This window comes from Canis lupus, chromosome 5 (genome assembly GCF_003254725.2).
Source record: "Canis lupus dingo isolate Sandy chromosome 5, ASM325472v2, whole genome shotgun sequence".
Lineage (NCBI taxonomy): Eukaryota > Metazoa > Chordata > Mammalia > Carnivora > Canidae > Canis > Canis lupus.
In genome coordinates, this window is record NC_064247.1 from 9620786 (window position 1) to 9690227 (window position 69442).

General features: G+C 46.9%; 4 protein-coding genes across 19 annotated transcripts; 3 read left to right on the forward strand and 1 right to left on the reverse strand.

Moving 5' to 3' along the window:
• Nucleotides 1–6912: 6912 nt before the first annotated feature.
• MSANTD2 (Myb/SANT DNA binding domain containing 2) lies at nucleotides 6913–38792 on the forward strand. Of its 15 annotated transcripts, none has more exons than XM_025465102.3 (5): nucleotides 6933–7540; nucleotides 28545–28606; nucleotides 31311–31410; nucleotides 32984–33044; nucleotides 37243–37382. In XM_025465102.3, exons 1-4 carry the CDS (start codon nucleotides 7031–7033, stop codon nucleotides 33011–33013), a joined length of 702 nt encoding a protein of 233 aa, XP_025320887.1. In that variant the 5' UTR covers nucleotides 6933–7030; the 3' UTR covers nucleotides 33014–33044; nucleotides 37243–37382. The 15 variants fall into 15 exon arrangements, 11 of the variants coding, with proteins under 11 accessions (XP_025320888.1, XP_025320889.1, XP_025320890.1 ...); XM_035715855.2 differs by lacking the exon at nucleotides 28545–28606 and adding an exon at nucleotides 31155–31238 and having other exon boundaries at nucleotides 6966–7540; nucleotides 37243–38792; XM_035715857.2 differs by lacking the exon at nucleotides 6933–7540 and adding an exon at nucleotides 31155–31238 and having other exon boundaries at nucleotides 27414–28606; nucleotides 37243–38792.
• A 4028-nt stretch (nucleotides 38793–42820) lies between these two features.
• Nucleotides 42821–51052, forward strand: ESAM (endothelial cell adhesion molecule). Of its 2 annotated transcripts, none has more exons than XM_025465106.3 (7): nucleotides 42821–43058; nucleotides 46291–46478; nucleotides 47543–47744; nucleotides 47934–48089; nucleotides 49476–49598; nucleotides 49872–49998; nucleotides 50231–51052. In XM_025465106.3, exons 1-7 carry the CDS (start codon nucleotides 42989–42991, stop codon nucleotides 50544–50546), a joined length of 1182 nt encoding a protein of 393 aa, XP_025320891.1. In that variant the 5' UTR covers nucleotides 42821–42988; the 3' UTR covers nucleotides 50547–51052. The 2 variants fall into 2 exon arrangements, with proteins under 2 accessions (XP_025320891.1, XP_025320894.1); XM_025465109.3 differs by lacking the exon at nucleotides 42821–43058 and adding an exon at nucleotides 43728–43941.
• A 1085-nt stretch (nucleotides 51053–52137) lies between these two features.
• Nucleotides 52138–56918, forward strand: VSIG2 (V-set and immunoglobulin domain containing 2). The gene is made up of 7 exons (XM_025465110.3): nucleotides 52138–52319; nucleotides 52804–52967; nucleotides 53562–53769; nucleotides 54577–54735; nucleotides 55654–55773; nucleotides 55891–56035; nucleotides 56732–56918. Exons 1-7 carry the CDS (start codon nucleotides 52259–52261, stop codon nucleotides 56862–56864), a joined length of 990 nt encoding a protein of 329 aa, XP_025320895.1. The 5' UTR covers nucleotides 52138–52258; the 3' UTR covers nucleotides 56865–56918.
• A 278-nt stretch (nucleotides 56919–57196) lies between these two features.
• NRGN (neurogranin) lies at nucleotides 57197–63723 on the reverse strand. The gene is made up of 4 exons (XM_025465111.3): nucleotides 63535–63723; nucleotides 58694–58920; nucleotides 58457–58474; nucleotides 57197–58047 (listed from the first exon to the last, which is right to left on the reverse strand). The coding sequence occupies exons 1-2, from the start codon at nucleotides 63547–63549 to the stop codon at nucleotides 58699–58701; spliced, it is 237 nt and encodes a 78-aa protein (XP_025320896.1). The 5' UTR covers nucleotides 63550–63723; the 3' UTR covers nucleotides 57197–58047; nucleotides 58457–58474; nucleotides 58694–58698.
• Between the last annotated feature and the right edge of the window lie 5719 nt (nucleotides 63724–69442).

Here is a 69442-nt window from a genome sequence, read left to right on the forward strand (position 1 = left end):
CTACCTAGGGGTAGAGCCAACAAAAGGTATACGAAAACTTTGCGTGGAAAACTATAAAACCTTATTGAGAGACTAACGACTAAAGACTAAATGAAGGGGTATCAGTCCAAGGATATATCCCAAGAGATATCATTTTCAAGGACTGTAAGACCAATTATTATAAAGATGTCTGTTTTTCTCATATTGGCCCATAGATTCAGTGCAATTCCAATCAAAATACCCACAGCTTTTTCTGTAAACTTGACAAGCTAATTCTAAAATATATATGGGGGGATGCCTGGGTGGCTCAGGCGTGGTGGAGACTTTGCTCAGGTCATGATCCTGGGGTCCTGGGATTAAGTCCCACATCAGGCTTCCCACAGGGAACTTGCTTCTCCCTCTGTCTATGTCTCTGCCTCTCTCTGTGTGTCTCTCATGAATAAATAAATAAAATCTTTTTTAAAAATAAAATATATATGGAAATATTAAGGATCAAGAATAGCAAGTCACTCTTGAAAGAGGAAGAAAAATAAGAGGAGGAGGAGGAAAGACTTTATCTACTTGACATAAGATATAAAGCCAGTGTGACTCATTATTGTGGCAGTGTGATAGCACTGAAAGGAACACAGAAAAATAGACAAATAGACCAATGTAACAAAGAGCCCAGAAACAGACCCAGGCACATATGGACACTTGCTTTATGTCAAAGATAGCACTGCAAAATAAGAAGGGAAAGGATGGTCTTTTCAGAAATTGGAGTTGGAATAATTGGGTATCCACATGGAAAGAAGGAAGATAAGAGGGGAAGAAGGGAGGGAGAGAGAAGGAGAGAGAGGAAGACATACACTCTTGCACATATGCGCTGGGAGACATGTACAAGAATGTTTGTAGCAGCATTATTCATAATATCCTAAATTAGAGACAGCCCCAAAATTCAACAGTAGGATGGATAAATAAAAAGTGACATATTCATAAAATAAGAGTATTTTACAGCAACAAAAATGAATAACTGTGGCCTCATACAGAATAGATGAATCTTAATTAAAAACATAATATTGAATAAAAGAAGCCAGATACAGAATACATGTGACTTCACTTGCAAAAACTTTTAGCAATGCAGGATACAGTGATAAAACTACAAAGAAAGACAAGTCAGTAGAGTGGTTATCTTTATAAGGAAGATAAGGGTTAACACTGGGCAGAGATTATGGGGCAGGGCTTTTAGAGCACTTCTATTTCTCTGACCTGGATGATGGCCATGTAATATTTGCTTTATAGTAAATCATATAATAGTTGTACATGTGTGTTTCGTGTATTCTTCTATACTCATGTTATATTCCACAAGAAAATAGTTGTAAAAAGCCAAATTCACCTCTGCTACTGTGTCATGTGTGCAAGCAGGAAGTCCAGTTGTCCAGTAAAGACATGATGTAGGCTTGCACAAGAGCCAGAAAGCAGTTGGATTCAGGAAATATTTCAGAGGTAGAGGTAACAGGTCTTGATGTAGGATGTGAAGGGTAGAAAAGATGAAGCAACACACACACCGATGGTCATAAAACACAGCAAGAGCATATATAACAGAATTAAAGAAGCTTTTTTAAAAAAAGATTTTATTTATTTATTCATGAGACACACACACACAGAGAAAGAGAGAGAGAGAGAGAGAGAGAGAGAGGCAGAGACACAGGCAAAGGGAGAAACAGGCTCCATTGCAGGGAGCCCAACATGGAACTCGATCCCGGGACTCCAGGATCAGGCCTTGGCGCTAAACCTCTGAGCCACCCGGGCTGCCCTTAACAAAGCTTTTGAAACAGAAAACATTAAAGTGAAGTCCTAAATTGTATGAATGGTCATTAGACAGAGGACTTCTGTCCAATTGGTTAGGAGAGGCTTCATAGAAAAGTTGGGAATACAACAAACACTGCATACAGAAATATGCACTGGCTCTATGGTGCTGGGGACACTGGACAGCTACTTTCTTTCACCATACACACAAATAAACTCAAAATAGATTAAGGACCTAAATGTGAGACCTGAAACCATAAAACTCCTAGTATAGAACACAAGCAGTAATCTCGTTGACATCAGCTGTAACATTTTTCTAGATATATTTCCTAAGGCAAGGGAAACAAAAGCAAAACTAAACTATTGGGACTATATCAAAATAAAAAGCCTTTGTACGGTGAAGGAAACCATCAACAAAATAAAAAGGCAACCTACCCAGTGGGAGAACATATTTGCAAACGATATATCTGATAAAGAGTTAGTATCTAGAGTATATAAAGAACCTATACAACTCAACACCAAAAAGACAACCCCATTAAAAAATGGGAGGAAGAGGGGCGCCTAGGTGGCTCAGTGGTTGAGCCTCTGACTCCTGATTTCGGCTCAGGTCATGATCCCAGGGTCGTGAGATCCAGTCCTGCTATGGGCTCTGTGTTCACTGGGGTGTCTGCTTGGGATTCTCCTTCTCCCTCTCCCCCTTCTCTTACCCCTCCCCCTGCTCTTGTGCTCTTTCTCTCAAATAAATAAATTTTTAAAAACGGGCAGAGGACCTGAATAGACATTTTCCAAAGAAGATATCCAGATGGCCAATAGACACATGAAAGGATGCTTAATTGCTAATCTTCAGGGAAATGGAAATCAAAACCACAATGAGACATCACCTTCACCTGTCTGAATGGTTAGACTAAAAAAAACAAGAAATAAGAGTGGGTAAGAATGCGGAGAAAAAGGAACCCTTATATGCTACTGGTGGAACATAAACTGGTACAATAATCACTGTGAAAAACAGTATGGAGCTTCCTCAAAAAATTAAAAATAGAAATACCATATAATCCAGTAATTCTACTATAGGATATTTACCCAAAGAAAAATGAAAACACTAATTTGAAAGGATATATACAGTCCTATGTTTATTGAAGCATTATTTACACTAGCTAAGATATGGAAGCAGCATGAATGTCCACTGACAGATGAATGGATAAAGAAGAGGTGGTATATGTGCACAATGGAATATTATTCAGCCAAAAAAAAAAAAAAAAAAAGATGAGATCTTGCCCTTTGTGACAACATAGATGGACCTAGGGAGTATTGTGCTAAGTGAAATAAGTCAGACAGAGAAAGACAAATAGCATATGTGGAATCCAAAAAACAAAGCAAACACACAAACAAAAAGCAGGAACAGACTCATAAGTACAGAAAACAAAGTGATGGTTGCTAGAGGGGAGAGAAGTAGGGAAATGGGCAAAACAGGTGAAGGGGAATGGAAGATACTGGCTTCCAGTTATGGGATGAATAAGTCATGGGGAGATAATAAATGAAAAAAAAAAAAAGAAAGAAAAGCTGAGAAACATATCCTGGACACAGATTGTGGAGGAAATGGAAAAGGGGAAGGATACGATTAAAGGGAAGAGTTGACAGTTTCCAGGTCAAGCTATCGTGCATTGTCCTGTATTTCTTTGCATATTATTTTGAGACATTGCATACATTATCTCACATAGGTTTTTATCTATTTATGCTATCATTTGAATGCACGATAAAAGGTGCAGTACATTACTTCAAACACATTCTATACATTCTGATCGAACTATGAAGCCTTGAGCCAGCACATCACACAGCCCCTGGAATCCAGGATCAGCCATGGTAAGCCAACATGACGAGCACATGATTCAGGTCACCTATGTAGCAATGCTCCACACTGTGTAGTACATATTAATAGCTTTTATGTTATTGAATTAATTTTAACTTCAGGATGTTACTGGAAATTTTATTTTTGAGACTTTTTCTCATTGGATAGACTGACGAGTGTGGGAATAAAGGGGGGGGGTATAGAGAAATAATGTCTAGAAACAGAAGTTGGTGGGAAGGGAGACTTCCCAGTCAACCCACTTTATCTAGGAAGGCTTCCTGCATGAGTCAGAGTTGATTTGAGAATCATCCAGAATTAACAATAGAGGGAGGGAGGATCTTTTTCAGGCTTGTGGGAAAATGAGAGCAGGATAAGCAGTGATTTTAAAAGTCTTTGTGGAGTCTCTGATCTAGACATGATTCTCCCTTTCATACACATTAAATACCTCGTGACATTAAAAAAAGTTACTGTTGGGCTGAACGAGAGAGAATTGTGCTTTGACAGGTGTCTGAGATGCCACAAGGGCCCTTAAGAGAACTGACAATGAAGACACTGAAAACTAGTGGTAGAGAGAAAGCGACAAAGGGAAGATTCTCTATTAACTGAAGTACGGTAGTCCTCCTAACCCACAGCGGATTGTTCCAAGATCCCCAGGGAATGCCTGAAAGTACACACAGTCCCCAACTCTACATGTACTATGCTCTTTCCTATACATACATAGCTATGATAAAGTTTAATTTATACATTAGGCATGGCTAGAGATTAAGGACAATAATAATAGACAAATTATAACAACATGTGGTAATAAAAGTTATGTGAATGTGGTTCCTCTCTCTCAGAATATCTTACTGTACTGTACTCACCCCCTCTTGGGATGAGGTGCAACAATAAGTTGCCTACATGATGAGAGAAGAGAGGTGAGTGACAGAGGCGTGGTGAGGCAGCCTTAGGCTACTTTTGACCTTCTGACCACAGATCAGGAGTCTGATTTGCTTTCCCAGTTGCCTCTGGCACTGCTAACTGAAACCCTGAAAGTGAAACCAGGCATAAGAGGGAACTAATGCATAACCAAAGTGAGGTAAGGGCTAATGCTAAAAAAAGAAAAAAAAAAAAAAAAAAAAAAAAAAGAGCTAATGCTCATACAGCATTTACTGTGAACCAGGCACCATTCTAAGGGCTTTACCGATTTTAACCCATTTACCACACTGCTGTGAGGCCACCCTCATTGTATCCATCAAGAAACCAAGCTACTGAGGGATTGCGTAAGAAAATTGGGCTGAGGGACGCCTGGGTGGCTTGGTGGTTGGGCGTTTGCCTGGCCCAGGGCGTGATCCTGGAAACTCAGGATCGAGTCCCGCATAGGGCTCCCTGCATGGAGCCTGCTTCTCCCTCTGCCTGTGTCTCTGCCTCTCTCTGTGTTTCTCATGAATAAATAAATAAAATCTTAAAAAAAGAAAGAAAGAAGAAAGAAAGAAAGAAAGAAAGAAAGAAAGAAAGAAAGAAAGAAAGAAAGAAAGAAAAGAAAATTGGGCTGAGGCTGCAGATTGGAATTTGAAGCCAGGCATTGACTCTAGACTCTGTACTCTGAGGGACAAGATGGTGGAAGAGTAGGGTCCCTAAGTCACCTGTCCCCACCAAATTACCTAGATAACCTTCAAATCATCCTGAAAATCTACAAATTTGGTCTGAGAGTTAAAGAGAGAACAGCTGGAATGCTACAGTGAGAAGAGTTCACGCTTCTATCAAGATAGACTCTGTACTCTTTATTTTTTTATTTTTTATTTATTTATTTTTTAGACTCTGCACTCTTAACCAAGTTGCTTGACTCTATCTTTTTTTCTGAGAAAAAGAGGAAAAGAGAGCATAATTTCTGGAACTTCTTTATGACTTCTCATACTGGTAACTTAAAACTATGACAGCCCCGTAATGTGAAATTGAGAGTCCCCTCCTCTACTTCATCCCTATTGCTCATTCTTTTTGGGTTTCTAACCCCATCACTCTATCTCCCAGGTGATTCTGAGTTTAAATGTAGCTGACCTCACCTCTTTTTTTTTTTTTTTAAACCTAATGCATTTCTTTCTTTCTTTTTTTTAAACCTAATGCATTTTTTGCTTCCTTAAAAAACAAAATCTGTGTCTATCGCATGGCTTATTCATATTTGAAAAAAGTTCCGCTGAGGCTTTTAAGTTAGGGATCCAAGTTAAACAATTAGATTTTTGGCTTTGTAGAGTATTACCTTTCAGCTATGCATTGGAGTGGGCGTGCTAATGCTCTTTAAACTGCAGCACGATGGGACCCCTGGGTGACTCAGCGCCTGAGCATCTGCCTTGGGCCCAGGGCCTGATCCTGGAGCCCCGGGGTCAAGTCCCACATCGGGCTCCCAGCATGGAGCCTGCTTCTCCCTCTGCCTGTGTCTCTGCCTCTCTCTCTGTGTGTGTCTCTCACGATAAATAAATAAAATCTTAAAAAAAAAAAAAAAAAGCAACACTTTGAGGGGTACTCAGGAACGGCTAATACACTAATTACTAGGGGCCACAGGAGCTGCCACAACTGAGTCTTCAATCTCCTTACACTCCAGAGTGTGAAATGCAGTTACGAGGCAACTTCCAAATGAGGGAGGATGGGGACTGGTTATTGGAAAGTAAGTTTCCGGGCCGGGCCTCCAGAGTCCGTAAAAGCGAATTTAAGCTGCAAACTCCAACACGCGACGAGGGCGCCTCACTTTCGTGCACACGGTCACACCCACCCAGGCTGCCTGCAAAGCTGAGCCCAACCGGAGGCAGCGCGGCTGCGGTTCCACCAGCGCGCAGGGCTTCCCTGCAAAGCCGCAGCGTACCAGGTCTAACCCTGGTCCTCGCTGCCTTTTTTTTTTTTTTTTTTTTTTTTTTTTTAAGCCTCCCCCCAGAAATGCGCTCCTCCGGCCGGGGCGCTGGCAGGATGCGCCCTCCGCGGGTGCCCCCGGCGTGCGCCCCGGACGCCAGCCTCGGCACCCCGGGGCCGGCCCGGCGCGGGGCGAGGCCGGGCGGCGGGACGCGGCGGCGCGAGCGGGCCCAGCGGTCAAGTCCTCCTTAACTCCGGGCCCCCTCGCGGGCCGCCCCCCTCCTCCCGGGGGCTGAGATTGCAGAGGAAGTGGGAAGGCTGCAATCTGGTCTTCGCACCAGCGCCCTCATGCCCCCGCCCTTCTCCGCGGCGCGGGGCTGCGGCGCGCCTCACCCCCGCCCCCCGCCCCGGGAGAGGAGCGGGCGGCGCGGCAGGGCCCGCGGGCTCAGGCCGGCGGCAGCCGCCCGCCTCCGCCCCGCGGCGCGAGCCCGCAGCCGCCCGCCCACCGGCGAGCCAGGCCCGGGGGCAGCCCCGGAGACCGCGGCGGCCGGATGCGCGGGCGCGTCACTTCCGGGCGGTGCAGCGGCGGCCGCTTGGAAGATGGCTGCGCCCTGTGGCTCGGAGCTGCCCGCCAACTCGCCGCTAAAAATCCCGAAGATGGAGGTGCTCTCCCCGGCTTCTCCTGGTGGCCTGAGCGACGGGAATCCATCGCTGTCCGACCCTTCCACGCCTCGGGGTGCCTCCCCGCTCGGGCCGGGCAGTGCGGCGGGCTCGGGGGCAGCGGCGTCCGGGGGTCTCGGGCTGGGGCTGGGGGGCCGCAGCGCCGCCTCGTCCTCGGTCTCCTTCTCCCCCGGCGGCGGCGGCGGCGGGGCCGCGGCAGCCGCCGCCGCCGCCTGCCGGGGCATGTCGTGGACGCCGGCCGAGACGAACGCGCTCATCGCAGTGTGGGGCAACGAGCGGCTGGTGGAGGCGCGGTACCAGCAGCTGGAGGGAGCCGGCACGGTGTTCGGCAGCAAGGCCCCGGGGCCAGCCATGTACGAGCGCGTGTCCCGGGCCCTGGCCGAGCTGGGCTACGAGCGGACCCCGTCCCAGTGCCGGGAGCGCATCAAGGTAACCGGCCGCCCGGCCTGGGGCAGCGAACCAGAGGCAGAGAGAAGGCGGGGAAGCGGGCCTCGGGGGCGGGGGCCGGTCCGAGCGCGGGGCTCCCCTCCGGGGCCCGGGGCGGGGGGGGGGGGCGCGGGCGATTCGCATCTCCTCCGCCTTTTTCTTCTCTCCCTGGGAAGGGGGCTTTTTTTTTTTTCTTTTTTTTTTTCTTTCTTTTTTTTTTTTTTTTCCTCTCTTCCCAGATGGCCGCCAGCCCGTAGGTTTCCTGAGTTTGAAGTTGGGCGTGCCTGCCGCCGCCCCTCTTTCTTGCCAATTGAGGATGTTCCTGCGCCTCCGAAGTTGGTAGTTTGCTCATTGTGCGCTGCGCGGCGGCCCCCGTGTGGCTGGCGCCTCTCGCCCCCACCGCCCGGGGCCCCTCGCTTTGTTCCAGGCTTACTGGCCCGGGGCGGGATCGAGGAAGGGGTAGAAGAGGGGGGGGGCCGGCGAGCCCCCAGTTTAGGAATTTTCAAACGAGTGGCAGTGCAGAGCCCTGCAGAAAAGCGCCTTTGGACGGCTGGCCTTTGTGTCCGTCGCCTTGCTTTCTAACTTGAGCTTCGAAGGACGAGTAAGCCTCGAGATGCTTTGGAGAATTGGAAAGGCTCGATCGCAGTCAGAGAGCGTATTGTTACCGCGGAGTCAGGGGCGCAGTGAAAGTTAGCCTGCCTGAGGGTCGGTCTGGAATTTGTGGAGTGCGGATGCCTCCAGAGTTAGATTGGCTTGAGGCCCTGCTGTGTTTCTGACCAAGCTCCTTCGTGGAAGCCAGTTTTCCCCCTGCTGTAGTTACTGTGCCGGATGTGGTGACGAGTAAAGCTCTCAGTGTGTGCATCTGGCCATTATCTCTGTGTTATCTGAATGTTTAAATATAGAGGCTTAATTCGGGCTAGACATTTTTTTTTTTTTAATTATCAGCCAGGTTATCTTTTTGCTGTTTCTATTGACTTTTAATGTAGGCTTTCCGATTTGTATTATTGGCAGCTAGGAAGTTTTTGTTTTTTGGGTAAGCTGGTTCCCCTCATCATAGTGTCTGCTGAAAGGTTGTATTAGGATTCTTTCTCCCAGTTGTCAGTGAACTACTTCTTGTTAATAATAGTCATAGTTAATCTGTGTACTTCTTTTCTGATAGGGATGGCACTTTTTTTTTTTTTTTTTTGAACTCCCTTGGGAGGGAAGGGGGCTAAAAAACCCAGTGAGTACAAAGGCAATCACACTAAAGTTGGAGATGGCTCCAAAGTTGAGGAGATCTTGGCTCAAGTAATGTTCATCCTGGGGCGATGTTGCTTAGAAAATTTGGGCCAGAAACTAAGATGTTTCAGACTTATTAACTGTTGTTCAAGGAATTCGGCACCCATTTGTCAATTACAAAATTGGTTTATTCGATAACATATACCTTTAGGTTTTCTTGTATCCCTTCTTCCTCTCCCCTCTTAACAAAAGTGTCATTAAAATCACAGTTTATAGACAGGACTAAAGTAGTAGCTAATAGTAGCCACTGTCTTCTGAATCTCATTCATTGTTGCATTAAAGAATAGAGTTATAAATTCGATTGCAAGATCATCAAGGTTAAATTTCTGGGGGAGTTTTTGCACTGTGTTGGTTAGCATCCACTCATGAACTTTTCTTGACTTTAGAAGCATACTTAGGCATTTTTACAAATGCCATTTTAGCGTAATCGATTTTTGTCCGTAGAAATTTCCCAATCAAACGGAAAAAATGTGCTATCAAAACCTCACTGAATTTAAATCTTTCCATAAAATTGTTTCTCAGATAACCAGGAACTATCTGTCTAGTTGGGTTGCATCTTTGTCCAGTTATGAGAACCATAACCTAAAGCAAAGAAAGGAGATTGAGCATCTCTGAAGAATTTTTAAAAGAGAATTTTTGAACAGATAAGACCTATTTTTGAACAGATAAGACCAAACTGACCTCAAGTTCTTGGAATATTTTGAGAATATGTTGATGGTGATCAACAGTTGTAGTTGACAAGGATGGCAGATAACTGTATTTGTGTTACACTCTCTACTTGTTAAATGATTTCCAACAAGGAACCAGATTTCTTTCCTGCCAGAATTATAGGCTCAGTAGAGCAAGTTCTGGTTTCTTTTATTCATTGCTGTATCTCCAGTGCCTAGCACCTAGTAGACACTGGAGGTTACTAAATTTACCAAATAAAGTCTAGAAGGAGAAGTTTGGAACATATAGAAATCTAGATTAGTGTTCCTCAAACTTTAATTCAAAGACATAGGCTTTGAAACCCCATTTGAAACATTTTGCATTGAAAGCTAAGCTCTGTCCAGAAGACTTAGTATGAATGAGATCTTAAGCATACAAGCAAATGTTGTCACGGGGATCATAGCATAGCCTTACACAGTTTTGAGGTGGATGTCCAAGTAACCCAGAATATGTTTATGAAAATAAAAACACAACTTCAAAAAATTATCAGAGAATCTCAAATCCCTGAAAACAGATATTTAGATCCCAGTTTCAGAAAACCTATTTAGAATTTGTAATTCAGAAATCTCTTTCACTTTATTGTCTTGATGAGAACTGCAAAAAAAAAAAAAAAAAAAAAAAACAATCTTTTTTGCTTTAGATTTTACTAAAGAGAAAAGCAGTGCAGGAAGATGTGGACCATGAGGAACTTCTTGTGCACGATATTGTGCTCCCTTAAATGTGGACTTGTGTCAGAGGCTCACAGATATCAAGGGATATCATGTGTCAATGAAATTTCTGGCGGAAATATTTATTAAAGCTCCATTATGAAAACTCCATAGTATCTTTTAAGTTTGAAAGGAGGGAAGAGATAGACAGTAACTTAGATTTTGTTCACGAAACTTTCCCTCAATCTTAGTTTCAGCATGTTAATGTAGCAGCCTTCCACCTCATCACAAGAAGGCATCAGAAAGCTGACCGCTAGCCCAGCCTGGCCACCTTTCTGAATAAACTGAAAGCACATTCCTTCCCTTTTCAGAACTGTGTTTGAGACTTCTTACCTATTAAAATTCTATTTTTTTTAAATTTATTTATTTTTATTTATTTATGATAGTCACACAGAGAGAGAGAGAGAGAGGCAGAGACATAGGCAGAGGGAGAAGCAGTCTCCATGCACCAGGAGTCCAACGTGGGATTCGATCCCGGGTCTCCAGGATCACGCCCTGGGCCAAAGGCAGGCGCCAAACCGCTGCGCCACCCAGGGATCCCTAAAATTCCAAATTTTGAACTTAAGTAATGACTCTTGGATTTTGCTACCAGAGTACTATTTTTGAATACTGTCCAAGTGAATACATATATTTCTAAGTGCATAGGATTTTACCTTAAAGTCACATAGAACCATTTGTTTATTGCTGTAAAGAGTTTCATTTTAAAGTCTGACATGTCCTATTATTAGTATTTGTTCAGTCAGTTGGATGAAATGGATGTGTTTGAGACTGACTGCCTCACTCCACAGATTATTGTTTGGTTCTGAAGTGTTTTTTTGCGTTTGTTTGTTTGTTTGTTTGCCAGAAGGAAATTTGCCCACTAACAATTGCAGTCTAATTTTAGAGTCAGATAAATAGTGAGGTGATTTTCTGTCTGGTCCATGTATGACTTATCTCCTAAAGGCCTTTTTTCCCTGTTTCCATCTACCAGATACATCACTGCTTACTATATGCAGGGCTGTATGCTAGATGTTAGGATGAATTAAAAAATTGTAATATACATTCCAGAGCTTACACGGCAGTTGAAGTCTGTACACACATCAAAGAGTTAAAAAGCTCTCCAACACAAGGGATGGTATGTGATGGCAGTATTTGATTAAGTGTCATATGACTAAAGCAGACAATAAGTGTGATGACTTCAAAGGAGGGAAAGATCTCATCACAGTCCATACTGTAGTAGTTGAAAGATCCATCTAGACTTGGCATTCATGAAAGCATTCACTTCTGAGCCAGATGCTGTATTCACACTTCAGTCAGTTAATCTGATGCACTGCAAAACTCATTCTCAAGTCCCAGATTTTTGGGTGTTCTCCAAATATTTGCCTCTTGAGAGTTGGCTTTATGTCTTTGAAACAGATGTGTACTTCTTGCTCTGCCTTGAGATGAAATGCAAGGTGATTGTATGACCTAAAAAGCTTGTCTTTGCTGGACCAATATGGGTTGTTCATCAAATTTAAACGTGGTCAGGAGCCTTCTGCCTGGCAAGCAAAAATGGTTATTTTTTAAGGGATATTGCTTAGATTTAGTCATCAGTAATTTTTAAAATCTGTAGAATAAATTTCATACTTTAACAGATAAATTACGTATAGTACATTTGGTCTTTCATTTTAGCACTCAAGCCTTGTCATTATTTGTTTGCGAGAACCCATAGGCTAAAGATGACTTGGAGCCCGAAGCTAGATACCTTTGTTCCTGTGTAAGCATTTTAACAGACTCCACCCATCTCTGAGGACTTTTCTCTGGTGTCTGCAGCCCAGACGGTCCCTCTGTATTATCACTGAAAGATTTCCAAGATATATGGTATACCAGTCAAATAGTTTGTAAGGAAGATTTAGTCAGGTTTGTTGGGTTCCATTTTTTTTAGATATTCCTTTTCTGTTATTGCCATGCCACTGTCACCCAGAAACTTGTGTGTTCCAGAATGTTTGCCGGCTTGTGAATCTGATACAGGCCTGGTGTGTGTCTTAAAAGACCAGACCATCTTAGACTATTGACCATATACGTAGAGTCTTTCAGTTTAGGAGGTAAGGGTCTAATGAGCACATGTTAAAACTTTTGATGAATAGGCTTCCAAGTCTGTTTCTTGGCATTTTGGGAAATCTAGTGAAGAGTGGAATGAAATTATTATGGACACTTCATGAAGAAGATGTGTAAAAGGAAAAGGGAGTTTAGAAAGCACATAGTACAAAGAGTGCTGTTTACGATCATGGAAATGTTCTATATCTAATGCAGTTCAGTGCGACAGCCACCAATCTCTTATAGTTGTTGAGACGTTGGAATGTGGTGGTTAATGTGCCCAAGGAACTGAATTTTAAATTTTGTTTTGTTTTAATTTTTTTTATTTTAAAGATTTTATTTTATTGTTTATTCATGAGAGACACACAGAGAGAGACAGAGACACAGGCAGAGGGAGAAGCAGGCTCCAGGCAGGGAACCTGATGCGGGACTTCATCCCGGGACTCCAGGATCACGCCCTGGGCTGAAGGCAGGCGCTAAATCACTGAGCCACCCAGGAATCCCCAAGAATCTCAAGAGATATTCCCCCAGGAATCTCAAGAGAGAGAGAGTGTGAGGGGGAAGGAACAGAGGGAGAGGGAGAAGCAGGCTCCATGCTTAGTGCAGAGCTCAGCATGGGGCTCTGTCTCCCCACCCTGAGATCATGACCTGAGCTGACATTAAGAGTTAAGACACTTAGCTGAATTACCCAGGCACCCCTTTAATTATTTTAATTTTAAATTATAAATGCCACATGTGGCTAGTGGCTACTATATTGAACAGTGTCCATAAAAAGTTATTTAGAGTCCTAAAGAAGTCTGTTTTATGAAACAATTCTCTTAGCTACATACTCAAACTTTTAGGGGAAGCTCAAAGTTCCCTTTTCTTGCCCTCCTTGTCACTTTATTCCTGTGTTAGAGGAACCTTGATAGAAGTCAAGAAAAATGGTCCATGTACTAGGGAGGAAGAGCTTTTAGTGCAAGGAATAAAGTGCTGTAACTGCAGTTGGCTGGGGCAGAGAGTGTCATATTCTTGGTTCTCTAGGATGATGACATCTGATAGAAGTTTCTTGTGATACGAGTGTCCTATTGTCTGTATGCCCATCTGTCACTGTGCAATAACCACTAGCCATAGCTGGTTACTGAACACTTGAACGGGGCTAGTGTAACTGTGTGAAATGAAATTTTTAAAATTTTATTTAATTTTAATTAAATTTAAATAGTCCTATGTATGTAACCACTGGCTATTGGCCAGAACAGCTTTGGAATAACGGTATTCGAGCTTCTTTGTTTATGTACTCCCAAACGAGTTCTTGTACTCTCTTGAATATTTTAAAACTGACATTACAATTTTTTCATTATATATGAAAGTTTACAGGAAGTTAATAGGATATAGGAAATAGTAAATCTAGTATGAGATGAACAAGTTGAGGATTGGCTGTAAACTTAGTAATGTACTCTCTGAAAAATCCATGCAAAATTCATATCTGTAGATTCTATCAAAGTGCATCTTGAAAATGTTGATAGACAATATTCCATTTACATTTAAAAGAAACAATATCACTAGCCTATTTTGCTTTGGTTATTCTAAATTAAAAGCCAAGCTTTACACCTAAGAAATGCCAGGAATCTCTAATGTTTTAAGGTGCCTTGATTAATCATTAAAGGAAGAGTAGAGATATCCCAGTAGGAGGCCACTGCTTTAGAACTCTGAGCCTCTTTCTTTCTTTTTCTTTCTTTCTTTCTTTCTTTTTCTTTCTTTCTTTCTTTCTTTCTTTCTTTCTTTCTTTCTTTCTTTCTTTCTTTCTTTCTTTCTTCCTACTTCCTTCCTTCCTTCCTTCCTTCCTTCCTTCCTTCCTTTCTTTCTTCTCTCTCTCTCTCTCTCTCTCTCTCTCTCTCTCTCTCTCTCTTTCTTTCTTTCTTTCTTTCTTTCTTTCTTTCTTTCTTTCTTTCTTTCTTTCTTTCTTTCTTTCCAGATATAGTGGGACTGGGCCATTAGATTCCATTGCCCTTAGGAAACAGGAGAAAGGTGTGGAGCTTAACTCTTGGCTAAAGTCCAAGAATCTTTGGGAGGATTTGGAGATCTTGCCCATTCCCTTTCATCAGATTCAATTGACAGATTGATCACAGGGTTTCTCCAAATACTAAAGTCTGAAATAAGGACTTGATATTTTTTTTATTATTCACACGCAAATATTTGAGTACCTTGCCTGTTAGGCCCTAGAAATGCAGCAGGGTACCATCTACCACTGAGTGTCCACCTTCCAGCGATGGTGGCAGATTAGTAAACCATCAATTACAGTATTGTGATCAAGGTCTGTGTAGCATGTTGACATTATGTTCATTGTGCTTCAGATGCACACAGCAAAGGCCCAGGAGGGTATCTTGGGATCATAGCCTCTCAGGAGGTGGATCTTGAAGGTAACGTGGGACTGGACTGAGAAGGAAGAGAGAGATGAGCAGTTGGGGTAAAAGACCAAAGACAGCATAACCTAAGACACTGAAAACTACAAATATGGTAAAATATTTTTTGTTCAAGAATCCTAAACTGAAAACACCTAAACGCTGTAGTTCCAAAAAATTCATAAGTGATAAGCTGTTTAGAAGTCACGCCACGCATGGCATTTGATGAAGGTATGACTTAGAATCTACCATTGACTAGTTGGTGTCTTAAAGGACCAAGAATGGGGTGGAGCAGGTAGTTTTGGAATAACAGTAGAGTGGGATACCAATTCTAGACAATTTTATGTTTTGATGAATAACCTTTCTGTAGTGTTAGATTGTAGTTGTGCAGATATCTATTATATATTTCATTCTTTTTAAAGATTTTATTTATTTATTCATGAGAGACACACAGAGAAAGAGAGAGGCTGAGACAGAGGGAGAAGCAGGCTCCATGCAAGGAGCCCGACGGACCTGATCCCGGATCCCCAGGATCACACCCTGGGCTGCAGGCGGCGCTAAACCGCTTCGCCACCGGGGCTGCCCTATATATTTCATTCTTATATAGAAAAACCAGAGCAGTGCATCTTTTTTTTTTTTTTTTTAAGATTTTATTTATTTACTCATGAGAGACACACACACAGAGAGAGAGAGAGAGAGAGAGAGAGAGAGAGGTAGAGACATAGGCAGAGGGAGAAGTAGGCTCCATGCAGGGAGCCCGATGTGGGACTCGATCCCGGGACTCCAGGATCATACCCTGAGCCAAAGGCAGATGGGGGTGCCCGCTCCCACTGGTACTGGGCAGCTGGCTTACTCCTTGGGGACTGGCAGCTCAGGGTCACATTGGTCCCCATGCAGGGCACGCCCAGGAGGCGACAGGAGGGAGGAGTTGGAGGAACTAGAGCAGGGAGATGGGTTAAAAACTCAAACCCAAGGGAAAATAGACCCCTGCCATCCCCACCCCCAAAATGTTCCCTGTACCCCCCTCCTCCAACCTCAACACTCTGCCATTTGGGAGAGAGACCTGCCTGTCCCTCCCTCCCCCCATGGGGAAGGTTTGCAAAGTGTACTTCACACTCACCCAGCACACTGAGTTCTAAGTTTTGCTGCCATGGCTCCTATTTTTGCCTTCATGGTCTTGCACATTCACAGAGCAGCGGTAGGACCCAGAGTCTTTCTCCCGGAGGCCCTGCAGCCGCAGGGACACATTCTGGGAGGGCATGGAGTAGACCAGGGATACCCTAGATTTGCTTGATGTGGCCCTACTGATGTACGCCAACACCTGGTGGGGAGCACAACGCCTCCCCATTATTCCGTGTGTGCCCTGTGCCCACAGGCTCAGCTGACCCGCCTCCCCCACGCTGGCAGTCTTCAAGTGCTCCTCCCTGTACTCATCCCTCTACCCTGTACCAGCTCCTCATTCACCTGCTGTCTCTCTAGCCTCCCTCTCTCTGCCCCTGGGTCCTCTTCCCACAACAGTTCTTGACCCCCTATGCTTTGTCTCTTCATCTCCCATTTGGCATGTTTAGAAAGGTGGTCATAACCTACTAAAATTGATTTCCCAACCCACTAATGGGCCCTAACCTGCAGTTAGATAAAAGATTAGAAGATATTGGTGTGAGATCAAGGTTTTTAAGTCATTGTGTTCTTTTAGATTTAAGGTGTCAGAACTTCAGAAATATCATAATTTGGAACAGGTTGTATCCCAGGCATTCTGGTGAAATGTTTTATACTATGTAGTTCTAGATAGCCTGAGCCTAGGGTTTGAGAGAAGAAGGTGGAAGGAGATGGGAAGTGATAAGAAATGAGATTGGAGACATAAACAAGAGGTGAGATGATGAACCAAGGAGTTTAGACTTTACCCTAATCATCAAAGAGCTGTAAGATGGAGAGTGGACATGTTTAGTGTTAGGTTTTAGTACTGGCTGTGATGTGGAAATGAGTTGGAAAGGATGAGACTTAGAAGCGCAAAGACCATTCAGAGGCTTCTTGCAGTAAGCTTGACAAGAAGTGCGATGAAAACAAGACAGTAGATTTCAGATATACCCAAATCAGAGGGGTTGATTGGGGAATCTGAAAATTCTAATCTGTAGGGTTTGATAGATCTTAACCGGTCACAGCTTCTACCCACTTACACAGGATTCTTTGTTGCAGTCCTCAAAGATTGTCACAGTGCTTCGTAACCTCAGTTTTTAGAGTTGGTTCTAGAACCCATCTAAAACACCATTTTAGCACAGTCCTGTTACCTCTAGGATGTACTCTGGAGTCTCTTGGATTCTGATCTCTATGATTTTCAGAAGTAATGATACTGCCTTTTTATTTTTTCCTCTTTTCTAACATTACCAAAGGGCAAGGACTAAAGTCACGTCTCCAATTTCAGATGTTAATTGTCATACAGGCACTCTGAAGTATGTTCATGTCAGATAGAATAGCAATTTCCCCCCCTTTATGAAGGTCACATCTGTGTATCAAAAAGGTTTCAAAATAGGAAAAATGTCAAAAACAAAGACCAGTACCACAAAGAGCTTTAGTTTTAAACGATTGTTAAGGTTGCTGTGATTATTAGGTACTCTCTAATCTTATTTCTGTTGTGGGGCCCATGCAGTGTGTTTGTCTGCCTGATATTGACCATTGCAAAAACTTTATTCAGTGTTCAGAATGAGTGCTTAATGAATCTGTGCCTGGTATGCATATGTTATAAATTATCTGGAGTTTGTAATCTATACGGAGTCTTCCCCCTACTGTTCTGAATCACTGGAAAATGTCTGCATATTGGAAAAAAGGCATGTATTTAAGTCTGTTTTAATTCTTAACTTATTGTAGTTGAGAGTCCTTGAGCCAGTGGAAAAACTTTTTTTTTTTCTCTCGGCACTAATCAAGTGAGTTTTATCTTGTCACTTAGCGGGATGTATTGTTATTCCTTAGTAAAATACAAACCTGTGTTTATTCTCAGACTTTAGGAATAACAGCCATCATTTTATTTTTATATATGTGTTCTTGGCTATATTCATAAATTACATATTTTGAGCTACCAAGTAATACTTCATTCTATACAAATTGATGCAGTAGAATGGAAGTTATTTACTTAGATATGTTTTCTAGTTGCATTTTCTCAGCCTGTGTAAGTCTATTTTGTTGTAATAGCCTGAAGTTTTGAAACTCACTATATTGTTTCTCTAATATCTACCTTCAGATTTCTTCATTTATTTGAATAAGTCAATTATGTTTGTAATTGATACTAATAAAACCAGAATAAAGTTCATATCTTCAAAAACTGCTTTTATTATTATTATTTTAAATTTACAGATACTTTCTCTAAATGGAAGGAGCTGGTTTATGATTTAGAAAGAAGAGTGTGATAGGTCAAAAAGAATCTTAACCTTATATTTGATCTCTCAATTACCATATAAAATGTTAGGGAATTTTTATTCATTCATTCATTCATTCATTCGTTTAGTAAAAAATCCGGTGAGCTGCTTCTGCATGCCAGGCACTGATTTAGGTGCTAGAAATACAAAATCGAAAAAAAACAAACAAACCCTCCCTTCAAAGAGCTTACATTCTAATAGAAACCAATATGATATTTTAAATATGCAATTCAAAACAAATAGCACAAAAGAAAGAAGGCCACTCAAATATGATATTAATAGATATCAGTCTTATTGACCTTATAACATTTGAGCTCTTTATTTTTTCCCTTAAGTAAGCTCCCCATCCAACATGGGGCTTGAACTCACTGAGATCTGGAGTCACATGCTCTGCTGACCACCAAGCCAGCCAGGCGCCCGGGAATGTTTGAGCTCTTATCTTTCATTGTATGTTAGCCATAGAGGTTCAGTTTGCCTTTTCTTTATTAACAAGAGTTACATGATTTTATATTATACCTTTTTATTGTGATATGTCCACTCAGGTCACTGAGGTTTGCCCCATCAAGCAGCAAAGTGCAACATTGTTAATATTCATTCAGTCATTAGATAATGAGCACCCCTGTTTAGTCTTCAGCATAATCAGGTAATGTCCCTTCTCTCTTTTGCGATTAGGAGACATGGTTAATAGTTGGACTTTGAGGGATCAGAGTCGTGCCTGTTCTAGAACAGTATAAAATAATATTTCCTTTGTAAACCACATTACAGAATTAAGAAAAATCAGTGGGGAAGTTTTAACTTCATGGTAGCATGATTAATTACATACCTATGACATGTTATTTTTCAAGAAGTGGTGAAACTGATTTTTTTTTTTAAGATTTATTTATTTATTTGAGGAAGGGGGCAGGGAAGTGGCAGAGGGAGAGAATAGTCAAGCAGGCTCCCACTGAACATGGAGCCGAAAGTGGGGTGAGATCAGGACCTGAGCCAAATCCAAGAATTGGACGCTTAACTGACTGAGCCACCCAGGAGCCCCATGATTTTAATTCCAGTAAATTTCCATGCGCCAAAACAGGAATGAGAGATCCACATGCTTTTTTCCCCTATCGAACTCAAGGAAAATTTATGGGTCATCCATACTTACTATTTGATTCATGCTGTTCGTCTGCCTACTGGTTCTCATATGCAGGTTGCCCAATGAGTGAGGCCTATTCCTGTGGTTAGTTAGGATTCCTTTTCTCCCCTTTTCTTTATATGTCAGTGTTAGTCACCATATTCTTGCCAAGACTACAGACCTTTGAAAATAGTTAAATGATTGGCCTTTATATATAAAGAGGAAATACAAGCAAAAAGTTAAAGGAGCTATACTAGTATAATCAGGTGTTTCTGAAACTTGAAAAATCTGAAGCATGCTTATACAACAATGTTACTTAATATGTAACAAACCTAAATCTAGGTATAACATTTACAGATCTCCTTTGTAATCAAAAATAACTTTAAATTACTTTTACATACCAATAAAACTAAAAATGAGAAAATCAAGCTAGCAATCCTTTAACATCAGATGAGGTGGTTTAGTTGAAACTTACTTCCAGACAAAATTCTGATACTAACTGCTACAGTTTGTTGTTCCTGCCATGTGCTTTGTGATAAAATTTTGGGGCTTTCTTTACTTAAACTAACCTTTATTTATAAGTGGTCTCCATGTGGTATGACTGTCATTTTTGTTATAATGAACATTTACTGAGTACAAGCTATTAGGTAGACACGGTTTTAAGTGCTCTGTTTGCATTTTTCATTGAACACTCACAACAAATCTATGATGGAGGTACTGTTATTAGCCCCACCAAACAGATGGAGAAATTGAGGCACAGTGAGATTAATTCATTTAATGTCACAGAGCTAGCAGGTGGTGAAGTTAGACTGAGCAGTCTATCTCCATGCTCTTAACCACTTGTTTCTGTTCCCCCTTTATGAATCATCAGCCCACCTTTTATAAATGTTAACAATGGAAGTAAGTTTTTGGCAACAGTGTGATCATAAACAATCAAATGCAATAGCCAAAACACATAGCAACACAGATGGATGTTATTATGCTCATACATGTTACTTATCACGGAAGGAAAACAGAAGTTTTCAAATCCTTGCAGATAATTCATGGTGTCCTGAGATTATAAGCACAGTGAAAAAGATCTGATTTGGAAGTCTCAAGAAAGACAACAGGTGTTGAAACATAAATAAGGCTTTTATTGTTAAAGACTCAGTTTGCTCAAATCTTTATAGAAATGATGATATTTATTGAACTACCAACTTCTCTTAAAGGAAGTAAGTTTGAACTGCAGAAGGATTTAAAGGTAGAATTACTTTTTGGCAGTAAAAGCAGGTAAGGATGTGGCTTACCGAAAAGAGGCCATGGAATGTCCATTACCTAAGCTGCCATCGTTCACCTAATATGTAAATGGTTTACTCTTCTTAGAGATGATGAGGATGAGATGGGCTGTTTGTAATATATAATGTAAATGTGCCCCCCCAAAGTATATATGCATATGAAGAAAGCTAAAAACAAAATAAATAGGAGAGTGCAGGGAGTAACCCACATGAATATGGTTACTTCTGCTAAATATTAAAATGAGCTCTGAAAAAATAAAATAAAATGAGCTCTGTATAAACATCCTGGCAATTATGGCAAAAAGGTAAACACCATGACTTTCTATACTTTTCAATGTCTACCGAAGAGGGGAACACCAGATCTTAGCTTTGAAACCGAAATTTATGTTAACGAGGTTCTGATAGTGACCTTGGATAAGCTCTTACCTTTCCCTTAGTTCACGATTTAGTTAAATAAGGATATATCACAAATCTTTCATATACATGGGATACACTCTCCAGACCCCTCCAGGAATAAGATGCTAATCTGCCCGCCCCCACACCTGGACAAATAACTGGCCAGGGCTTCCAGTTGAATTCCTGGAAGGAAGTTCCCTTAGCCCAAGGGAGCTACCTCTCCCAAGGTTAGACTCCCTCTCCAGGGGCAGCCTGAATCCAGTGGCTGGTCAGTGCTGAAATTCAACATACAGCCACCTTGCCCCAGTTCAGGACAACTCTGAAGGGTCATCCTGGTTGCCACATGTCACTTTGGGTTAGCCAAGGCCTCTGTTGCAGCCGTATCTTATTTCAACTTTGTCTGCCCAACCCTATTCCGGTCAGTCTCTTAGAGGTGTTTTCAAGAGCCTTCCTCAGTGAGCCTGCTGCACGGACTCCGCAGGCTATTTCCTAGGACCCTCTCTTTTAGCAGTAAAAATTAGGAATAATAAATATAAACTGCTTAGTTCAAATCTCAGCACACAGTAGGCACTGAGAGAAGTGGTAGTTACGGTTTTTACCTTCATTGCACAGGACATTGAGCCACATATGGAAAATGTTTGATTTTTGTAGACTACATTTTTCATATGGCCATTGCTTTTAGCAATCCTCATAAAGGTAAGAATAAAATATAAAAATACAGCCAAATGAGCTATAAAAAGTGTTTATGATTACCTGAATTTCTTTCTAACAACTTCCTATATAAGTTCAGGTTGCCCAAGGACAGATGCATAAACTTAAAACATGCTTATTTTCAGGTTTTTCATGGGATATCTGTCAGCATATGAAGATGTGTTCTTTTCATGCATTTATGATCTGTAGTTTATACCATGTAAATGCAAAAAACCCACTATTTTTTGAAGTACTGTTGACTTTTGAACAACATAAGGGTTAAGGACACCTAACAGTCAAAAATCTGGTTATAACTTTTGACTCCCCTAAAACTTAACTACTAATAACCTGCTGTTGACTGGAAGACTTACTGATGATATGAGCAATTAACATATTTTTTGTGTTATATGTATTATATATTGTATTCTTAAAATAAGCTAGAGAAAAGAATGGTAAGACAATCATAAAGGAAAATATATTTACAGTAATGTAATTGAAAAAATTCACGTGTAAGTGGACCCTTGTAGTTCAAATTTGTGTTGTTCAAGGGTCAACTTTAATTCAGTATTTACCCCCTTTTTTGTTTTTTAATATTTTATTTCTTTATTCATGACAGACGCACAGAGAGAGGCAGAGACACAGGCAGACAGAGAAGCAGGCCCCATGCAGGGAGCCTGATGTGGGACTCTATCCCAGGACTCCAGGATAACGCCCCGGGCTGAAGGCAGGCGCTAAACCACTGAGCCACCCAAGGATCCCCAGTATTTACCCTTTTTAAAACAATTGACTGAATCTCGTCCCAGATTCAGTCAGGACTAATGCTTGTACCCAGATACCTTGATGGAGGATTTCTAATAACCTTATTTCTTCCATGATTTTGTCTAGATGTCACAACCAAAGATGTAAAATTTACTAATGGAAAGAATTTGTATTATAGATTATCTTTGCATAATAGATGGTAGTTTTTAGTTAGAAAAGAACTACAAAACTTTCATGGTTCACATGAAAGGAATGAGGTGGCCATTGGGGGAGGCGAACTGCTTTGCACCATTTCCCTTCTAAACACTGGTCTCATTGCTGGTAGAAAGTACCCTTTGTTTGGGGAGCAGGACAGCATTGTAATGGTAAAGCTGTGTGAGGTATTTTTGTAATGTGTGTGCACGTGTGTGTGTTTGCATGTGTAGTTTTTAATTGTTAGACATGGTTGATTATGGACCAATTAGTGTGCAGTGTGGGATGTTGGTGTGGGAGGCCTTTACAGATGAATGATTCTCCCCTACTATCCTAGAAATATTTTAGATAATTCTCTTGAGTGTTTAGTTCTCACATATTAATAGAAGTTAACATTTTAAATATCATCTGAATACCACTTTGAGGTGATGCCCCCGGGTGTGAATTACTAAGAAAAAGACTTAACAGAGATGCTAATGTAGTAACTTCAGAAGTGATGTAGGAGGTCAGATGAAAATAACCTAATCCAGGTTAATTCTTTGCCAAACAACTGATTTTTCCCCCATTTGGATGCCGAAGAAGTTCTAGGCAAATAGTGGTATGTGACTGTCTTGACTCTTAACTATCTGTTGCTGCTTGTGTCTGAAATAGTTAAGCAGTTCGGTAAGCCCTAATATTTTGACCTGTCTTGTTCTAAATAGAGAAGCATTTGAGGATTTCACGCCTAGAAGGATTCTTGTATCCCAGAGAAGCCCTTAAACATGACTACACTTACTAGGTATGGCTTGTACAGTGTTGCCACCAATAGGAGATATTGTATGAGCACCCTTATGATTTACCAATGGTATAGGGTTAAAAACTTTATGGTCATATGAATATAGTTTCTTGAGCAATGGAAGATGTTTGTTTTTGACAATTGGTATTATCCTCCTTGAGGGTTTTTCTGCATAGTCTGAATGGATAGGACCCTCACCTGCTAGCATGGAGGAACTAGGAAACTTAGAAGAGTTGATACTCAGAATCAAAATTTCCTGCATTATTTGTTCTACGCAAGACTCTCTCCCTCATGAAGACAGTACTTTTATAGACACAAAAGTGAGTCATTCATAGCCAGATTTGGAATGCGGTGTGAGCTGATAAAATCAATCCTGGACAGTTCCCTACAGAGACTGGGGCTCCAGCGAGGTAAGATCTCTTGGTTTCTGGTGGTCGTTCTTCCGTTTGACCCAATCAGAATCCAGGGAACAGTTGAGTCTTTTTTCCTTTTCTATCTTTGACAGAATTCTACTTTATATCCTTGAATATTATATTATATAATTTGTAAGGCATAAGTAATAATAATATTTGGACAGAGTGACAGAGCTCTCTTTGGTGAGTGACCCCACCCAAGGAAAAATATAAACCAGAATGGTAGATATTTTTAAAATAGCCCTTGCCCTCTGCAGTTATTCCTTTTGTTACAGAGGGAGTTTGCTTTGCTAATTATAGCTGTATTTGTGTTTCATACCCTTTTTTGCTCCTGCTTTTTTCAAGTAGGAGCCTTACCTACCTTGGAGTTATCGATTCTATAAAGATAATAGACCATAGTGGTTATACAGGGAGTTTCCTGTTTTCTTCGCCAGGAAAAAAATAATCCTGCTAGTGGTTTACAATGTAGAAATTACCCTAATTCATTTACCTAATAAATATATATACACACATAAATATATAGCTCTTATGTGATAGGCAGTATTCTGGGCTCAGGGAAACTGTGAACTAGGCAGACATAATTCCTACCTCACAGAGTTTATGATCTAGGGGAATATTCTCTTAGGGAACATTCACATTATGTGAGTGGCATTTGGGACTTTTTTTTTTTTTTTTTGGCCAAATCCCTTTTGAAGGACTACCTATTTGTCTTGGGTCCTTGGCTCATTTGTCAAGTGAGGAAGGTGAACTAACATAATCTGAGGTTCTTTTCCATTCAAAATGCCCATAATATTTTGGAAGCTGAAACCTTGCTCTTTGCTCTTGGAGCTTTTGGCAGCTCCATTCACCCACGAGATTATCCCGCAAGGATGGTGATATACAGATAATAAATAGTATCAGGTGCTCCAGTGAGTTAAGGACAAAGTTTGAGGGTAATTTTCTTAGTAATTAAGACATCGATGACCATGATATGAATGATTTCAGCAGAATGATATATCAGACTTAGTCCCCTTGGGTTAAGGACTAATTAGTGTAGACATTGCCTATTCCTTTGAGACCTTTTGGTCTTTAGAAAGTATTAAAATGGGAAGATGCTAAAGCTTAGCCATTGTGGCTACTAAGGAAAGTAGTCAAGACTTTCTTTCCTATACTTGTTTCTAGATGGTGAATTTCCCTGTTGTAAGTTGTTACCTTATGTAGTTTATCTAGCATCTGTATTGGTAAGTGAATCAGATAATGAATGATCATATATTATGTGATTCAATTGGAACAGATAATTGGCATAATTTATGAATCATTTAATATTGCCTGATTGCCACTTCAGAAAAAAGATTTCCTCCCTAGCAGGTGGGGAAAAAGTGCTATATTTTTGTGATAAGTAAATTGATATCCTTATATGTTTTTACTGCTAGAAATCGTTTCTTTCAAAAAGCAGGAGATTTTGACTAATTTACCTCCTGAAGGAAATATTAATGCTGCCTTATCTAAATGAACAGGATACGGAGCAAACTGATTAAATTGTACTTAAACTGGTTGTCCCAATTTTTAGAATCTCTTATAAAACCTGATACACAAATTAAGTCTGCCTTGTTTTAGGACTTCCAACTAATACCTGATGTATTTTATGGAAGAAACAACAACATGGTATAGAGCAGTTTCTGAACGTGAGGTTCTTGTATGGGCTTTTCAGAGAGTTGTGTTCCCCTTAAAATTGTATAGAACAGTTTTATATGTGTGTTTTTCTGGGAAGGGGATCCATGACCCAAAAAAGTTAAGAACCTCTATTCTGGAGAGGAAAAAGAAAAAGAAAATTTAAGAAAAAAAATATCTTTCACTTGCCAAAACCTCCCCTGTAGCGCTAAGGACTGGGGGAGTGTGAAACAAGTGCTATATTTTTGGTTTTGGTTTTGATTTGTTGGGATTTAGAGTTGCTTGGTTTTAAAGGATTTAGGTGCCTGGCAAATCAGTTTGCCAGATTTTGATATATTGGAGAACCTAAGAAAATAGGTAGTAAAACTTCTGCTGGCCCCAGATGGATTGTGCCTCCAGTGACTTCCTAATCATTAGTCACAGCTCTGTGTAATATACACACATATGCAGTGATATATGCTGTACTCATAATATCCCTCTTACTGTGTGCAGAAATGTGTTTATTTACTCATGTCTCCTCTTTCAGGTTTTTAAAAATTTTCCACCTTTTGTGCTCACAGTAAGAAACTAAAGCTAGCTAAAGAAATTTTGACTCTCTCTACAAGATATTGCAATAAATTCAGTGATTTTGTTGTTGTTGTTGTTGCCTCATTAACTAAGAGCAACTAGTTGTAACAGTTACAATAAAGCAATAAATTATTTAAGAATTTATTTACTTATTTGAGAGAGAGAGAATGTGAGTACAAGTTGGGAGAGGCCCAGAAGGAGAAGCAGGCTCCCCGCTGAGCCGAAAGCCTGATGTGGGGCTCAATCCCAGGAGATCATGACCTGAGCCAAAGGCAAACGCTTAACCAACTGAGCCACCCAGGTTCTCCAAAAGCAGTAACTTTATTGTATTTATTATTTTTAAAATTATTTATTTATTTATTTATTTATTTATTTATTTATTTATTTATTTATAACAGAGAGAGAGAGACAGAGACAGACAGAGACATAGGCTCCCTATGTCTGGGGACATAGGAATCAGGGGAGCCTGATTCAGGACTTGATCCCAGGACCAGATGCTCAACCACTGAGAGACCCAGGTGCCCCTAAAGCAGTAACTTTAAAGGAAGAAAGAAGATAGATATATTTCACAAAGACTTTTTTGCTACAAAATACACATCTTAGGCTGAGGTGTTGTTTTTAACACTTTTATAAACAATTAGTCATTGGAGATTTGCCCCCAGGATAATTTCCCCTATCTCTTGTGAAATATGTGATTTTTAAGACTTGGACTGTAAATAAGTATATTCTTTATGTAATCATTGGGGTTAAAAAAGTCTCAAATTTATATTTAGTTGCCAGAGGGTTAAGATCAACTATGTAATCCATTCCTAGGATGTCCAATTTGACAACTGCCTTTGAAAATCTGTTTCACTGCTTGTTTTTTCTTATAACATTGTTTCCTGCTATAATAACTAAGCTGTCCTGCCCTGCAGTTTGACTTTATTTTTCATCTGACATCTTAGACTGATCATGCCAGTGTTTTCTAAACAACACATTTATGTAGTTATTAAGCCTTATTTCCGTTCCTCATTATATAGACCCTGCCCCACCTGCAGTCAGTTCTATGAGAACAGTGGTTTTGTCATGGTGATTATCTTATGATTATATGCAATGGGGCAAATTTTGAGAAAATGATTGAGCCAGTAGCAGAATTGGTTGGCATATGCCCATACGATTTATTTCATTTGCTTCCCTGCTTTGCTACACCAGGGAAGGATTCAATTCCTTCTACTTCCTGAAAGTCAACGAGGGATTGGAGGACACTGAAATGGAAGAGACCTTGTTTTTACCACTCCCCCCTCCAGTAGCTTATATAATGTCAGGAAGGGCTTTGATGAAACCACTGGCCCTGCTGATAGATCTTATTTTCCAAGCCTTTCATTATTTTATTTACCCTTTTCTGAACTCTACAATTTCCCTCTCTTGTAGCTGGTTCGATGCCCAGAACTGAATGCTGTGCTCCAGCTGTGGCCTCACCGATGCTGAATAGAGAGGAAGAGCCACCTTCATAGCTTACATGTGATTCCTCTGCTTATACAACCCAATACTGGATTTACTTACTTTGGCAAGATAGCTGCATTGTGCACTGTATTTAATGTTACGTGTACTGTAACCTTGGGTCTCTCTCTGCATTGCTGCCGTTAAATCCCCAATCCTGCCAATCTAAGACTCCTGCCTTTGTTTACCTGCTCCCCTCCCCCCCAGACCCTCCCCCCCCTTACATTCATCCACAATGAATGTCATCTTTATTCTCTCATTTCCTTTCACTCCAATCTTACACTTTGATAAAACTTTTGCTCTGTCTATAAATTATCAGTTGTCAGCCACCTGATTTTCCTCCCTGCTTTGGTAATGGGACAACCTTTAGTCTTCTCTCTGGTGCTTTTCCTGTCGGAATCATTAAACACTTGGCATTTTTTCCAAATCGGTTCCCTACGAACTCCTCTGATTTGACCGCCTGATCTAGTTGTTACCTATGCTTTAGTTCTTCTTTCCAGATTTTCTTGACTCCTCCTGACCTCTGTCCCTCTGACTTCATTCAAGATAACAATGTTATCTCACTCCTCTTCCCCAGTGAGATTGTAAGATTGATTTACCATGGAAATTTCTAGCCAATAAGGATAATATTATTCTTTGCAATTGTGAATAGACTAGTCTTTAATAATTTTAAGCAGATTCTTTCCCCGTTCTCTGCCCCCCCACCAAGATCTTAATTAAAAAAATAAGTGCTAGACGTTAAATTACTGCACATTTCTAAGACAAATGAGGTAAAGAAAGAAGGAAGGGAAGTAAGGTATTTGTGTTGAGTAGGAAATGGCCAAGTAGGCTAAACTGAGATTCTTGTTGGGTTTGGCATGGCTGTCTGAAATGGGAGGTGAGACTTTGTTTTTCCTAGATTCTGGAGCGTTCTCTTAATCTCAGATTTAGAGTAGGTTTTTAAGTTGGCTTATTTAGGACTGTTGACACAGACACACAGTCATTTAATTGCCTGCTTTGGTTCATCATTTAGAGCGTGGGAAGTGTAACTTTTTCTGATTGGAAGGTCTCCATATGCTCCTTTTATCCGTTTCTAAAGTCCCTGCAGTTTCACTGAATTCCAGTGTCTCCTATAGTGGTGGTCAATTTCACGTTTGAGTTCTCACTTTTTTTTTTTCTATCTTAGTTGATGTGTCCTATCCAAACAGCTTCTCCTTGGATCTGTGGATCTTTTACTGAACCCAGAAGGTACCTCTTATGTGTATTTATGTCTTAAGAGAGTTAAATCAATTTGGAAATCCTTTCAACAGGATTTCAATATAGTGAATTCCTATCATACAGATTTAGGAATTACTAAACATTTGTCTTCCAGGCTCCTGATAGATATTTTACATATCAGCACATTACACTATCAAAGTGTATTACAAAAGTACACGATGAAAGAGGAGGCAAGATCTTTTAGCCTTTTTTGATGAAATATATATCATCTGACTGTTCTTCCATATCTAAAATCATTAGATATTGGTAGTTTCCTCATTCACAATTACATAAGCCAATTAAAATTTCAAGCTCAATTTGGTGGTTTCAAAGAAAGTAAATCTTTTTTGTGGTTTCCCACCATGTATATTGTCAGAGATTGGTGGCTTTGTTTATGCCTGTATCCCATCCTGATAACCGTGGCACCTTTCTTCAAAGGAACATCAGTTTTATTTCTTGACTTCTGAAATAACCCTTAGTGACAGATCTGACTGGGCTCTTTGGTGTGCTGCATGCTTTTCTCTAGGCAGCCAGTCAGAAGTGAGCAGTGGCATCTCCATTTATGGCCTTGGAAGGGTGAAAGGGACACGGCCGGGACTCTCCATGTACGGTCCTTGGAGCAGTTGAAAAGAGTGGTTGGGATGTTCTTGGAGGCAGCAACTAGACATTGTGAGATAAAAATAAATTGGCAGGAGATGTTTGCAATTCAAATTCCAATCCCTGCAAGGAGGGCAGAGGGCACTGGGAAAGGAGAATATATAGAAAGTCAAATGAGATCTGCTGCAGGCATATGTCTCCTTCCATTGGAAGGGTTGCCCTGAGACACATTTCCCAAGTTCATGTCTGATTTTTTTCTAGAAAGTTTTGTGTTATGTAGTTGTAACTATGTTTTACAAAGGCAAAGAGGGAACACTTTTTTTTTTTAAGAGTGCATTAATCAGAAATCTCAGTTCTTTAAGGCATCATTTGAGGCACCAGAAGAGTTCTCTAGAAAGGGAGAAAGGCAGGTGCTTATGCAGGGGGTAGATTGGCTGGTTTTTCAGATGGGGTAACTAATCACGGCTGTGTTTATGTCTGAGGAAGATCATCCTATGTGTCATGCTTTTATTATTCCTTTTGCCCATCTGGATTTCTGTTCTCAGGGGACAGATCTGCAAAGTATTTGACAGTGTCTTCTTGTCGTTTGTCAACTGTGATTTGTAGATATGGAACTTTCACGGAGGCTCTGTAAAGATTATTAAGAGTTGGTTTAGTTTGGTGAGAATATGTGATATATTGGCTTATGGAAAGTGGAAAGTAATCTCACTGTTAGGAGAAACTTACAGTCTGGCTAATGCATATAAATTAAGTCTGAGGTGAGCTGGTTTTGCACAGTTGAGTTAGAAAATATTTGGGAGCCATCAAGGAGAAAAGGTCTTGTCTCTCAAGAAAACTGAGTGAAATCCAGTCAAGTAGAAGGGAGATTAGAAGGAGCAAGAGGAGCAGAGATGATAGACACTGGGTAGCACTAACTAAATTTGGATGCCAGGACTAAGTCCATGATTTATCCTTTAAAATATCATGTAAGACAGAATTAAGATCTACCATTAATTAACAAAACTGGGCAAATGATCAGAAGTACTCATTAGAAGACCAAGATGAAAATGGAAGGGTTGTGCAAGATAATAAAATCATCCAGGTTTTCTCTGTGGACTCAAGTAGTGATTTTTATTTGTTGTGTGGCACAAGGCAGAGGAAGAAATGAAATGATACCCCTCCACCTCACTCCCCCCCCCAACAAAAAAGGAAATTATTGGCCTCCTTTGTTGGTTTGTTTAGCTGGCAGTTTGAGTTGATAGAATGGATGAGTATTGGCTGATCTTTTGCTGTAGGAAGTAGTGTGTTGTTTCTTAATGGTTGATGTTTGAGACTAGGGATCTGTAGCATAATTGATTTGACTTCCTTCAAATTTTAGCAACTTCCCTAAAGACAGAGTAAGTTAGTAAGGACTACAGACTTTGTAAGTAATATGTTTTACTAGCTGATTCATTGAGGCATTGTTTTTTACTCTGTTTTCCTTCTTAAGCGTAAGGAAGGTTATATTCTTTGCTTTGGGAAATTCTTCTTTCTGTCCTCCCTTCCCTCACTTTTTCCAAATTCTGGGCACAATAGCAGCTCTTTCTCTTCTGTGGCAGGTGTGCATCCTATTGGCTGGCTGGTATTTCTTGTTTTCTTTTTCTTTTTTTTTTTCTTATTCTTTTTAAGGGGGGAGTGGGGGTATAAAAATATGTGTATGGGGTACATGCAATAATGTTGTAATGTTTCTTGTTGTTAAATGGATGATTAATTGCAAAATAATTGTTTGAATTATAACCTGTTTGAGTAAATGCTAAATTAGTTTTTTTTTCTAATATAATAATGAATTTGAAATCTAGCATTCCTGTAACAATGTGTCTTTGTTTGTCTGTCTGTGTCTGTCTCATAGTAATTAATATCTGTGGTCCGTACCTGGAAGAGGAAGTACAGCTTTAAAGGAATAACAAAAGACTTTGTGTCTTAGACCCTTCGCAGGTGTTACAGTCGGGTGAAAGAACATGGTGTTGGGAAAAGAAAGAGCAGTTACACATTTGAACAGTTGGAACAGGTGTTTGGTCAGGGAGGATGGGATGCTCAGCCCTGCCAGCCTGTACTTATTAACAGTAGTGGCTTGTACCAGGAGCTGGAGTCAGATGGCAGCACTATGGAGGAGTATCCACAGGAGGACTGGGGAAACCACAGTCAGGATCTCCATGGTTATCCAACAGATCAGGAATTGGGTAAGAAAGCCAATATATATGATGCTTAACTAATGTGTGTGTGTGTGTGTGTGTGTGTGTGTGTGTGTGTACACCTTTATATATGCACCGGTACTTAGTATCTGTCATTTCTTCTGGTACCGTTCCCATTGTCAGCATCAGGCACACAGCCAGCCTTACTTGGGGGCAATTTGGTCATCGTTGGTTTAGCCCTAAATTGCCAACAGGTGCTTGGTGTTGGTCATTTGGATTTGGGTACCAGCAAAAGTCCTAAAGACACAGAATTCCTAATCAGTGGCAGGTGGAATCCTAAGCAGTTTAAAATATCCTGCATATCCTTGGTTCTAAGACCGCTGCCAAGAATGTTAACTCTTGGTTCAGCTGCTCATGAGTATCTTTTCCTTCCATTATTCCAAATACTTTTCTCTTTATGATTTGGAAAAGGTCCCCAGCCAGACTTGAGTCTGAACAAAACAAAAGAAAACAAAACAAAAAAAGGAAGAGAAGCCTCATTTTATCTTGAAAAGAGCTGCTTTTGAATTTTGTCAGTGATTATACTCCTTCACAATTCATGAAGGATCCCATCCAAGCAGTAGCTGGAAGTATTTAGACTTAGCATTAAAGATGGAAAACAAAACTCCTGGCCGTCAAGTCCAAACTGGGGTGGTCTAATATTTGTTGGTTTTTTTTGCAACAAACGCTCCAGTTTGGATTTTCATACTTTGGAAGTCCGAATCCAGTTTCTGCTGCAGCCACTGTGCTTTGATAGCAAGTTATGTGATGAGTGTTCACTTCTAAGTAAATGTTTCGACTCCTCAGTGAGTTGCTCAGGCAACCTCCAAGGAACTATAAGTAGGATTGGCACTCTAAATGTGCTTTCCTAGCTTAAGATAAAAATCCATAGGCACCATTTCATAGAATTCCTGATGATAAAGAAATGCTAATTGAAAAGAAAAAGGATTAAATGCTAATATCTCCTACAAATGCTATTAAAAAAAATCTCTCAATATTGGAAGGGAGAGAAGAAAGAGGCTATAAAACTGTAAGAGTAACGCAATGTAAAGATTGGGAGAATAGAAAGGGCTGATGCCAAGTGATGGCTGCCTTTTAATTTCTAAGATAATAAGGTCTAAATTGCTTTGGCTTCCCATTACAGGGAGTTTTGCCCTAAAGAGTTAAGTCACCCAAACCTTAGGGAAAAATAATGTCCAGAGTATATTGATCATGATACTGGGGCGAAAATTGCTCTGTAAAACCTACACAGAAAATCTAAATAGAAGAGAATCGTTTTTCATTCTCGTTCCTTTAAAAATCATGTTTGCAGTGAAATTAAGCTTTAAGCTCCTAGCTAGCAATCCACTGGTGACCTTGAAGAATTTTATACTTGTAGAGCTGGTTTCTGATCTTGCATATAAATGTATGCATCTCATTATAAAAGAGTTATATTTATAAATCTGGCATTGGACAGGGTTTGACACTACAATTACAGCCTTGCATTGGAAAGTATGGGATGAACAGTCAATACAGTTACTTCTCTGCCTAAATGTATGCTACTTAGAAAAATATAATTTGTTTCAAAAACCTTGCTTTTCAGATGAAATACCTGTCACAAAGAGAACATTAAAAATAAAACAAGAGTCTTCTGAAGAAGCACAGTAAGTAGATGCTTCTTTCTACAAAGTGTATTTACCTAAATTTAATGACTGTTGGGAAGACCTAGAAAGTCACTGCTGTCATTAGGCACGTATGGAAAGTAACTGCCGTACCACTGAGGGAGCAAGTGTACTCACTGCTTCTCATCCTCTTAGCTTACATTTGCTAGTATTTAATCTAAAATGTTGAGGATTTTGTATACAACGTAAAGAAATAAATGTATTACACAAAAATAAATGTGTTGATGGTGCTTCCCTGTATGCAGATGTAGATATGTAGGTGTTTAATTATAGCACAAAAATGGCCCTGAGTTTAGCTGGGGTTGGGTGAGGTGACAGGAGGGCCAGAGGGGCACTTACATTTCCTTATGATATTACATTTTGGGGATCAAAAATCAAGCTCGTAGGTAGCCTTTTTATACATTTGGAAAAGAAAGTAGTTGCCAGAAGAAAGATGAAGTCTGGGGCTAGACTCCTTCCACTGGCTAGCTACTTCACCTGATCCTCCTCCCTCAGCAGTATCTCTTCTGTAAGGATAGCACAGGTGTCTGGGTTTCAGTGATACTATGTTTGTGGTTCTTTTCAATAACTTTAAGGAAATTATTCCTTAACTTTAAGGAAGTCCCTGATTAAATGTATGAAACAAATATATTAAAAGATGAATTTATGGGAAAAGTAGAGGAACACCATTTTTTTTCCCACCTGGTCACCTGGAAGCATTGATAGCACCCCCTTTTTTTTTCTTTCTGTATTTCATTCCACATATGTGATCTTGATGTTTGAGGGATATGGTGGGAAAAAAGGAGAACAGGCAAGGTGGTATGATAAGCAACAAGCAATATGAAAAGGAAACTGTGGTTTTCACTGAGCAAAACACCACCACCACCTGCTTTGCGAATGCTACTGTCTTCAGAGTATCTGTGGGACCAGAGTACCAGTTGCTCCCATATCTGGGGAGAGGGTGAAAGTTTGGGGATCCAGGATTATTCCTTAAAATTATAACCACTCCCTACCCCTCAAAAAAGAAGTTTATGACTCAAGTCAGTAGGTTTTACTGAGGCCATCTCTTGTTAGGAAATGGGTCTGTTTTCAAATTGTGACATCAGAATGTCCCAAAGGAAGGGAAACTTTGATGAATATTTTTAAAGATGCATTATTACTAGTCCCTACCTTCAAACCCCTAGTCCCCAAAAAGGCCATTGTCTCTCCTTCACTAAAACATCCCACTCGTCCTTTCACTACCACTTCGTTTCACTACAGGGGAGGCCCAGTTGATGTGAACTCAGACCTCACAGAATTAGTGTCACCTTCAAACCATCTGCACTTTTCCTGTGGTTGGAACTTTAGAAATCAGGAACTAAAATAGACAGTTCTCTAGAGCCATTTAAATAACTGGGTCTCATTTTCACTGTGCTCCATAGTTTTGAAAATGTGATGAGTCTTAGGCCCAGGGATCTTCAGGTTGGCATCAGAGCAGCAGGGCAAGACACTGACAGGTTCCATAGAAATAGACAGCTTTGCTCTCCAGGTTCTAGCTCACATGGTGAGAGATTTTTGTGGTTCTTATTAGGCCATTTATTTTCCAGTGCAAGTTTCTTCAGAACTGTTCCTTATTGATTATTTAGGGCTAGGAGAGTGCTGAGTAAAATAATTCCATCTGGGCATTGGATTTTTTTTCCCCTCTAAGTATAGGTGGGATTAGCCTGAGCTAGTGGACATAGCCTGTAGTTAAAAGATACCATCCTTCATCCATAAAGAAGAGTCACCTAATCTCATTTAGCCAATGTTTATTTGTCAAGTGCCTACTTTATGTCAGGCATTGTGATATATCAGTGAGCAGAACAGATGAAAATCTCTGCCGTCCATCTCAAGTCCTTAGCCTAGTCCTTGTGATCAGTGTAGCATTTCAAAAGAGGATGAGGAAGCAGGGTGGCTACGAAAGAGAGCTTTTCTTTAAAGCATTCATGCAGAAGCACGGTCCTATATCTTCACCTCATGAACACCAAGCTAAACATTAGCAATCAACTGAGTGCCTTTGTGTACTCTGAGAAGAAAAACAGTTCTCCAGAAATGCAGTGATTTCATCTTGATGGCCACTCCAAAGCTTGAGAACTTTCATAACAAACTAAAGAGTGGAAGAGGAGTCTAGGGCAGTCTTTGGCTCCAAGCAGCAGCAGATAACAAAATCTTAGCGTCTTGTCATCTTGCAAAGAAAGCCAAAGAGTGTTAAGAGGACAGATTGAAAATGACTATGTGGAAGCTTCCCCCAGTTTGTTCCCCAAACTCTTCCCCTAGAGGATACAAGGATTTATGTTTTGTTTTTTTTAAAGATTTTATTTATTTATTGGAGAGAGGGAGAGAGAGTGTAAGAGAGAGAACACAAGCAGGGGGAGGAGGAGAGGAAGGGGAAGGAGAGGGGCTGAGGCAGAGGGAGAAGTAGATTCCCCACTGAGCAGGAAGCCCAATGCGGGGCTCAATCCCAGGACCCTGAGATCATGACCTGAGCCAAAGGCAGATGCTTAACCAGCTGAGCCACCCAGGCACCCCCAAGATGCAAGGATCTTAATATGAAACTTTGAAGCATCTATCTCCTTCCAAGAACCTGTTAGCAACGATATACCTCTTGTCTCTTGCCTACATTTGATTGTACATAAGGGTGGTCGTTGAATATTTTTGTAACTCAAACCTGTAACGATAAAACTGTAAGAGACTGTTGCTAGGTTAATATTTAACAGACTTCAGTCTTTCAATATCAAAGTTTTGCCATACCTGAGAAACAAACTTGTAATTACATATCCCCTCATATATAGCACATGAGTTATCATGAAGTATCAGTTAGAATTATGAGTTAAGCAGCATGTGAAACAAGAACTTCCCAGCATGTTTTCCCTGTTACTATCCAAATCAAAATTATTTCTATACTTTTGTTCCACTTTAGAAAATATTTTCTAGGGGCTCCTGGGTGGCTCAGTGGTTGAGCATCTTCCTTTGGCTCAGGTCATGATCCCAGAGTCCTGGGATCGAGTCCCATATCAGGCTCCTGCGGGGGAAAAGAGCCTGTTTCTCCCTCTGCCTATGTCTCTGCCTCTCGTGTGTGTGTCTCACGAATAACTAAATAAAATCTTAAAAACAAATTTTTTTTCTAGAGTAGTCTCCATTCATTCATTTTTCCCTTTTAAATCCTAAGCTTGATGTAGACCTTTTCCATCTGAATTCTCAGATCTTGATTCTGTGCTTAACTGACCATTCTTCTAAATTTGGGAGTAGTAATGAATTTCAGACAAATAGAAGAAAATACCATTTTGTTTCTGCATCAGGTCATTAGTCATAATCTATTGTACATTTCCTACAGGAAGCATGAATGGGTCAAAATAACTGAACTCTTAAGAATTTACAGATTAGAAATTAAGTTATTCATTACTTTAAGTAATAGTGGATAGTTTTTTAAATACAACATCCTTCATCTGCTTTTGGTACTTAGGTCTGAAGGCCATCATATGCATTGTAATAGCCACTTTATAAGTCAGTAAGAGAAAGATAGATACCATACGATTTCACTGTATACAACTTGAGAAGCAAAAAAAACAAGCAAAGGGAGAAGAGAGAGAGAGACCAAGCAAGAAACAGACTCTAACTATAGAGAACACACTGATGACTCCCAGAGGGGAGTGGGGGTGGGGGGTAGGAAATGGGGGATGGAGATTAAGCAGGGCTCTTGTCGTGAGGAGCGCTGGCTGTTGTATGGAAGTGTTAAACCATATTGTACACCGGACACTAATATAACACTGTATATTAACTATACTGGAATTAATAAATTAAAAAAATTTTAAATTCTAAATCCTTGGGTTTCTGAAATCTTAGGGTCTTACATATCAATAGTTACTAAGTTTAATACAGCCAGACTATAGAAGTAATGGTAAGCAGCTTATCAATAATTCCTAGAAACTTCCTAGGAAAGAGTATTTCTCAGATTTTAATGCTGTGTTTATCTAGACCTGCACTGTCCAATAGGGTAGCCACTATTTAACCGTAATTTCCAGTTATGACTAAAAATCTCCTGTGTCACTCACACTGGTCACATTTTAAGTGCTAATGGCTACTATATCGGATGGCACAGATCTAGAACATTTGCATCAATGCAGAAAGTTCTGTTGGACCGTGCTGATCCCTGAGGAATTTGACTTTGTATTTCTCTTTCTAGGAAGAGAGACATCATGCAAAACATTGTACAGATTTTGGAATCAGTACAATTGAAATGGGAACTATTTCAGAGCTGGACAGACTTTTCAAGGCTTCATCTTTCTAATAAACTGGCCATTTTTGGAATTGGTTATAACACCCGTTGGAAAGAGGACATCCGTTATCATTATGCTGAGATCAGCTCCCAGGTGCCCCTTGGCAAGCGACTCCGGGAGTACTTCAACTCCGAGAAGCCCGAGGGACGAATCATTATGACCCGTGTGCAGAAAATGAACTGGAAAAATGTTTACTACAAATTCTTAGAGATCACCATTAGTGAGGCTAGATGCCTGGAGCTGCACATGGAAATTGACTGGATACCCATTGCCCATTCCAAACCAACTGGTGGGAACGTGGTTCAATATTTATTACCAGGAGGCATTCCCAAAAGTCCAGGCCTTTATGCCATTGGCTACGAAGAATGTATTGAGAGGCCCCCTTCACCGCACTTGGAGCGACGTCCTCTGGACCCAGGAAAGGAGGGCCGGGTTGACTTGGAGACCCTCTCAGCGCAAGCCTCATTACAGGTGGAAATCGAACCCACCCGAATAATCTATTGCTACCTCGGGATTGCTGAGGTCAGGACTCTCCAGCAATGCTTATTTTTACATTTCCAGGCAAATGCCAAAACCTTCAGCAAAGATTGGGTTGGTATTAATGGGTTTTTATCTCAGAACTGTATCGTGGATCCCGGAATTTCCCCCAAATCCATCTATATCAAATTTGTAGAAGTAGAGAGGGATTTTCTTTCCGCTGGCTCTTTAGTCGAGTGCCTGGAAAAAGCCATTGGGTACCCCTTAAAATTTAACAACTGAATGTCATCCTTCATAAGGATTTGGGCTCTTACCTCCCTCTTCTCTACTCACTTGGCATTACTCAGACTGCCTCTCATCCAGATGCTGCCATCAGGCTCTTCATGGGAACTCTTACCACCATTGGGCCAGTACAACTTCTACAGAATCATACTAGACTTTGGGCAGAAAAAAAAAAAAAAAAAACAGACCTCACCTGAAAATGCTCATTTTGAGCAAGCAAGATATACAGCGAACTTGCATGGTGGGTTAGCTGTTTTCTTTTTTAAAAACAAAAAACAATTTTTAAATGGATTTTAGAGCCCTGATATAAACAAATGTAGGTACATTCCATATTGGACAAAACTTATACTTTGAGTTTCATATGAAATTGAAAAATTGTATTTTTTTCACAATGTTTCATTTTTACACATCTCTATGTCTCTATATAAGTATTATTTACAACCCTGAATAAATAAGCAATAGATAATGGCAAGTTAAATCTTGAGTCACAGTAAATAAGACTGTTTTTCAATATCACCCTTAGCTACGATTGTATATAATTTAGAGTCTCATTTTTTTCACCACCCAAGTGTTTTGCTATTCCCAATCAGTGTTGCCTGCAAAGACCTTTGTTTCTGTGATGTACCAACTTTACGGTTGTGTTGCCATTTAAACTTTTTAAGAAAAAAAATATTAAAGTAATTCTTGACCTCTTGGAGTACTAGTTGAACTTTTTGTAGCAGGGTATAGTCTCACTGGCACTGGGGACTGTGCTCTGACTTTTCTGCTGAGAATGTACAGAACAAAGGGAGTAGGATATCTTCACTTACTCTCTGTACCCCGCTGACCAATATCATTATTTCTTGTCAGAGTACCAAAGTCACTGGACATTTCATTTTTTCTCTTTTCTTTCTTTTCTTTTCTTTTCTTTTCTTTTCTTTTCTTTTCTTTTCTTTTCTTTTCTTTTCTTTTCTTCTTTTCTTTTCTTTCTTTCTTTCTTTCTTTCTTTCTTTCTTTCTTTTCTTTTCTTTTCTTTTCTTTCTTCTTTCTTCTTTCCTTTTTTTAAATGACTGAGATGTTCCTTCTGACCCTAAGTACGTGAATTAGTAAGAGATTTTCATTCCTCATCTTTATACTCAGTAGTCAAGGGCAGCTCTCTCAAATGAGAGTACAAATGGAGAAGTGTGGTCATCATGCTGTTTATATAAAGAAGAGAAGATCCAATAGAAACATTCAAAAACTTTTTTGAGTGATGCACAGAAAAGGAAGTTGTAAGGTATCAGTCCATTAGGAAAGTAGCTATCTCATTTAGACCTTTCGGGGATTTCTTTGCATCACCTAGCGCTCCACTTAGTGGTTAGTGCTCATGGCTAACAACGAGCTTACTAGAAGAGCAGTCAAGGGTCACTTTGGTCTCACGGCTGGGACTTATTAGATTGGTGATTTATCTTTAATGACTGCCCCAACATCTCTCAGGTTCTCTACTTTAGATGGACTGCAAATCCAGGTAAGAGCTATAATTTTCCCTATTTTTTATACTATTGAAGATAAAATTGCATATTGATAAAAAAATGTTCTCCTTCCTACAACCTGAATGACTCAAATCAGTGATTTTTCTCATCCTGATACCTCTTAGTTGATGCTTATTTTTCGAATGGCTGGAGTGCTTTTAATCAATGGGATGACTTTTATTAATGTCATTTTAGTCTAGGTTTAAGCAGTTGGCTGTTTTCTGATATGAGCTGCTAAAAATGGATGCTAGTGGAAGTGCCTGGCTGGCTCCATTGGTAGAGCACGTGACTCTTAATCTTGGGGTTGTGAGTTCAAGCCCCACGTTGGTTGTAGAGCTTACTTAACAAAACAAATTTTAAAAATGGATACTAGTTCAGGGGGAGTATAAATATTCTTGGAATTTGAGTGTAGCACCTCTTCTCCCTGGGCACAGTCTATAGGGATGGGCCTTAGGGAATTTTTATGACTTTGCTTTTCTTTAGAACTTGGAATTACAGACTTAAAGGCTGAGGTTCTGCTGACAATCTTTTAGCAGTAATTTCTTAATATTCAGTGCTAAGTGCTTCAGGAAAAAGCATTATCAAACTTTGGTATCCCCCAAACTTTGCCACCAACCAACCCCAAAACCAACATGCTTTGTGCATTTTTCTTTCTATCCCACTCCCTGTTGCTATTACTTTAGCTGGGGTGGTCATTTGGGGAAAATTTAGTGTGGATGTTTTAAATCTACCTAATTTTACCTGTTTTAATCTACCTGAGAATGAGGCATTACTACTAGAGCACTGTGGGCAGCACAGAGAAGGTGGCCAAGGCTGGATCCAGGAACCAGTATGTTTTCACCATTTGGCTTGGAATGGGTGAGCAGTAGGGGCAAGAGGACGAAACGACACTGGGAAATGAAGCTTGGAAAGAAAGGAGATTGCTGATAACTGAATATCCAGTTTCTTTGGCCAGAACAGTCTAGAAGAGAGGGTAACAGGGTATCATATAACTATATGAGCATTGCTAAAGACAAAAAGTGGACCCTTAATGAAGCCATATATCTGAGTTGGGGGTGGGGGTGGGGAATGGAGACACCATGTTCAAACTAAGAATTAGCACATTTTGAGAGATGAGGTGAAGTATGATTGGAAGAAACGCTAGTGGCCTGCATGTCTCTTAACATATCAAACTATGAACTTAGCTCTTGAATGCAACATGTTTATGGAAGCAGTCTCCAGGTCACTCACAGGTTATCTGCCAACATCCTCACATTACACAAGGGCAGGGAGCAGTGTTCATCCTAAAATGCATCCTGGCAAAAGCTTTCAGAAAGGAAGGGAGCTGCTCTGCTAATTTCTGTCACTTTGATGCGGGGCCAGCAGAAAGAAATGGTTGGGATAGGAGTGAGTGGGAAATTTTTTGGTTGGGATGAGGGCAGTGTGAGAGTCCTGAAGGGCCTGCCCCTGTGTCACAGGGAGAGATTCGCCGCCTACCCATCTTTGGTTGCAGCTTTACTTCCGATGTTGCAAATTATTTAGGATCTACATTCCAAAGGAAAAGTCAGCTACAGAGAGTGAATATTGAGACTCTACCTTGTATAGCACTTGATAGGGCTGAGCACAGCCCGTGTAATTAGATGCTTTGGCATTCCTGGACACAGACAAGAGACTTTGTACTACCTTTCTTGGAAGGAGTTCCTTATTTGGGGTCACTTAACCCTGGTCTGGAAATGAAGGGGGATGTTTATAGGAGGTGGTGGTTTGCACTGTAAACTAAAGAAAAATCTGAGTGTGGTAGAGTAGAAAAAACCAAACCAACAGCCCCCAAGTACACATACACACACACACACACACACACACACACACAATCGCTTGACAATGCAAGTGTGTACGGCCTTGCATAAGTGTATGAGACCCGCAGTTCTCTTTTCTGTTGCCTTTGCTGGCTGCCGCTGAGCTGCCAAGTGTTAGATTCCAGGGGTTGCATGAGCGGTCTAGTGTTTGCACAGGCATTTCTCAAAGCCACTGCATGGCAGGTATTTGAAGCGCAGCCAGGCAAGTCACACTAGGAAGAGGCACCTGAGAAGGTCTACGGGGCGCTGTGTAGAAAAAGCCCCTGCGCAGTCGGGCACAAGGACCACATTCCGCGTTAAAATAGAGCAGAACCTTGTGGAATAAATGGAATCGGAGGCCTGGCTGCTCTTCCTCCCAGTCAACTGGCACCCAGAGCAGGCAGCGCCAGGAATTCGTTGTTCTGCTTTCTGGCCCCGGTGACCTTTGCTCGGTGGCTAAGCTGTGCCCTAAGCTGTGCCCGGATGTTCGAAGCATCTGTGTTTGGGCTGTTGGACGGAGAAGCAGGAACAGGTGCGCGCCCCTCTGTGAGGGCGCTGCGGCCGCCAGAGGGCGCCGAGGTGCCTGCGGACCGCCTGGCGGGGGGGATGGGGGGGGGACACGGTTAAATTAGATTCACAGCGAACAAGAGCTGGCCCGGAAATTAAAGGATCAGAGAGGGCCTGATGACGGATGGGGGGCAGCGAAGATACGGGGATAAAGAAACGGGGGGCGTTGTGCGGTCTACCTTCCCAGAGCCGCCCATAAACCCCTCCGCAGTCGGCATGAGGCCCTAAACCACTCTTCCGAGGCGAGGAGCTGGGAGCCTGGCTCCTGTCCTCAGTTTCCCGCTCAGCTCCTGGGGCTTCCTCGCGCCGGCCCTTTCCCTACCCGGGGTGTGCGGCACCAGAGCCGGGGCCCCGGGGGCTTGGGGAGGCTCGGAGGACCTGCCGACCGCCCCTCCCTCCGCCGCCGCAGGTGCACAGGTCCCCTGCCCGGGGGCGGCCGCGGGGCCCCTGCGGGGCGGGGGCGAGGGCGGGGGGGCCGCCGGGACCCGAGCAGAGCCGAGCTTTCAGGCGGGAGAACCGGGCCCCTCCGGCCGCACACCCCGCGGAGGCCCCGAGGCTTCCTCCGCAGGCGGGGGCGCGCCACCCCCGAGGCCGGGGCGGGCGTGCGGGTGGCTCCCGGCGCGGGGGTCCCCAGGCCTCCGGCCGCCCAGGGTGGCGGCTCAGCACCGCTCCCCTTTGCCCCGGCCCCGCGGCCACTTACCCGCCCCCACCCTGCGTCCTGCCCGGGTGGAGGCCGCGGGATCCGCCGTCGCAGCGCGCGAGCCGCCCCCACCCCCGGCGGCGGGTCCCCCGCGCGCCCCGCCCGGGAAGACCGCGACCTCCCCGCCCCCTCGACGCCCCGCCCCCCTGTCCCCGCCGGTCCCCACCCCGCCGGCGGGACACGCGCGCACAGACTCCGGCCAGAGCCGCCCTGGTGTCAGCGGCCCGGCTCCGCGTCCGCCCCGGCTGCCCAGGCGCGCAGCACCTGTCGCTCGGTGTGTCCCGGAGCCGGTGCCCCTGACGCCGGCCGGCCAGGGAGTGCCATGGTTTCCCTGCCCGGGCGCCCCGCGACCAGCTTGCTGCGGCTTTTGTTCCTGGGGCTGAGTACCCTCGGTGAGTGCAACCCGGCCCGGAAGGGGCCTGAGATGGGAGATGGGGTGAATCCCACCCCCAGGGAGGTGGTCTTGGGCCCTGGTTAGGATCCGGATGGATGGGGACTCCCGCCTCTGCTCTTGCCCTCCTCCCCCCTCCCCACCCAGGGCATCCCTGCTGGCAGCGTGTCCACACAGCTATCACCTTGGGTGTGGACTATGTGTGGCGGCGGAGAGGGTCCGGACACGGCTGGGTAGACCTCTGCTGAGTTGTGGGGACCAGTCCTCCCCCGCACTCCCCACCTCCACGCAGCAGGGCCAGATGAGCTGCGCTGCTAGATGAGACACTGGCTAAAGAGCTTAAGGACTTAACTCCAGTCCCCCCTCCTATCCCCCACCCCACGCTCAAGCCCATATCCAGGAGCCCCCAGGAATTCCCTGGGTACCGGGCTGGACAAACACGCTTCATGTCAATTCCCCAGCCCAGATCCTCCCTCTAGCCCCCTCCTGCTTCCTGCCCTGGGAATAAAGGGAGGTGCCCCAAAAGCTTGGCCGTGAGGTCACTTGGGACACAGGAAATGGGGGAGGGGTTTGAATGCCTAAAGGAGCAGAATTGTGACCCCCCCCCCCACCATCACCGCGAGGTCCACCACCCCCATTGGTTCCTAGAGCCAAAGGGACAAAGGAAATAGAGAGGAGGCTCCTCAGAGTCGGAGAGGAAGGGTGCCTCCTTGGAGCAAGTGCTTGAGGCGTGTCGGAGGCTTCCAGGAGCTCCCAGGAGCTGGGGTGGCCCTGCGGCATCTGGAGAAAAGAGGACGCAGTAAGAGCAAACCGTTATAAACTTGTTTCACTTCCTCTGGGGCTTTCTTGCCATCTCTTTTCAAGGATCCCGAACTGGGTGAAGGGTGAGTTTGTCAAGGTCAACTTTAATCCATTTCTCTCAGGTCAGAAGTCACCAGATACAGAGAGACCTAGAGTGGAACTCAGCCACAGTGATGGGGACTGAGAAGGGGACCCCCTAAAGCTCACCCATGCCCCCTTTAGCCTGCTATGTGCCACAAGGGTGTTGGGGCATGAAGTCATTAGGGTCCCCACCTGCCACACCAAATCCTGGACAGATTTCTGCTCCTCTAGGCTTGGTGGGCCTGCCCCAGGGTCCCTTCACTTAAGTCTCAGCCCCCTTCTCCCAACGTCAGCCTCGGCCTCTACCGCCAACGTGCCCATCTCTGCGGGGCGCTTGCGACGCAGGAGAAAAAAGTCCAAGTTCGCTGCGTGGGCATCGTCCGCTACCTCTCCTGCAAGCTCTGCCTTTCCTACCCTCACTCTGGGCCTCAGTTGTTAGGACGACGACAGCCCAGGCTGCACGCCCCTAACTGGCCTCCCCAGGGGGCTGCTGAGCTGCCGCCGCACCCGCGAGTCCCTGGCACCCGGGCACCCGGGCGAGCGCCTCGAGCGCCGCGGCCCTGCTGGGATCCGGGCTCGGCCGACCCGGGGAGGCCGTGCGCTCCGCGCTCCCGAGGCCCGCGCCGCTGCCCCTGGGGCGTGAGAAGCCCGCGGGGGGAGTTTCTCAGAGGAAGGGAAACTAAAAATAGTAGCCCCGGGGAGCGGGCCCATTTTTTGTGCTCCTCTGGCCGCGGCCTGCTCCCTCACTCGGGCCCGAAGGGTCCCTTTCTTGGGCCGCCCCGCGTCCTTCGCGTCCTCCCCCAACGCCGCACGGACGCCGTGGGCCGCAGGGGCGTCTGCGGCGGGGGACACCCGGGGCCCGGGCGGGGGAGCCCCTGGCTGCCGACGGGGGGGGGTGCGTGTCCATCACTGCTGCCACCGCCACCCCCACCTTTTGCAGAGTGAAAAAGAGGAGCGCGGGGCCTGGGGGCGCCGGTGGCGGAGGGGCCCGCGCGTGTCCCGGGGCGCAGGCAGGTTTCCCCGACGGGAACCGCTTGTGGCCTCGGGGCGTGCGCTGCAGGGAGGCCGGGGGAGATCCGGGGGAGATCCAGGGAGACCCCGATGGGCCCGCAGAGGCCGGTCCGCGGGCCGCTCCGCCCGGGCCCCCGGGGCGGGGCGGGGCGGGGGGGGGGGGCGTCGGGCTCCTTGAGCAGAGGTTGTTTTCTCCTGTAGCACCTCCGGCCCTGCGGCTCCCGCGTCATTGTCTTCAGCCTTATCACCCGGCACAAGTTTCCTGCCCCGGCCCGCGGGGACCCGCCAGGAAGCGGACAGGGGGTGCCGCGAAGGCCAAGGAATAGGGGTGGGGGTGCTGGAGAGTCGCGCAGCCGGAAAGCCGCGGGGGTGGCGCGCATCCTGGCCGGATCCGCTCCAGGGGGCGGGGAGCGGGTCACGTCGGGGGTCGGCGGCCCAGACTCGTCGGCCCGCCGTGGTGCCAGCCTCCTCGGCCTGGCAGCGTACAAGCCCAAGGTTATTCCCTCCCGGGGCTTGGGACTCGGCTGCCCGTCTGCCTCTCTCCAGTGTTTCTGGACGCCTTGGCGCAAGCATGGACCCCACTGTCGTCTCCTTGAACCCAACACCCCGTCCACCCCTGAACGCCACACCCACGCCCGGGAGACTCGTACTCGAGTGTCCCGGGGCCTCCATCCGTGTTCCGTCGGCCCCGCTGCCCAGCGGCCTCGCAGGACGAGCGCGGGCCGCCCGGACGCTTGGGGCCACCTCCTGGGCCTGGGCCTGGGCCTGGGCTTTCCTGGGGGAGGCCCCGGTGCGGACGCGGGGTGGGGGGGAGCGCCGGGCCGGCTCCGCTCTCCGCTGCCCGAGCTGAGCTGTTGATTCAGACGGAGCCGCGGGTTAATCGGTAATCCGGCGGCCTCCCAACCCCCCCACCCCGCCCGTGGGGTCGAGGAGCAGGAGCAGGAACGCTGGCCATCCAGACCTGCGCCGCTGCCCCAGAAAACTGGGGGAGCCAGTGCGCTGCAAGGGTGCAGGTTAATAGTAGGAAACCTGCCCCCCTCCCCTTAGGGGTCGTCCCCTCCCCGCGGGAAATCTGCCCCCTTCTCTGGGCGCGTAGAAACCCGCTCCTCTGGATGCAAATAAAGGCGCAGGAATGTGTCCCTACCCCCGCTAGGAGCCCTGGGCTGAGCTCTGACAAAAGCAGGACCGTAGGGCAGCAGCCCCTGGGCGGTGTTCGAGGCCCAGGAGGTGGACCTGCGAGCTCCGTCCTCTCCCGCCGCGCGTGGGGCAAGGTCCGCAGGCCGAGCGGGAGCCGGTCCTGGGCGCTCACGCTCTCGCCTCCTCCGCGCTCTTGTGCTCAGCGTCCTCCTCGCGGGCCCAGCTGGAGCTTCACGTGCCCGCGGGCCTCGCCAAGCTGAAGGCGGTGGAAGGCGCGGAGGTCGTGCTCCCGGTGTGGTACACCCTGCGAGGCCAATCGCCCGCCCAGCCTGGGCCGTGGGAGTTGCTCACCGTGATGTGGTTCTTGGAACAAGGGCAGGATCTGAACCAGGTGAGGCAGGAAAGCATCTCTGCCAGAGGCTGGGGGCAGCCTGTGACCCGGCCCAGGGACGAGCTGGCGGGAGTGGGAGGGGTGGCCTGGGCAGAGGGGACAGGGAAGGAGTTGGGGAGGAGGAGTGAGGTCCTCCTCACCGCCGGGGTGTTTGGTCTGACTTCGGAGGGTGCCCGAAACGATGTTCTTGTCCCCAACTTTCTCCCGAAATCCAGGAAACGAAATGCAGGAAAGCAGAAAAGCATTTTGCTTTGCTTTGCTTTGCTTTGCTTTGTGGGAGGGACAGTGAGGATTGAGGTTTCATCACAAGGGGAGGGTTAGGGCGAGGATCACACAACATGGAAAAGCTGAGCATCTTCCTATTTTCACCTTCTTTGTGCTTTGGACACTGTCACAGGCCACTTCTCTTCCCGAATCCGTCCCCTGAATACACTCCTTTGAGAGACAAGGGGCAGGCTCCTTACACTTACCCTCCCTCCTTCCTGACATCAGACTTATTCTCCAAGGCAGAGTTACCCAGAAGCCAATGAAACTTCATTTTCAAAGCCCCATATTTGCTTCGGCTCCTCCGAAGGCTCTGGAAAGTATGTTCAAGAGGTCATTTGATAAGCAGGGGGGCTGTATGTGAGAAATTGAGATTGCAGGGTTAGATCCTGGGTTCACAGGGTCTGAACTTATACATGGGGAAAGGGGACATCTTCAAGATAAAGAAGAGTATAAAAAGATTTTTAAAAAAATCTTGGGGGTACCCCTGCAATCCAAGTTTCTTTCATAAATACCCTTGTTTACATTATCCCTCACCCATTATACCACCTTTCTAAACGCCCCAAATGGGAGATGAAGAGACAAAGCATAGGGGGTCAAGAACTGTTGTGGGAAGAGGACCCAGGGGCAGAGAGAGGGAGGCTAGAGAGACAGCAGGTGAATGAGGAGCTGGTACAGGGTAGAGGGATGAGTACAGGGAGGAGCACTTGAAGACTGCCAGCGTGGGGGAGGCGGGTCAGCTGAGCCTGTGGGCACAGGGCACACACGGAATAACGGGGAGGCGTTGTGCTCCCCACCAGGTGTTGGCGTACATCAGTGGGGCCACATCAAGCAAATCTGGGGTATCCCTGGTCTACTCCATGCCCTCCCAGAACGTGTCCCTGCGGCTGCAGGGCCTCCGGGAGAAAGACTCTGGGTCCTACCGCTGCTCTGTGAATGTGCAAGACCATGAAGGCAAAAATAGGAGCCATGGCAGCAAAACTTTAGAACTCAGTGTGCTGGGTGAGTGTGAAGTACACTTTGCAAACCTTCCCCAGCCCCATGGGGGGAGGGGGGGACAGGCAGGTCTCTCTCCCAAATGGCAGAGTGTAGAGGTTGGAGGAGGGGGGTACAGGGAGCATTTGGGGGGTGGGGATGGCAGGGGTCTGTTTTTCCTTGGGTTTGAGTTTTTAACCCATCTTTCTGCTCCAGTTCCTCCAGCTCCTCCCTCCTGCCGCCTCCTGGGCGTGCCCCGCGTGGGGACCAATGTGACCCTGAGCTGCCAGTCCCCAAGGAGTAAGCCAGCTGCCCAGTACCAGTGGGAGCGGGCACCCCCATCTGCCCAGGTGTTCTTTGCACCAGTTTTAGGTGAGGGCACTTGAGACTGTGGCTGGGGTAAGGAAAGATGAGAGGCACCAGAGGGGACGGGGGCGGGGCAAAAAGGGGAGGCAATGCTGCAAGGTACTGGGGTGGAGGAGGATGTGGAGAGAAGGGGTGGGAAAAGAGGGCCCTCCAGGTGCAGGCACTGTGCTGGGGGCTTTCAGGTGCTGTGGCTCTGGAGCTAGGTAATCTGCATTCAAATTCCAGCTTTGCCATTTACTAGCTCTGCAACTCTGAGCTATTTCTAAAACGGGAATATCATAGCCCTGATTTGGACCCACTAGTTATAAAAGATGTTTTGAGGACAATTGGACATTTTCTTTCTTTTTTTTTTTCTAATGATTTTATTTATTTATTTGTGAGAGACACACACAGAGAGGCAAAGACACAGGCAGAGGGAGAAGCAGGCTCCCTGCAGGGGACTCAATCCCAGGACCCCGGGATCATGACCTGAACCAAAAGCCAGACGCTAAACCACTGAGCCACCCAGGCGTCCCTGGATATTTTCAATATGGATAATCAGATAATTACTCTTAGGTGTTAGATAATTCCTTTAAAGAATTATTAACTTATCAGATGTGGCAGTGGATTTGTAGTGATGCGGCTGATGTCCTTACGTTTTAGAGACTTATGCTGAAGCATTTATTTCTAAATGTCTCGCAAAAAAGAGAAATGAAGTAAGTAGAGCAAAATGTTAACAATCATCGAATCAAAGTAGTGGGTATATGGATTTTCATTTTGTCCCTTTTTCTACTTTTCATTTGACCAGTTTGATAATAAAAAAATTATTTGTATTTTTAAAATAGTACTTAGCTCATAGGTTTGTTGTGAAGTTTTCATAAGTTAGTCCATGTCAGGAACTTAGTCTCTGGGGTAGAGTCAGTGGTCAATAAACTCGAACTGTTACAATGGTTATATTATATTATCCTTTCAACACCATCAAAGAGGTCATATTACCTCATTTTACAGATAAAAAAACTAAGACCCAGGAATAGCCAGTAACTTGTTCAAAGTCACATGGCCTGTGGGGCATCTCGGGGTTTCTGATTCCTAGCCTAATATTTTCTTTCTCATCACACAGCCAATCCGAAATAAAAGTAAAAATGGTATTTGGGTTGTTCTGGGCATCAGTTCCTCTCTGAATCTTTTTAGAAATCAATCAGGGACACTGAGCAGTGGAAATGGCGAGAGGCATGGGGTTCGCAGTTCAGTGCCTGGGGCCAGTACCCAGCATGCCGGCTGTCACAACTTTTCCCACTGTGAGGCAACAGACAGATGAGTCTCCCAGAGAGACAAAGAAGATGTTCCAGAAGGGGCAGAATTTTTTCAGGGGGAAAGAGGGTCCCTGGACTTATGGCCAAATTGTGTCCACAGATGCCATCCGTGGATCTTTAAGCCTCACAAACCTTTCCAGTCCCATGTCTGGAGTCTATATCTGCAAGGCCCACAATGAGGTGGGCAGTGCCCAGTGCAACGTGACCTTGGAAGTGAGCACAGGTCAGTGAGGGGTAAGTGTGGTTAAGGAGAAGATTGGACACAGGTGGGGGTGGGGTTGCAGGAGGAGAGGAGGCCTGTCTGCTGAGGCCTCTCAATGTCAACAGGACAAGGAGCTTGTCCTGGTCAAATGTTTGTACAAATATCTGGTCACTGACTGACCATTTTCTGCTTGACGGGAAGAAAAGAAAAGGTTTCTGGTGGCGGTGGGGTACAGGGATTGGAGGGGACGGGGACCAGCTGGGAGTCTCCCTCTGACCCCAAGGCTTTTTCCAGGGCCAGGGCCTGCGGTGGTTGCTGGAGCTGTCGTGGGCACTCTGGTGGGGCTGGGGATGCTGGCCGGGCTGGTCCTCTTGTACCACCGCCGGAGCAAGGCCCTAGAGGAGCCGGCCAATGATATCAAGTAAGTGTCTCTGCTCCAATGGGGTTCTGCTCGCTTCCCTTGGTGCTCAGAGTTTGGGCAGCTGTCCTCTCAGGGAAAGGTGGGCAGTGGCTGAAACGGCTTTCCATTGGGTGGGCTTTAAGGGAGGGGAGAGTGAAAAGGTGTGTGACCAGGGAGGAAGACAAAGCATGTAGAAATGCTCCCCTGCTCCCCCTTCCAGCTTCTGACCTCTTATTACTTCTTTGATGACCAGGGAGGATGCCACTGCTCCCCGGACACTGCCTTGGCCCAAGGGCTCAGACACAATCTCCAAGAATGGGACCCTTTCCTCGGTCACCTCAGCTCGAGCCCTCCGGCACCCGCAAGGGCCTCCCAGGCCCGGTGCCCTGACCCCCACGCTCAGCCTCTCCAGCCAGGTCCTGCCTTCACCCAGGCTGCCCAGGACAGATGGGGCCCAGCCTCAGCCAATATCCCCCAGCCCGGGTGGGGTCTCTTCCTCCACGCTGAGCCGCATGGGCGCTGTCCCCGTAATGGTGCCCGCCCAGAGTCAGGCTGGGTCTCTGGTGTGATGGTCCAGCCACTCATCAGCTAAGCCATCTGGTTTCTCTCCTTCCTAGACGGGTCCCCCTAGCACAGAGGCCTGAGTCTTGGGAGACCACCTTCCAGACCTCCAGTTCTCTGCTCACACCTTTCTTTACTATGGGGAAACTGAGTCTCAGTTAAGATCCAAACATTCAAGAGGTAGAAGAGGAAGTGAATCTTGGGGATTAGGAAGAGGGCCACCCCCTCCCCCAGGCCTTCCTATGACTGCAGGGAACACTGCTGAGATGTGGCCCTGGTAGGGACGGGCCAGTCCAGGAGTCCTCCAGGCCCTTGATCTGTACTCCACCCCATCTAACAGCATCCTTCACTCCCACTCCAGCTCCCTGCATTCATATAACCTGTCCTGCTGGCTTGGTTGGGTTTTGTTGGGGGCAGGGGATAGGGAAGGTATTTTTTTTTTTAACTAACTTGAAATATGTTTTTGTTTTTATTTTGCAAATTTTAATAAAGACGCATTGTGTTTGTATGGAAAGTAAGAGTCAAATTGCCTTTTCAAACCCAGGAGGGCTTCTCCACACAGCCTCCTGGAACAGCTCTCCTAGGGTCTTTAAAAGGGTCATTTGTGGGGGCGCCTGGGTGGTGCAGTCAGATGGACAACCAACTCTTGGTTTTGGCTCAGGTGATGGTCTCAGAGTGATTGTCCCGGGGTCCTAAGATCCAGCCCTGCAGAGTCTGCTTGGGATGGATTCTCTCTTCCTCTCCCTCTGCCCCTCCTCCTCATGTTCTCTCTGTCTCAAATAAATAAATAAATCTTAAAAAAAATAATAAAAGGATCACTTGCTATCAGGTGGCATGGGGAAGGCTCCGAAAGTCTGAGGCCAGGAAGATCCTAACTCACTCTGAGCAGCAAGGGGATGGAAGCCGGTGCCCTTTCAGCTAGGGCTTGACAGCTCACAGACTTGGGGTGTAGATCCTCTTAATCTTCTGATTCCTCTTAAGGACAGGAGAGAGAAACCTGACTTGTAGACCATCAAGTCCTGCCCTCCATGTAGTGAGGGAAAGCCGGGCATAGGACCGGGTGCAGGCCTGCGCCCCAATTTTGCTACAGCCTGTCCTACCTCCTACCCAGGTGGCGTCTCCTCCAAGACTCAGTTTCTCTCCTGGAGAAATGGAGTGGCTCTGGGAGTGGGGAGGTGGCTCTAGTTTCCATGGAAACCCCTACCTCAGCAGGCAGTGATAAAGGTGCCAAAGAAGGGATCTCAGAGAAAAGGCCTGGGAAGGAGTAAGAATCTCTGGAGGGGTCGGGAAGGGAGGGTCTTGGCCTGGGCCTCATGCTCCAGGCGGGACCCCAAAGTGGTGACGCCCCGGTGGCCAACTCAGGTTCTCAGAATGCCTCCCTCTTCTTCCAGGGCGACTCTGGGTCTACAGAGAGTTCCAGATCTGATGCCTGCCCCGGGTGGGGAGGGTGCCCTTCCAAGCCCAGCGGGTCTGGGGACGGGGTGGTGGTGGCTGGCAGCTTCAGAAACTTGGAGGGAAGAGGGAGGAAGAGGGAGTAGGCCTACAAAGGCTCCAGTCTTGGGGCTGGAGGAGGGAGGAGCATTCCCTTACCTCAGGGACCGGCCTCTCCCCTTGTTTGCTCTGAGATAGCCAGTCTCACTCCTGCCCAGCCGAGGCTGCCCCCGTGGGTGCCGCTGTCCCTCCCACACACGCACCCACCCACCCACTGACTGGACACGCCATGGCCGGGCTTCCGGGGCTGCTCCTCTGCGCGGCCCTGCTGGGCTTCGTCTGCCTGGGCGGTGAGGAGGCCGCGGGGGGCCGGCAGGGCTGGGGGTACAGGCCGGGCTCCCCACTCCTGGGGCCTGCTGGCTCTGTGGGGCGCTGGGGGGCTGGGGGCGCTGGGGGGCTGGGGCCATCGGAGGTGGGCACTTGGGGGGGGCAAGCTGGGCCTCCCCGGGAAGGTCTCCACCTCCCCCCCCATTTGTCTTACCTCCCCGACAAACACACCCTCATACCGGGCCTCGGCTCCGTCCTTTTACCTACAAAACCCAGCCGAGCTGTGCGCTCCTCCCTCCCGGAAACCGAGAAGGGAGGGATTGGAAGGGAACTGAGCTCTGGAGGAGGAGGAGGAGGGAGAGGGTCCTCCAGTCTGGGCCCTGGGTGCCCCTAGTCTGGGCTGGACCCCCACATCACCCCCGGGGATCTAGGGCAGGGCCTCCCCTCCACCCCAGACCTGTGCCTTCCAGCCCTTCTCGGCTGGCCTCCCCTCTCTGTGTCCCCCAGCCCCCGGGCTAGCTGTGGAGGTAAAGGTGCCCGTGGAGCCCCTGAGCACCCCCGCGGGCAAGAGCGCAGAGCTGACCTGCAGCTACAGCACGTCCGTGGGAGACAACTTCGCCCTGGAGTGGAGCTTTGTGCAGCCTGGGAAGCCCGTCTCGGAGGCCCATCCCGTGAGCTGAGAGCAGTGGCAGGGAGTGGGGCTGGGGGAGGCTGGAACAGGGGGCCCAGCCAGGATGAGGGTGCGGGTCAGAGAGGGTGGGTTTGGGGATCGGCATGCTTGGATAAAAAAAAAAGAATGGATTCTTCCTAGATCTTAGCACCACAGTCTGCCTGCCGGGGTATCCCCTACAGGGCTCTGTGCATCCTCCTCTCCCCTACCTTCTACAAGCAACTCCCCTCTCCTAGTGCCTTTCCAGCAAATAAACCCACTGCTGTTGAGCTCTAGTGATTGTTAGTAGGATCAAATGATGCCCCTTCCAAGAATATCTGCATTGATTCCCCGCCCCCCAAATTGAGAACCATGCTTAGCAGAAAGCAAAACAACAAGCAAATAAATGAGCAAATAAAGTTCATTTAGCACCCAGGAAGGGATGGCATTTGGAGACAGATAGACCCTGCTGGTTCCTGCTCCAGAGCATTAGCTTCCCTGCCTGGTATACAAGGAGGGGCCTCGTATACTTTCTTATACCTGCTTTAAAGAAAGGACAGTAGAGTGGATGCCAGGCAGAAAAAGGCACACACGGGTGTCTTCTGCTTCTCCCCAGATCTTGTATTTCACCAATGGCCACCTGTATCCAACTGGTTCTAAGGCAAAGAGGGCCAGCCTGCTTCAGAACCCCCCCACAAGAGGGGTGGCCACCCTGAAACTGACTGATGTCCAGCCCTCGGATACTGGAACCTACCTCTGCCAAGTTAATAACCCGCCAGACTTCTACACCAATGGCTTGGGGCTAATCAACCTTACTGTGCTTGGTAAGGCAGCCTGGGGAGCCACCAGCCACCCCTGTATTGTAAAAGATTGCACTGGGCCTGCTAAGTCCACCCCCATATCCCCATTTCTAGCCCAAGCACACCCTGCTCCAACCTCGACCTCGAAGGAGAATACCTCCCTCCCCAAATCCTCTAATCTCCATAGTCCTACTCCTGCTCCACCCTCCACAAAGAATGCCTCCTTCCTCAGTCCCTAGTAACAAAGGGTTCAAGAGAGAGAAAACCCTTCCCTTTTATAGGGATCTGAGTCACATCCCCAACAACTCTCTCTTTGGAGGAACATCCCATTTGTAGCTCAGATTCTTTCTCTCCTTAGGTCAGTGGCAGAGAAGGGAAGTGGCCATTAAAGGAACAAGGGCCCCTGCCACTAAGGCACCAACCTTGTGTTCCAAGTTTCTCGCTCCACCCCAGAACCTGCTCAGAGATGAGCAAACAGAAACTCTTAAAGAGGCTGGGGATGTCTAGGTGGAAAAGTGAAGATTTAGGAGGTGTGTAACAACTGCATTCAAATAGCTGAAGGTTTGTCCTGGGGATGAGAGGTTTTTCATTTCTCTTTGTGGACAGAAATTGGGACCAAATGGGTGGATGTTGTATTAACACAGATTTTGGCTCAGCACGAGGAAGAATTTTCTAACAATCAGAATTTCCAATAGTGGGAATCATTTCCTGGGGATGCAGTGGGACGTGACCAGAGGTGGACTACTATTTGGTCAGAGCAGGAAATCTAGCACTTACTGGGTGGGGAGGGGAGCTAAGAGATGGCTAAGGTACTTCCTGTGATTTCTGCAGTGCCCCCCAGTAGTCCCTCCTGCAGTGCAAGTGGGCAGACCTCCGTGGGGGGCTCTGCTGCACTGAAGTGCAGCTCTTCCCAGGGAGCCCCCAGGCCAGTGTACAACTGGGTGCGCCTCGGATCTTCCCCTGCACCTTCTCCTGGCAGCATGATGCAAGGTAAGGGCCCAGGGCATGGGGAAAGGGGGACTCAGGATCTGAGCAAATCTGGTCTCTAAACTCCACACACCCACCCTTCTCGGTTCTGTCCCTGTGGGTGTGAGAGAAACGGCTCTACATTTCCCTGCTTCTCTCTTGGTGTCCTTATGGTTCCCTCCTGTCTGCCTCCCTGCAGTCTGTGGCTCCGCGGTCCTGGGAGCATTTCTTGACTTGAATGTCCTCTGATCTCTTGGAAGACAGTGGAAAGCAGGGGGTCTTCTATGACTCCCACATCTGGGGGTTTCTTAAGGGTTGTGAATCATTTGTAAGCTTCCCAGAGAGGAAACTGAGGCAGAATAGCATGGACTGGCTGGAGTCATGTAGTCAGCATCTTGGGAGGAACCATATCATTGGGTAAGAGCCTTGGCTCCTGAGCCTCCTCATGCTTGTTCCAGGGCCCATCCCTTGCCCCAGCCCCAGCCCCAGCCCCAGCACACCCCTTTATCAGTGCATAGAGCCCTCCAGACCATCTGGTGTGTGGTCTGCCTTCTAAAGGGAAGGCAAGCAGCTTAGTAAAACATTTGGGTGAGCTTTGAGCCGCCCCAGAAGATACAGTTTCTAGCAATCAAGCCTTCTCCCCCCCACCCCCAACCAGGAACCTGACATCACCCCAATTCCAAGAGTGTGCTACCTCCCCCTCCCCTGAAAAGGCAGCTGTGTAGGGTGGAAAGAGCATGGAAGTAGCAGCAGCTTTGGCACTTCCTTCCAGGGTCACCTTGGATAATCACTCGCCTTCTCTGAGCCAGTTTCCCCCCTAATAAATGAGGTTAGTCCCTTCCTGACAGGACTGTTGCAAGGGTGAAATGAGACATGCCTTCAACCGGTAGCTGCTCACTGTGGGTTGAGTGAATGATGGAGCACTTCCTCCTTACCCTCTAGATGAGGTGTCTGGCCAGCTCATTCTCACCAATCTCTCCCTGACCTACTCTGGCACCTACCGCTGTGTGGCCACCAACCAGATGGGCAGTGCCTCCTGTGAGCTGACCCTCTCTGTGACTGGTAGGGGATGCGGGGCAGAGGCCCCGCTGGCGGGCCTGGGCTGGGGAGGCTTCGCCAGAAACCTGAGGGGGGTGGGCCAAGAAGGTCTGCAGCTCTGAGTTTCCCATGTCCCCTTAGACCCATCCAAAGGCCGAGTGGCTGGGGCCTTGATTGGGGTGCTCCTGGTCGTGCTGCTCTTGTCAGTTGCTGCATTCTGCCTGTTAAGATTCCAGAAAGAGAGGAGGAAGAGGCCTAAGGAGACATATGGGGGCAGTGACATTCGGTGAGCGGAGGGCTGGGTGGTGGTGGTGTGCGGACGAGAGACAAGGGCTTGGGTTATGAGTAGGTGACTTCAGCCCTCAAACTCTGACATCTGTAGGGTTGTTTTGGGGTGAGCAGTGCTGCTCAGCTCTGGGATTTGGTGGTGGGGGTGGCAGTACAGCAAGTATATTTGCGTGTGAGGGTGGAGGACTTGGTTCACCGCTTCCCTTACCCTCCTCATACTAAGAGAATTTCTCAGGTTTTAAGGCTTTTTCCTATACATATACGGGATATGGATGCCGGGAGTTAGAGCCTTCAACTGAGTTTAGATCTTCTGTGTGGGGTAGTAGGGAAAGGAGAGGCAAACGCCACTTCAGTCATCCACCTTAGCTGTCAGTCCTGGGGTCCAGAATAGGAAGCAGAGCAATATTTCTCAAAGTGTGGTCTTTTGATTACCTGGACAGAAAATACCAGGCGCTTCTTAAACATTCAGATTCACGCTACTTCCTATCCCTCCTGAAGCAGTGTGCGTGTGGTGTGTGTATGTGTGTGTGTGTGTGATGGGGCCTGGAATCTTCATTTTAACTCCAAATCCACAGATGATTTGCATGCACATTAAAAATGTAAAGTCCTCAGGTTAGAGGATGGGGGGGGAATGGGGGGGGATCCTCTGAGGGATGCTTTCAGCCTCCACTAAAAATTTTCTTATGTCTATCAGGGAGGATGCCCTTGCTCCTGGGATTTCTGGGCAAACTTCCGTGAGAGCCGATTCTAGCAAAGGGTTCCTGGAGAGGCCCCCCTCTGCCGGCAGTGCGACAACCACCAAGTCCAAGCTTCCTATGCTTGTCTGATTTCTCCCCCTATCCTTAAGGGGGAATATCAAGAATTAAAGCCCTTGGGTACCATGCTGTTTCCCCTTCTTCTCTTCTGGTGGCAAAGCAAATCCCCCCAGGCGGCACAAAAATACTACCAGCACGGGAAAGAATGGGCTTGGAGTCCTAGAGGTGATGCTGCGGGTGGGAAGTTTGGTTGGCGGCCAAGACAGTGGGTTTTAACCAAGGTCGTCCTTGTCCCCTCGTCCCCGTCCTCCCCTCCGCTCTTTGGTTTGGTCAAGGGAAGTCCGCTCAAGCTTCAGGCGATGGCCTGGTGCACCCAAACTCCCTCGCCTCCGGCACCCTCTGAATACTTGGACATTCCTCTTTATTGTTCACATTCCAACCCAGCACGGTCACATGCACACACGGAGATAAAAATCCTTCGGGCCACAGCCCCAGGAGCCCGGCGGGGGGCGGGGCTAGCAGGGGCGGGGGCGGGGCCGCGGCAGACTCCTCCTACCGAGCCTCCCCGGCGCTCGGCGTTTGCATAAACCAGGTGAGAGCTGGAGAGGCGGCTCTCGGGGTGCGCTGGGGGGGGGAAGCAGATTACAGGCAGGCGTGGGGTGAGGGCGCGAAATGGGTACTTCTCTTAGGATCAGAGCAATAGGTACTTCCCTTAGGATCAGAGCAGGAGGTATCCGACACCATGAAAACCCTCTTCCTCTCTCTCCTCGCCCCAGAGCCAAAGTTCCGGGGCGCGGCTGGGGCGCGAACAGCGCAGAGACGCAGAGCGCCCCCTTTAGCTGCGCACAGAACGGAAGGACTTTTTTTTTTTTTTAAGTGAGTGTACTTGGGCGACGCTTAGGGCGCCCCCCGCAGTGCGCGCAGGGAAGTGCACGGCGGCTGCGGAGGCAGAGCTGCATGCGGGGCGCGGGCAGAGGTGGGCGAGAAGCAAAAGAAGGAAGACAGGAGAGCGCGGGGCTTGGGGTTTGGGGCTCGGGTGGGAAGGAGGGGCGAGTGGGGACCGTACTAGCCCGGAGGACTAACTAAAAGGGCGCGGGGCTTAGCGACTCCTCGACGGAGCCTGCCTGGGAGAGGGAGTCCAGGGACGCGGGGAGGGCTCCTGAAGCTGGCAGGTGGTGGGAAGGAGAGGATCACAAACACGGCAGGGAAGTCTCGTCACTGCGAAGGGGACGCGGCATCCATCTCTCCTCGGCAACTGCGAAGAGAGAAGGTCTGAGCACCTGCCCTCCTGGCACCTCCTCTCCCCGGTCCTGCCCCCCTTCCTGAGCCAGGACACCGGGGCGGCGAGCGCCAGGGGACCCCAGTCACCCAGAACCGCCCGCCCCCCCCGCCCCCCGAGTCACTGAGCGGAAAAGAGCCGGCGGCCTGTGCGTGCGCGCCCGGGGTGCTTATAGCCTCAGGCCGTGTTCGCGCGGCCAAACCCGGGTGGCCGCGTTTCCGTGTCGGCCCAGGGGGGTCCCCGCCGCAGCCTCGGGCGTCCGGATGTAGCAAACCCCGCAGGCTGGGGGCGGGGGCGAGGGCGGGTTAGAGGGCAGGGTGGGGGATTTGGTCCTCCCCCCCCCCCCCCCCGGGGCCTTGCACCCGCTGGCGAGGGTATTCTTTACCTTTGAAAACGCTCAGTTCTTCGGTCCAGGGCGGGGCAGAGGGAGGAGGAGAGAGGGGAACAGGTGAGCTCTCGGCCTCCTCCCGGCCCTCCCCCCGCCCCCCGCCTCCCCGTCTCCGAGGTTAGGCCCCCACCCTTAGCTCCCTCTGCACCCCGCAGCCCTCCCCGTGGTCGTCGAGCTCCTCGGGTGGGGGAGAGCGGTCCCGGCTTTGGGGAGGGCAGCTGCCGCCCGCCTCACCTGGCCTAGTCTCCGCTGGGGCCGCCGCCCGCGCCTCCCCGGGCGCCCCCAGCTCCGCCCGTTCCCCCGTGGCCCGGGCCCTTCCGGCCGCGCTCTCCACTCTTTATCTTCTTCCGCGCCATGTGGCCCCGGAAACTCGCCTGGATTTTGGCAGCGGCTGCGTTGGCGCCGGGGTCGTCCAGCGGGATGTCTAGGATGTCGTCGTCCGGCTTGGAGCACGCGCTCTCCTGGGGGCGGGGCGGGGGGGCACTCGTGGGGTGACTGGGCTGGGACCCCGCGAGGGTGGGGTGGGAGCAGAGCCTTGGGGACCTGGACCAGGGCGGCGCGCCCGTGGGAAACGCGGGGAGGGGAGGAGGGGTCGCGCGCTGGTGTGTGTGTGTGTGTGTGTGTGTGTGTGTGTGTACACCTGTGCGCGCGCCTGTGTGCACGTGTGCGTCTGTCCCTCCAGGAGAGCGGCAGGCAAAAAAGTTAGGGTGGGGGGGTCAGGTGGGCACAGCTGTTTCCAACACAGCAAACAGTCGCGCGCGGTGGCAAGGGGTACAGGACCGCCGGATGGCCCTGCGCGAGCCAAGGGTCCTTTCACCATCAGCTGAGCTGCAGAGCTGCAGAGCTGATGGAGCGTGGGCCGGGAGGAGCAAAGTGAACAGCAGTAAGGTCTCCTGGAAGTGGCCTCTCCTGCCCCTGTCCTCAGAGGCTGCCTCCAGCTCTGAAGGGCCCCTTCGGAGTCCAGGATTCCCTGGGACAGGGTGTAGAAGAATCAGGCTAGTCCCTAACCTGAGGAAAATCACACCAGGGCTCAAAGCTGGAATTAGGGTGAAGGTGGGGCTAACACCCCCCCACCCCCCACCCCAGTGAGTCAGCCTCCCTCCACCTGGGACTAGAGGCCCAGAGACTGCTTTGCCAGGCTGTGGATTCTTTCCTCTCCAATGCTCCCCAGGAGGTAGGCAAACACAGAACAGAGGAGGTGGTCTGGAAGGAAGAAGCTACGGAGAAAAGGCTTCAATCCAAAAAAAGGACAAAGGAAAGATAAGGAGGAGCAAGAAGCCCTTTGCGTTGTGTGCTCCTGAAGAAAGAGAGTATGACAGTAGCTACTCACTAAGCACGCCTGTTGTTCCAGGCACAGTAACACAATGTTTTGCAGAGGTTATTTTGTTCGGTCCTGGCAAAGCTATGACGTACCTTTTATCACTATCCTAGTTTACTTCTAATAAAACTGATGATTTAAGTGTTTATAAACCTGACATGAGGTCACGCAGATAGTTACTAGTGGACCTAAGATTCAGACTCTTGTATGTCAGAGGCCCGAGTATATTTTCAACCCCTATTCTGGAGGATAAGCAAAGGCAGTCAAGAAAAAGAGCCAAGCTCTACCTCTTGTTACCTAATGCTTTCTTATCAGGATCATAATACCTGCCTCTAGGGTGGTGAGGAAGAATAAATAGCAAGATCTACACCCAGTTTCTGGCACAATCTAGTTGCTCAATAAATGGTAGCTATGAGGACGATTCTTTTAATTAATAAGTTGATGTGAAATAGTTGTTTTTGTAGGCCAAAGGTGGCCAGATAAAAATAATTTCATATGGTTCAGCCTGTAATAATCACATCCACCCCCATGCCTCAGGTTTCTATCTCCCACAGCCTGCCCTAGCTGAGATAGGTGAGGGTTAGGGAACCGAGAAAGTATTGCTTTTAGAGGTAAGGCTCTGAAATGGAGAGGGCCTCAGTCCCTGAGCCCTTCTGTTGCTTAATATTATGCACAGCATTAATGTGGGTTGGGCTGGAGATGGTTACTGAGGGAGTTAGAAAGGCATTTCTCTTTTGATCTGACCCTCTGGCATCTAGGAATTGTCTTTCTTTTCTTTCTTTCTTTCTTTCTTTCTTTCTTTTTCTTTCTTTCTTTCTTTCTTCTTCTTCTTTTTTTTTTTTCCTAAGGACTTCTACTGCTTTAAAAATGGCTTCCCCTCATCATACTTCGCAATGCTATTTTCATTTCCTGGGCTTCTGAGTGCTGCAATTTGTGCTCAAGATGCCCACAATTGATTTAAATGCAGTTAAAGGGAGTTATTAAGAAGCCAGTGTGATTGTGGAGGGGATTGACCCTTTTTGTCTTTGCAGGTCTAGTTCTCTCTCTCTCTCTCTCTCTCTCTCTCTCTGACATCTTAGTCTCTACCTGTAATCAGAAATGACTCTTCTGGGTTCCTTGCGTCTCAGAGCTCATGCCCCTGTTGGGATATCCTTAGGGAACAGTGAAGCTTCTCCTCAACAGAGGACAATGATTAAAAAAAAATAACCCAGCACAACAGCAACACAAACCCATTCCTGACCAACCTATCCTTGGCCAGCAGCTATGGGGGAAGGGGTATCTTCCCCCATCCATGCTATGACCAACCTGCTATCTCTACCCACCTCAGCCAGATCCAGAATGGAAACCTGGAACTCCATACAGGCCAAGCCACCCAACACACTGCTCCTCCCCTAAATCACCTCTCTTTCCCTCCAGCTGAATTCTCAGGGCAGAGGTGCTAGATGGCCTGTCCAAAGGCAGAACTGGAGAGAAAATAAAAGGAATCCAGGAAGGGTTGTGGTTCTGGGCTGGTGCCTTCTAAAGCCAAGATTTATGGTGTGTGCCTGAGAGCTCCATATAACCAGAGGTGGAAAAATACACTAGTGAGTAAAATAGGAGCCATGGCTTCTGGTCCCAGGTGGGCATATCACTGCACCTCTGAGGGTCTCAGTTTCTTCTGTCGCAACTAGAACTCAGCTTAGAGGAATAAATTATTTAGGTCCCCAATCCTAAAAGCCTTAAGAATTATCTCTGCCTATTGCTTATTACATGCCAGGCCCTGTGCTTGCACACATTACCTCACTTAATCCCCATTTCAGAGGTCAAAAAAACAGCCTCAGAGACATTTTGTAACTTACCCAAGGCCACAGAACTAACAAACTGTGATGGGATTCAGAAGCCTGCCTGTTAGCCACTGCCTCAGGGCAGGTAATTGTTTATATGAGTTCAGCTAGACCAGGCCAACTAGACTAAGCAACAGCAAGGAGTAGGATCCAAAAAAAAAAAAAAAAAAAAAAAGTCTCTTTGCCTTTTCATATTAAATAAATGGAGGGAAGTCATATATATGTGACCATGTAAATCAACAACTGGTACATTTGAATCAGCAGCTCTGCCTCTTAAAAAAAAAAAAAAAAAAGGCTGTTTTCTTCTCATTTCTGTTTGAGCCTCCTTCCCAAGGGGCAAGAAGGTAGTAAGGCAAGACTGTTTCCCAAACACCAGGTCAGATGGTCAGCAAGGAGAGCCCCAGGATGAGAGATAAAGAGGGCCCTTCCTTGGAGTGCCTGGCTGGCTCAGTGGGTAGAACATGCGAAGGGAGTTGACACGGGGTGGGGGTGGGTGTAGAGCCTACTTTAAAAAAAGAAAAAAAAAAAGAGGGCCCTGCCTCTAGACCCCAGATGCACTCTGTTCTCTACATGTCCCAGCCCCCTTCCAGCTGAGTCCACCTCCACAGAATGGGGATGGGGCAGAAAGATGCTCAGTCCCAGCCCTGTCCCAGCCCTCTGCCCCCATCACCTCTTCTCTCTTTTCTTGCCCCTTGCACAGTCTGACAATGGTGCCATCTCCTGTTTAGTCCTTTAGCCCTTCGGATCTGGGACAGGGCCTCATAGGGCGGTTGTGATGATTAAATATAAAGTTAGATACACGGTAAGCCTTCACCAGTTGACCAATATTATTGATATTAGTGAGTCAAAGTCATAAGAACAACCACAATGATGTGCCCCTATGTTCTTTCTCCCTCTTGGTACCCAGACATAGGGAAGTCTCACCTCTTCTAAAGTGTGCTGTTCTTTCCTTCCAAACCTCACTTTTTTTTTCTTTTGTAAGCCATAGGGTGGAGGGTGGGGAGCTGGCAAAGTCATAACCTCTCGTATCATTAACTGGGTTGACTGAATGACAGAGAATGCAAGGACTTTGGAGTAGTCTTTCTCTATATGTATAGGGGCTAAAAATAATGATTAAAAATAAAAAATATATATAAACACATTTAATAGACGTATGATCACTGTACTCCGCTAGTGTGCTAGGAGCCAGGTCCTGTGCCAGGCGCTTTCATACCCAAGTCACCTTAACAGCAACCTACTTTGGCATCAGGCACTCGCAGCATCCAGGTCTCCGTGTGGGCGCTGACAAATTGCAGACACTTCCTTGCCTCGCCAGCAGGGCTCTCTCGCGGTCACTTCACCCAGCCCCCTCCGGGGCTAGAAGGCGTTGGGGGACGGGCCAACCCCTCCCCAGAACCTCACTGACGAGGCTCTCTGCTGCCCAGCATCACTCCTGAGCTAACCAGGGTGGACTGACTGCCCCCCCTCCCGTCCCTGCGCTGGACGGTGCACCAGGGTCACGGAGATCATCCTGTCTGCCCACCCACGGCGGTGGCAGTGGGATGGGGAGTGGGGTGAGGGCGAAAGCCAGGGTAAAGGACACCGAAAGGAGTCGCCGCAGCTTGGCTGCAGTCTACAGCGTCTCTCTGGGGGTGGGTGTTGGGAAGTTCCTCTTCTCGTCTAACCTGCAGCCGAGCTCCCCGTCCAACCTAGACTGCCTGGCGAATGGGCGCCCGGACGCCCCCGCGAGTTGGGGAGCATTTCGCCTAGGGCTTCCAAGTCAGGCGGGTACCTTCCACCACCCACCACCCACGTCTCAGCAGGCGCCCCTTATTGCTCCTGGGTCTTCTGCACCCGCAAGGCGCTTCCATCCCTTACTCTCCCTCCAGGGGGTTCTTGGGAGCCCCTTGCCCCGGATCGAGCCGAGCGCCGGTCCCCACGGCCCTCTAACTTACGGTGCAGCAGTCCATGCTGGTGTTGGGGGTCCTTGGCTGGGGCACGGGCTGGCGCAGGGCGGGGGTGGGGTCTGGGTGGTGCTGGGTGGGGACTCGGGGGCCTCGGCGCGCCCGCTGACCAGCGCCGCGGCAGCCGCTCCGCTCCCGGGTCCTCTCTCCCGCGCTCCGCTCGGCTCGCGAATGTAACCTGAGCCCTTCGGTCGGGAAGCCAATCAGGAGGGGCCCTCGCCGGGTGGGCGGGGACTCTGCCGCGGGGACCACGCCCCCTCCGCGCTCCCCCCGCCCCCCGCCCCAACCCCTCCGCCTACGCGCTTCCATCCCTGCCTCCTACACACCCCAGCCTCCCAAATCCAGCCCCCTGTTTGGCGAGGCGGCAGACTGCCAGGCAGATTCATGCCGCCGCGGGCAGAGGGGGGCCCCCGACACCCCGGGCACAAATACACTCACATCTGGGCGCGGCACCCCTCCCGCCCGCATGCGGAACACCACGCACCCCTCACCCACCTCCCCAGACTTCCACAACTTAGCTGGAGTCCCCAGTATGGCTCCAGCTCCTCCTCCCCGCACCCCCCGCCAGTCCTCAAAGAAAAGCCCCCTAAGACGTGCATTTTTAAAGTCCCCTCATCGCTCTGCTAAGAGAACCAAGAAAACCGTCGGGACAAAACCGGAGGGGGACCACACAGCAACACAAAAGCTCACGAGCCCCACGTGGTGCAATGTGCAAATGTGGTGGTGCCCCGGGGTCACTAGAAGGTGCACTTCTACGTGCACACTCTACAGACACAACCTGAAAAAAAGAGCTACCCAGATCTTGTGCACACTAGGCAGGTAAATGCAGACGTGTGCGCCGCCTATGGAGGCAGGTGCTCGCCCTACCTGCGATGTCCTCCTTACCTGTTATCTGTCCTCTGTCTAATGTATGTATTTATGCATAGCCACTGGCTTAGGAGAAATACCCTTCCCTCTCACTCCCCATACCAGAATCTCCCTAACCTCTTTAAAAATTAATTTATTTGAGAGAGAGGGAGAGAGCAAGGGTGGGGAGGAGAAGAGGGAGAGGGACAAGCAGACTCCTCTGTAAGCTGATGGGGAGAGAAGCCCCACATGGGGCTGATCCCACCACCCTGAGTTCATGACCTCAGCCAAAACCAAGAGTCCCTCACTGTCCCTCCCTAACCTCCTGATCCATTGCTTCAGAATAAAACAAAAACTAGCCATTCTCACCTTGCCTGTGAGAAGAAGAAAAATACCTTAAACCCTAGTGTTGGGAAATATATTAAAAAAAAAAATCGTCTTTTGAGGTCTGTGGTGGAGGAAGGATGTGGGCTTTGTGAGAGGCTGGAAAAAGAAGATATAGGAGGCACGTCGTGGAGCGGTGGCCTAGCCACAATTGTGCTGACCAGTGCCCCCCTCGGACCCCCAGCCTGTCAGGGTACTATTGCTGGCAGTGTGGCATGTTAAGTGGGGGCCATCTCGGAGGAAAATAGAAAGCCTTTCTCAGCTAAGGTCCCAGAGGAGGGAAGGTAGAAAGGATGGCTGCTGCTCAGGTAGGTAGACTGAAGCAGAGCAAAGAGGGGCAAGTGCCCTGTGGGTCTGGTTGGGACAGGGGACCCTGAAACAGCTCTGCCGTGAATCCACAGCCACTGGGCAGTCACAGTGTGGCTTGTTGCATGCTTCCTTCCTACCTGAATGGGCTACAGGCTTTGCTTGCCAAAGGGAAACTGAGTGGGAGGGAAATTCTGGTGGCCACTCATGCTGGGAACAGGCTTAGTCAGCTTGGGCCACCAAAATTAAGCGGGATGCTGGCCGGGATTCCAGGGCTAGGGGTACAGGGGTGTCTCTCCCAGCATCTTTGGGACCCACCCACCCTTGTAACTGAAAATCTGTTCCCCAATCTGTCTCTGGCACATCGTCTATCCCCCACCTCCACCAAATGGCAGGATGTCCTGGGAACTCAGCCCCTTGCCTAGATGATGGGCGCATCGGGGGCTTTGGGTTGTATCACTTCCTGTTGGGCCTCAAATCTAGAATCCAGAGGAGAAAGGGAAGGAGGAAATTGGGGACAGAATGGGTATCAGGCCTGGACTCTGCTTTTCTCTTCCCAAATTAGAGCTGAGGAATTCGGGATTTAGCGAGTTTGCAGTAAAGTCTCGAAGTTGCTAGGCAACATCCCTCTGCAGGCTGCGCTGCCTCTGGGCCCTTCTTCCTGCTGGTCAGAGCTGAAGGGGGGGTGCCTTTACAACATGGCCCCCTAAACTCCCACACAGGCAGCACAGCCCTCCCCTGTTCCCGCAGGACGCCCTTGTGTGGGGTGAGGGTGTCTCTGAACGCTGGCGGGCCGTGGAAGAGCAGACACGGCAACTGTCAGTTCCATCCGCAAAACAAGCATCTCGGCAACAGCCCACTTGAGGCGCCCACGCAGAACTGGCCACTGTGTCTTCCCTGGGGGATGGGCGGTCTTCGAGGTAAGGAGAAGGTAGAGGAAGGCAGAGACCGGAATCAGAAGACATGCAAACTCAGATAATCCAGAGGAAGGAGCAGCAACACGTACATTCTCATTTAAATGGCACACACTCACCCAGAGGTACAGAGACACCCCCTGTTCACACATCCACAGAGACACCACTGCCACCCACTGCCATCCAAAGATCTGCACGGAAGTGGACCCCTTCACCGAGGGCACATGCTTCCGTGGTGAGGGCCTCCTTTCTTGGGCTAGGTGGCTGGGGTCTGTCAGCAAGATGGGCTGGGTGGGACTCTGAGCCCCGCTCAAGTGGACAAGCTGGGAGAAGGGACAGGAGCCGTGTGGAATGCCTGGGGCTGGCTGCTTTGAGGGGCCGGCTGCCTCAGTCTGCAAAGCTCAGGAGCTTGGCAGAGGGGCGCCAGATGACCCACCCCACGAGGGACTGCCTGCCCTGGCTTAGGACCTGGGTGCCGGGGTCATCCTTTGGAGGGTCACCGATTAACCAGCTGGACTTGAGCCCCGTAGCTGTCCTCCGCGACTCTTCGCATTTCATAAACTCTGCGGGTCCCCACGGCCATGGAAGGAGAGGGTCTGCAAGCCTCGGAAATGAGATGAACTCCGGAGGGCCAGGTTAGAGAGGGATTTGGGGCGCGTGGGTGTGGTGGGCTGCCTCCAGCAGGGAGGCAGGGGTGCGAAGCAGAAGCCAAGGCCAGCACAGGAAGAGATTTTAGACAAAGGAAAAGAGAGGCGATGGATTAGTGGGAAGCTTCTGGGGTCCAATACAGATCCATCTGGGGACAGATGGTGGGGGATTTGGAGAGAGTTGGTCCTCGTAAGCAGAGAGAAAAGCCAAGGCACATGGCAAGCTATCTGCCAATACTTGTGGCTTCTCTTCCTTGGAGTGGGCACTTTCTGAACATAACATCCCAGCTCAAGCCCACAGAGGGACTCCATGATGAGATGGGGGTGGAAAGTAGGAGGCCTATGCCTTTGGCGGAGCTGATCTGGGGGCTTCTTAGGTCAGGATTTCACCCATTTGAATGGAGGGGGTGGGGGTAGCAGGAAATTCAGTTTTCTCTGCAAATATTTCAGCTTTTGCTGTAGTAGTATTTTTAGCAACTTGGTTGGCAGAGGAGGAGCCCGGGTACATTTTTAAAGGGGCCTCTGCCAGACTGGAGGCCTCCTCCCACCCTTACCCCACACATCCTAAAGGAGATGGGGAGAAAGCACATGGCTTAAGGGCTGCGTTCAAATCAGGTTTGCTGGGCACTAGCTGACCATTAAGTAGTCTTCCCCCATAGTACCAGTCATCAGCTGTATCATCATTAGCAGCATTATCCAGAAGATGAAATACTTCTTGAACTTCTGTTGCGTGCAGGGTGCTACTAGAGACACAATGGAAAAGGTTTAATATACTTGGAAAGACGAGGGGAAGGAACCGGCACTTGTGAGTGACTGCTAGGTGTCATGTGTTGAGTTAGCAGCATCATGTATATGGTTGCATTTAATTCTTACAACAATCCTGTGACTTAGGCATTATGTTTCCTATTTATAGATGAAGAAGCAAAAGGGTTGAAGAATTTACCCAAGGTTATATCGTCATTAAATGGAAGAATCTAGATCAAAACCCAGAGCAGAATAATAACATCATCCGACACGGGAATGGTGCTTTCCAAAGTGCTACCACATTCGTGATTTAATTTGCCGCTGGTGGGAACTGTTTGGGGGAGGTATTAGTATCTTTAACCTCTTTTTTCTGAGGACAAAGTAAGGCCTCGAGAGGTTACATGACTTGTCCAGAATTAGCCCTCTGGTGAGTTTCAGAACCAGGGCTAAAACACAGGAGTTCTAACTTCGAATTCTGTGTTTTCACCTCTAAGCTGCTCTGTACCACAGCCAGGACCTGTACTGGGCTGCAGTGGTTACAGTGGAATGGGTTTCAGTGGTTAGCAAATCAGACATAGTCTCTTCTCTCTTGGATCCAACAGTCTGATGATAGAAGTACATATGTATATGTGTGCGCATATATGTATAGAAATAGATGTGTATATATATCTATGTGTATATATATATGAGATATATTTGTATCTCCTAAAGTAATAAATGATAGGTGCCAAAGGAGTGATGCAGACAATAAGTGTTAATGGGAGTTGAGCTGTGAGAGAAATGATTGAAAATTTGGATGATCCAGGCAGGCTTCCTGGTTGAGGGGGCTAGAAATGGGCAGAAGGACATTGTAGGCAGGAGCAAATGTTGTGAGCGGTGCACTGCACGTGGTGGCACTGTGTGCATGCTACCCCAGTCCAGAAAGGCTCTGAGGACAGCAAACCCAAACGCCTTCCCCCTCGTACAATGTCCTTTTGCTTCGTTTTGTTTTTAGCAGGCTCCACACCTAGTGTGGAGCCCCACACGGGCTTGAACTCATGACTCTGAGAACAAGACCTGAGCTGAGATCAAGAGTTGGAGGCTTAACTCACTAAGCCATCCAGGCGCCCTCTTGCACCCCTCGCCTCCCAACAAGGTTTTATGTCTGAAGCCCAGCGCCCTGATTTTACCTATGGCAACATATTGAAGCACCCCAGGACCTGCAGGTGCGCAGCAAATGCGTGCTTGTGCCTGTCAGCAGCCTGCTGTTCCTTGGTGCTTTAACACACACCTACCCCTTGCTCCTCCTGATGTGGTAGGAGGCTGCTTCCTTCACCTCCGCCCTCCTGTTCTCTGGGCCTGTGCGGTTCAAAGTCCTGGATATGCTTAATGCCTTGTTCCTAAATTGCCCCAAACATCTACTTGTTTTGTTCCACTCACTTCCCTTTCCTCAGTTTGCTTTCCCACCTTTCCTCATGAATAACAGCCAGTGATGGCTAAGCAGTGTGCGTACCTTCTGGTCCTACACATGCCATCTGTAAACATTGGACCAACACAACCATTTTTGTAACAAGGGAACAACCATCTTGATAATATTTTAATGACAAACTCTAGCACGAACCTAATAACCACCTCAGTTGGGGTCCAGGCAAATGTCTGTTTTAATTAGTTTTTTTATAAAAAGGCTTACAGGAGGTATAATTCTCACCTTATTCTTTAGTCCATTTATTTTTTATAAAGATTTTATATATTTATTTGACACAGAGAGAGAGAGAGTACAAGCAAGGGGAAGGGCAGAGGGAGAGGAGAAGCAGGCTCCCTGCTAACCTGGGTGCCTGATGTGATGTGGGGCTCGATGTGGGGCTCGATGCTGGGCTCGATGCGGGGCTCCATCCGAGGACCCTGGGATCATGACTTGTGCTGAAGGCAGATGCTTCACTGACTGAATCACCCCGGTGCCCCCTCTTTAATCCATTTAAAGACCCTTTCTTTTGTGGTTCCCCCAGATATTCAGATAAAAGAAATTCTTGATTTAACCAGCAATATGTGTCATGTGAGGTTCAAGCTATTCTCCTTATC

Coding starts and splice junctions, on each gene's coding strand:
- MSANTD2 (XM_025465098.3), top strand. CDS start 7,031: ATGGCTGCGCCCTGTGGCTCGGAGCTGCCCGCCAACTCGCCGCTAAAA. Junction 31,411..32,983: donor TCCAACAGATCAGGAATTGG/GTAAGAAAGCCA, acceptor CTTGCTTTTCAG/ATGAAATACCTGTCACAAAG. Junction 33,045..37,242: donor GAGTCTTCTGAAGAAGCACA/GTAAGTAGATGC, acceptor TTCTCTTTCTAG/GAAGAGAGACATCATGCAAA.
- ESAM (XM_025465106.3), top strand. CDS start 42,989: ATGGTTTCCCTGCCCGGGCGCCCCGCGACCAGCTTGCTGCGGCTTTTG. Junction 47,745..47,933: donor TTTAGAACTCAGTGTGCTGG/GTGAGTGTGAAG, acceptor TTTCTGCTCCAG/TTCCTCCAGCTCCTCCCTCC. Junction 49,599..49,871: donor GACCTTGGAAGTGAGCACAG/GTCAGTGAGGGG, acceptor GGCTTTTTCCAG/GGCCAGGGCCTGCGGTGGTT.
- VSIG2 (XM_025465110.3), top strand. CDS start 52,259: ATGGCCGGGCTTCCGGGGCTGCTCCTCTGCGCGGCCCTGCTGGGCTTC. Junction 52,320..52,803: donor GGGCTTCGTCTGCCTGGGCG/GTGAGGAGGCCG, acceptor TGTGTCCCCCAG/CCCCCGGGCTAGCTGTGGAG. Junction 55,774..55,890: donor GCTGACCCTCTCTGTGACTG/GTAGGGGATGCG, acceptor ATGTCCCCTTAG/ACCCATCCAAAGGCCGAGTG.